This window comes from Salmo trutta, chromosome 20, assembly GCF_901001165.1.
Source record: "Salmo trutta chromosome 20, fSalTru1.1, whole genome shotgun sequence".
In the NCBI taxonomy this organism is placed as follows: domain Eukaryota; kingdom Metazoa; phylum Chordata; class Actinopteri; order Salmoniformes; family Salmonidae; genus Salmo; species Salmo trutta.
In genome coordinates, this window is record NC_042976.1 from 32,129,892 (window position 1) to 32,201,980 (window position 72,089).

A 72,089-nucleotide genomic window follows, 5' to 3' on the forward strand; every position below is an offset into this window, starting at 1 on the left:
CTTACAGTATAGTACAGTCTCCTCTCCTTGCTAAAGGGATTCTAGGCTATTCAATAAGCCCACTAAGTGTCCTCATTTTTTTAATTGAACCTTTATTTAACTAGGCAAGTCAGTTAAGAACAAATTCTTATTTACAATGACAGCCTAGGAACAGTTGGTTAACTGCCTTGTTCAGGGGCAGAACGACAGATTTTTACCTTGTCAGCTCGGGATTTGATCTTGCAACCTTTCAGTTACTGGCCCAACACTCTAACCACTAGGCTACCTGCCGCTAATGACTAGCTTTATCAGATGTTTTCAGTGAGAGCAGCACAAGATCCTGAAGAAAATAAATGGTAATATTCACAGAAAGCTTTTACATACACACATTATACACTGTGCATACTTTACATCCTACTCCCTTTCCATGTCTCCTCTCCCCAGTGGTGGGTAACAGTAGCACTCCCTCTAAGTCTGGAGTGGCAGTCGCTCCCGCCAAGGCCAAAGAGTTCTGGCCAAGCTACGAAGGCCCAAGAGGAACATCTGGGACCGCAGCAGGCCAGACGTGCAGCAGTGGATCATGCAGTTCATGTACATGGGCTTTGATGAGACGGTGAGTGGGGACAGGAGGGTTGGATGGGGTAGGGCCCTGAGTTTATTCTGTCCCTGGGACCTGACTAGGAAAAACTATAGGCCCTACTATGGGCCATTGTCATAGGCTATAGCCATGACAGGGAGTTTATCCTGGTCAGGTCTCAAGGTTGGAAAAAATCCTGGCGCTAGATAAAGTATGGGACAGGGTAAAAAAAATAATTTAGCATGATTGTACATTATAATAACATCGATAGATAAAGGGAGGAAGGGATAATGTCCAGCCTAATTTATAATCGTCATCAGACTAGATAAGAGTAGAAGGATGATCCTGTCACAGCAAGACCCAGAGACTCTTCAAAGGAGAGATAATTATACTCCAACACTATGGACATCACTGGGCCTGAAACACTTTGAATACACACACATGCACGTGCATACACACACGCAAACACTCTCAAGCTTTCTCTTCTCTCTCGCAATGTTTCTTCCAGATCAATGGTTTCGATGGAGATTTTAAGAAACGCCAGGACCAAGGAGAAAAGCTTTGGCAAAAACAAGTCAGAGAAAAAGACAGAGTGGGTGAAATGAGAGAGCATCATTCAATATTCAATATGGGGGCCCTAAGCGATATTCAGTTGGGGGCCCCCCTCCACTCTGCAAAACATTTTAGTGGCCCCCCTCTTGATGGCAGAGAGAATTTTTGTTGTTTTGAAGTTAATTTCCTACAACTCCATACATTGTAGACAGGCCCGGTGCCAGGATAAAGTGACTAAGGGGGCAGTTTACATTTTTTGGGGGTTCTTGCATTGGAATTATATTGAACTATGCTTATATCATGCTATACCCCAATAAAACATAATTAAAATGCAGAGACTCCAAGACCATTGAGTGCCTTTGAAGTGACAGGCTACATATTCCGCGCCAACCTATCTCCACTGCATTGTATCAGCACAATGGACAGTGCCCTACACACTAAAGCATGGCCGTCTTGGTAATGAATTTAGGATTCAAGATAGGATGTTTGTAATAGGTGAATTACCCTATGTGAATGCTTCCGTACACACAGCCATCTTACCAAAATAATGCAAACTAAATGCTGAAAGTGGTAGCCTAGTTATTCATGCATGCAAACAAAAATGCTGAGTAGTAGTTTGGCTTAGAATACTGACACAACTGCGAATGTGAACGAATGAATGAGAACAGAACAAAACAGCGGTACCAAGTAGTAGTCCTAGTAAACTAAATATCAGATCGATAAAGGCATGACACAATCTATATTTAAAAATAAAATAACCTGCTACAGTGAGATGCAGCCATGCACAGCCATCTTGCCATATAAACAAGCCTATGGGCCTGCTTCAAACATGGAAAACCATGCTGCTGAGCAACACCTTGTGATATGGCACAATACACTTCTGTGGATCAAATCTGAACCACGTAATCAATGAAGCAATTCCAGCCTACCATAATCACGTTTCCAATACGTACAGTTCCATTAACAACCACGAAAACCAATAGCCTACCAAGAAAACCATAATAGAATGTATCTATTTCTATGATGAAACATACTGATATGTAGCTATACCCAGGGACGTCATTTGGGTTCTTGCATTGGAATTATATTGAATTCTGCTTATATCACGCTATACCACACTAAACATAAAAGTTTGAATGCTGAGACCATTGAGTGCTTTTGACCAAGTAGTGACAGGCTGGCGCAAAATCTCTGCTGCAATCACGACTCCAACACCATCATTAAGTTTGCCGACGACACAATGGTCATTATTCTCTGCAGATCCTCTCAAGCTCTGTCAGGTTGGATGGGGAGCGTCGCTGCTCAGCTATTTTCAGGTCTCTCCAGAGATGTTCGATTGGGTTCTTCCTCGATCCTGACTAGTCTCCCAGTCCCTGCCTCTGAAGAACATTGCCACAGCATGATGCTGCCAACACCATGCTTCACCGTAGGGATGGTGCCAGGTTTCCTCCAGACGTGACGCTTAGCATTCAGGCCAAAGAGTTCAATCTTGGTTTCATCAGACCAGAGAATCTTGTTTCTCATGGTCTGAGTCCTTTAGGTGCCTTTTGGCAAACTCCAAGTGGGCTGTCATGTGTCATTCTGGCCACACTACCATAAAGGCCTGATTGGTGGAGTGCTGCAGAGATGGTTGTCCTTCTGGAAGGTTCTCCCATCTCCACAGAGGAACTCTGGAGCTCTGTCAGAGTGACCATCGGGTTCTTGGTCACCTCCCTGAGCAAGGCCCTTCTCCCACGATTGCTCAGTTTGGCCGGGCAGCCAGCTCTAGGAAGAGTCTTCGTGTTCCAAATTACTTCTATTTAAGAATGATGGAGGCCACTGTGTTCTTGGGGACCTTCAATGCTGCAGAAATGTTTTGGTACCCTTCCCCAGATCTGTGCCTCGACACAATCCTGTCTCGGAGCTCTACTGAAAGTTTCTTCGACCTCATGGCTTTGGTTTTTGCTCTGACATGCACTGTCAACTGTGGGACCTTATATATTCAGGTGTGTGCCTTTCCAAATCATGTCCAATCAATTGAATGTACCATAAGTGGACTCCAAGTTGTATAAACATCTCAAGGATGATGTAAATACTTATGTATTTAAGGCATGTTTCATTTTGTTATTATGGGGTATTGTGTGTAGATTGATGAGGATTATAAAAAAAAAAACATTTTAGAATAAGGCTGTAACTTAACAAAATGTGGAAAAGGGGAAGGGGTCTGAATACTTTCTGAATGGGGGGTCTGAGGCTGGCTCTGAGAGAGGTAGGAATTGAGAAAAAGATGTTAGGATTAAAGTAATAAATGAAGGAGAAAGTTGTGTTTCCTTCTCAGTTCTGTAGACAGTTGACAGCACTGAGAAGACTGGAGCAACATCACATGCACACTAGCACTCAGTGCACACAGGGAGCAGCGACGACATCATCACGTCATCCAAAAACATAGCAGACATGTTCAATATAAAGTGGTTATATCTTCGGCTGTGAGTGAAGAAAAAATAATCTGCCTCAGTGACAATCATTTGAATAATTCAATGGATGTTTTGTGCACAAAGGTGATGACTATAGTATCTTATTAGGAATTTTCAAATCTGACTTCTCTATGTGACTGTGTATAGAAATTGTCTTTCTGGGCCAGGCGTCAGTTAACTGCAGTTTCGAAACAGTGCCTGGCCCCTTGGTTGAAAACTCCTGTAAGTCAGTTGGTAGGATTGCTTTAATTACTTCCTGTGTATGTGTCATTTCCTGTTCCCTGGACTTGCCTCTCTGGCTGTTGGCTCTGACAGCCTTGGCAATTTAAACAATGTTGTCCTATACATACTGTACCAGCCATCCCCTTCGAGTCATCTCCTCATCTGCTGAATCCCAAATCCACCCCATATTGTATAACCCACTAAGCACTCTAGTAGATCTGAAAGGATCTGATGGGTATGAGAAACAAGTTAATTGCTTAACCCTTCCCTCTAAAAGGCTGAGTATTTCCACCATATTACTGGCGCCTTTCCAATGTTTAAGATCTTTTGAGTTGAGCTGAGGTTACGTTCTAACACAGTTGAAGTCAGAAGTTTACATACACCTTAGCCAAATACATTTAAACTCAGTTTTTCACAATTCCTGACATTTAATCCAAGTAAAAAGTCCCTGTCTTAGGTCAGTTAGGATCACCACTTTATTTTAATAATGTGAAATGTCAGAATAGTAGTAGAGAGAATGATTTATTTCAGCTTTAATTTCTTTCATCACATTCCTAGTCAGAAGTTTTCATACACTCAATTAGTATTTGGTAACATTGCCTTTAAATTGTTTACCTTGGGTCAAACGTTTCGAGTAGCCTTCCACAAGCTTCCCACAATAAGTTGGGTGAACTTTGGCCCATTCCTCCTGACAGAGCTGGTGTAATTGAGTCAGGTTTGTAGGCCTCCTTGCTCGCACACGCTTTTTCAGTTCTGACCACAAATTTTCTATGGGATTGAGGTCAGCGCTTTGTAATGGCCACTCCAATACCTTGACTTTGTTGTCCTTAAGCCATTTTGCCACAACTTTGGAAGTACGCTTGGGGTCATTGTCCATTTGGAAGACCCATTTGCGACCAAGCTTTAACTTCCTGACTGATGTCTTGAGATGTTGCTTCAATATATCCACATCATTTCTTTCCTCATGATGGCATCTATTTTGTGAAGTGCATCAGTCCCTCCTGCAGCAAAGCACCCCCACAACATGATGCTGCCACCCCCGTGCTTCACGGTTGGGATGGTGTTCTTCGGCTTGCAAGCCTCCCCCTTTTTCCTCCATACATAACGATGGTCATTATGGCCAAACAGTTCTATTTTTGTTTCATCAGACCAGAGGACATTTCTCCAAAAAGTATGATCTTTGTCCCCATGTGCAGTTGCAAACCGTAGTCTGGCTTTTTTTTAATGGTGGTTTGGAGCAGTGGCTTCTTCCTTGCTGATCGTGCATTCATGTTATGTCAATATAGGACTCGTTTTACTGTGGATATAGATACTTTTGTACCTGTTTCCTCCAGCATTTTCACAAGGTCCTTTGCTGTTTTTCTGGGATTGATTTGCACTTTTCGCACCAAAGTACGTTCCTCTCTAGGAGACAGAACGTGTCTCCTTCCTGAGCGGTATGACAGCTGCGTGGTCCCATGGTGTTTATACTTGCGTAGTATTGTTTGTACAGATGAACGTGGTACCTTCAGGCGTTTGGAAATTGCTCCCAAGGATGAACCAGACTTGTGGAGGTCTGCAATTGTTTTTCTGAGGTCTTGGCTGATTTCTTTTGATTTTCCCATGATGTCAAGCAAAGAGGCACTGAGTTTGAAGGTAGGCCTTGAAATACATCCACAGGTACACCTCTAATTGACTCAAATTATGTCAATTAGCCTATCAGAATCGTTTAAAGGCATGACATAATTTTCTGGAATCTTCCAAGCTGTTTAAAGGCAGTCAACTTAGTGTATGTAAACTTCTGACCCACTGGAATTGTGACACAGTGAATTATAAGTGAAATAATCTGTCTGTAAACAATTGTTGGAAAAGTTACTTGTGTCATGCACAAAGTAGATGTCCTAACCGACTTGGCAAGAAATTTGTGGAGTGGTTAAAAAACTAGTTTTAATGACTCCAACCTAAGTGTATGTAAACTTCCGACCTCAACTGTATGTCGTTGTGTTCTTTCCCTCCCCAGAAAGTCCTACTGGATGGACCACGCACGGTCCAACGATCAGGGTCGTCAGCACCATTATGACGAGAACTCGTCAACTATGACCACTACTAACTCCACAGGCTCGCAATCTCACTCCCCAAACTGAACTTCTCTCTTTATATTTCCCCTACTTCTAACAGCAACCTCTACCTTACACCTACTACCATAACCCCAATCAACCTCTCTCTCCTCCTCTACTAACCACAATGAACCTCTCTCTCCTCCTCTACTAACCACAATGAACCTCTCTCTCCTCCTCTACTAACCACAATGAACCTCTCTCTCCTCCTCTACTAACCCCAATGAATCTCCCTCTCCTCCTCTACTAACCCCAATGAACCTCCCTCTCCTCCTCTACTAACCCCAATGAACCTCCCTCTCCTCCACTACTAACCCCAATGTATCTCCCTCTCCTCCTCTACTAACCCCAATGAACCTCCCTCTCCTCCTCTACTAACCCCAATGTATTTCCCTCTCCTCCTCTACTAACCCCAATGAATCTCCCTCTCCTCCTCTACTAACCCCAATCAATCTCCCTCTCCTCCTCTACTAACCCCAATCAACCTCCCTCTCCTCCTCTACTAACCCCAATCAACCTCCCTCTCCTCCTCTACTAACCCCAATGAACCTCCCTCCCCTCTACTAAATCCAATGAACCTCCCTCTCCTCCTCTACTAACCCCAATGTACCGCCCTCTCCTCTACTAACCCCAATGAACATCCCTCTCCTCCTCTACTAACCCCAATGAACCTCCCTCTCCTCCTCTACTAACCCCAATGAACCTCCCTCTCCTCCTCTACTAACCCCAATCAACCTCCCTCCCCTCCTCTACTAACCCCAATCAACCTCCCTCTCCTCCTCTACTAACCCCAATGAACCTCCCTCCCCTCTACTAACCCCAATGAACCTCCCTCTCCTCCTCTACTAACCCCAATGTACCGCCCTCTCCTCTACTAACCCCAATGAACCTCCCTCCCCTCTATTAACCCCAATGAATCTCCCTCTCCTCCTCTACTAACCCCAATGAACCTCCCTCTCCTCCTCTTCTAACCCCAATGAACCTCCCTCTCCTCCACTACTAACCCCAATGAGCCTCCCTTTCCTCCTATACTAACCCCAATGTATCTCCCTCTCCTCCTCTACTAACCCCAATGAACCTCCCTCTCCTCCTCTACTAACCCCAATGAACCTCCCTCTCCTCCTCTACTAACCCCAATCAACCTCCCTCTCCTCCTCTACTAATCCCAATGAACCTCCCTCCCCTCTACTAACCACAATGAACCTCCCTCTCCTCCTCTACTAACCCCAATGAACCTCCCTCTCCTCCTCTACTAACCCCAATGAACCTCCCTCTCCTCCTCTACTAACCCCAATCAACCTCCCTCTCCTCCTCTACTAACCCCAATGAACCTCCCTCTCCTCCTCTACTAACCCCAATGTACCTCCCTCTCCTCCTCTACTAACCCAAACGAACCTCCCTCTCCTCCTCTACTAACCCCAATGAACCTCCCTTTCCTCCTATACTAACCCCAATGTATCTCCCTCTCCTCCTCTACTAACCCCAATGAACCTCCCTCTCCTCCTCTACTAACCCCAATGAACCTCCCTCTCCTCCTCTACTAACCCCAATCAACCTCCCTCTCCTCCTCTACTAATCCCAATGAACCTCCCTCCCTTCTACTAACCACAATGAACCTCCCTCTCCTCCTCTACTAACCCCAATGAACCTCCCTCTCCTCCTCTACTAACCCCAATGAACCTCCCTCTCCTTCTCTACTAACCCCAATGAACCTCCCTCTCCTCCTCTACTAACCCCAATGAACATCCCTCTCCTCCTCTACTAACCCTAATGAACCTCCCTCTCCTCCTCTACTAACCCCAATGTATCTCCCTCTCCTCCTCTACTAACCCCAATGAACCTCCCTCTCCTCCTCTACTAACCCCAATCAACCTCCCTCTCCTCCTCTACTAACCCCAATGTACCTCCCTCTCCTCTACTAACCCCAATGAACCTCCCTCCCCTCTATTAACCCCAATGAACCTCCCTCTCCTCCTCTACTAACCCCAATGAACCTCCCTCTCCTCCTCTACTAACCCCAATGAACCTCCCTCTCCTCCTCTACTAACCCCAATGAACCTCCCTCTCCTCCTCTACTAACCCCAATGAACCTCCCTCTCCTCCTCTACTAACCCCAATGTACCTCCCTCTCCTCCTCTACTAACCCAAACGAACCTCCCTCTCCTCCTCTACTAACCCCAATGTATCTCCCTCTCCTCCTCTACTAACCCCAATGAACCTCCCTCTCCTCCTCTACTAACCCCAATGTACCTCCCTCTCCTCCTCTACTAACCCAAACGAACCTCCCTCTCCTCCTCTACTAACCCCAATGTACCTCCCTCTCCTCCTCTACTAACCCCAATGTATATCCCTCTCCTCTACAAACTCCTTCTCCCACTTCTCCCCAGCCTAACACTAATCTAATTACCCCTGCTCCTGTTTGTTTGTGTAGCCTCGCATTATTGACTAACCTCCTCACTCCCAGAATAGCAACAGTGATGCCAAGGTTTTAGAAGTAACACATGGGAGACATATTATTGGAAATATTTGATTAAAATAGCATCTTCACCTGAAATGAATTATAGAAGATTTCTGGATTTGACAGTAGAGCTTTCACAAAGGATACTCCGATAGAACCACAACACGCTCACAGTGACGCAGAAACACACTCCTGGTGTGTTTGTGTCCAGGCTTACAGCTCACTGAACGGCACCAGGGCAAATGTAGAATGGGGGGCAAAGCACAATACTGAGGCTCACTCTCCTTCACCCCTCCTCTTCTCCAATGTACCAATGGTTGGAATACAAAGCAGTATTTTACTTAAGAGACAGGAAACAAGAAATATAAAATAGATAACGTCAAACAAACAAAACATAACAGAAACTGCACAGTGTAAATAACGCAACAAAACACTTCTCTCAAGCCTGCTCTTAAATAACAAAAAATGTCAATTGACAAAAAACCCAGAGTGCAAGACTGGATTCTGATCGTTGTCATGTTTTTTTCTGTTTGTGATTCCTATTCTTTCATTCAGGCAAGTCTATCTGTCTGAAAAGAAATCTCCCACGGTAGTGTCTCTATGGTGGGACAGTTTGAGTTCTCATGTCACAAACGTCACAGCAAAAAAACAACAGAAGATAAAGGACATTTACATGTTGTCTTTGTCTTCACACCGAACTTAAGAGAGGAGGAGGAGGGTCCTGAGTCCTCCAGTGACCCAGCAGCGTTTGGGGATGACGTGAACCATGACCCCCTAAGCTCAGTTGTGTTGTCTGGGTTGTCCTTTCTTCTGGTGGGCTGCCTTGGGCTTGGGGATGTACTGGTTGTTAGCCTGGTGCTCCAGCTCCCAGCTGAAGTACTGGATGGTCTTGTTCAGGCCTTCCTCCAACGACACCTGGCAACACAGCAACATACACATGAACACACATATAGACACATACACTACATGACCAAAAGAATGTGGACACCTGCCTGTCGAACATCTCATTCCAAAATCATGGCCATTAATATGGAGTTGGTCCCCCTTTGCTCCTATAACAGCCTCCACTCTTCTGGGAAGGCTTTCCACTAGATGTTGGAACATTGCGGTGGGGACATGCTTCCATTCAGCCACAAGAACATTAGTGAGGTCGGACACTGATGTTGGGCGATTAGAACTGGCGTTCCAATTCATCCCAAAAGTGTTCGATGGGGCCAGTCAATTTTCTACTTCAGTTTATTTTAGTAAATACTTTTAACACTTTTTTTTCTTAAAACTGCATTGTTGGTTAAGGGCTTGTAAGTAAGCATTTCACTGTAAGGTGTACACCTGTTGTATTCGGCTCATGTGACAAATACAATTGGATTGATTGATTGTGAGTGTTGCAAAAGAAGCCAGACGATTTTTACGCACTATGAGCTTCAGAATTCGGTGCTCCCATTCTGTGAGCTTGTGTGGCTGAGCCGTTGTTGCGCCTAGACGTTTCATAGTAGTCTCAAAGAACATCACCTGGGGATCCCCTATATCCAACCACCAGACAGTGTCAAACTCCATCCCCCATAATGCACCACCCCTCCACCTCTCTGGGCAGTGTGATTTGACAGCAGTGCATTGAGTAAATGGTGAATCACTGGTGAGAGTGAGTGACAGGTATGTTTCTCTACTGAGTGGTATTATACACTCACCGGACAGTTTATTAGGTATACCCATCAAGTACTGGGTCGGACCCCCTTTGCCTCCAGAACAACCTGAATTATTTGGGGCATTCTACCTGGTGTCGCAAACGTTCTACATGGATGTTGGTCCATGCTGATGCGATGGCATCACGCAGTTGCTGGAGATTGGACGGCGGTACATTCATGCTGGGAATAGCCCGTTCTATCTCATCCCAAAGATGTTCTATTGGGTAGAGGTCTGGGGACTGACCAGGCCACTCAAGTAAACTAAACTCACTGTCATGTTCCAGGCTATGTTTTTCCACTCCTCAATTGTCCAGTGTTGGTGATCTCGTATCCACTGGAGCCGCTTCTTCTTGTTTTTAACTGATAGGAGTGGAACCCGGTGTGGTCGTCTGCTGCAATAGCCCATCCGTGACAAGTATCGAGTTGTGCGTTCAGAGATGCCGTTCTGCACACCACTGTTGTACTGCGCCGTTATTTGTCTGTTTGTGGCCCGCCTGTTAGCTTGCACGATTCTTGCCATTCTCATCATTGAGCTGTTTTCGCCCACAGGACTGCCGTTGACTGGGTGTTTTTTGTTTGTCGTACCATTTATGGTAAAGCCTAGACACTCGTCGTGCCTGAAAAACCCAGTAGGGCGGATGTTTCTGAGGTACTGGAACCAGCACGCATGGCACCGTCAATCATACCACGCTTTACGCTGTTTAGGTCACTCGTTCCGACCATTTTCAACAAATTGAATAGTAACTGAACAAGCCACAGGCCACGTGACTCACTGTCTGTAGGCGCGACCCATTTTTGTGAACGGTGTGGTGTACCTAAAAAACTGTCTGGCGAGTGGCTGTATACCTCCCTCAGTGTACTGTTTTCATTCATGTCATATACAATATGTTCAATGTTTAATAGTATATGTACAGCCAACCCTGTATGAGCTATGACTCACAGCAATTCACTACTTTGTGATTACGCACACGTCTGATGGAAGATTGTTGTGTGTAGTAGTGTGATCAAATGCATTGAGAGTATGTCTGTCTAGCCGCATGAGTGTATGTGTGTGCATGCAATCGTGTGTGTGTGTTTGTGTCTAGCGTGAGTGTGTATCTAGTGTGTGTGTGTGCGTGCGCGTGTGTGTGTCTAGCATTTGCGTGTGTGTTTATGTACTGACCACAGGTTCCCAGCCTAGCATCATCTTGGCTTTGCGGATGTCAGGCCGTCGTCTCTGAGGGTCGTCCTGCCCCTCTGGAAGGAACTGGATCTGACTGCGGCTCACTGTGTGTGTGATTGTGTGTGGAGAAAAGTGGGAAGTTGAGAAGGGTACAGTTAGGTACAAGCCCAACCTAGAACAGCAGCAATCTATTATATTTGTAGAGAGAGGCGAAGAAAGCTTGAAAGAGAAAAAGAAAGAAAGATAAAGAGCAAGGGGAAGGATAAGGGCTTGTCTATTGATCTGACACTCACCCACCAGACTCCTGATGAGCTCAGCAAACTCCAATATGGTGTGTTCTTCTGGGTTCCCCTACAGGCAGATCAGCAGAGAAAATCAAAAGCAATTTAGCGGAGTGCTGCACACCGACCTCCCAGTGTCAAAGCACAACCATTTGGTTGGTCAGAGCACAACCCTCATGTGTGTTTCAGTAATGCACGTCAGCCAGCCTCTTTCTACAAGACCTCTCCTACTACTGTCACATCTCTAAACATTATGTCAGAGAGAACTGGCTGAATAGCTACCCTTCTGTAACATCCTTTGCCTGACAGGTACTATAGAGAACCGTCTGAATAGCTACACAGCTCACAGTATGACTAAAAAACAGTAGTCAAATATGCTAGTGTATTTTTCTTTTTACTAATCAACAGACTTGATGTAGCATGATGTATCCATTTGCTTTGACAATTCAAAAAGACATTCAATTACACACAGATATAGATACCGTTATAATGTTTGGATTCAAGTGTAACGGACAAACTCACCAGGTTGACTGGGCTGCTGATGTTACTGTTCATCAACGACACCAGACCATTCACTAGATCACGAGAGAGAGAGAGATAGATAGAGATAGTCTGCATAGCCCCTGTCTCTTCCCCTGGGACCTGGTCAGGACAGCCCCTGTCTCTTCCCCTGGGACCTGGTCTGGATAGCCCCTGTCTCTTCCCCTGGGACCTGGTCTGGATAGCCCCTGTCTCTTCCCCTGGGACCTGGTCTGGATAGCCCCTGTCTCTTCCCCTGGGACCTGGTCAGGACAGCCCCTGTCTCTTCCCCTGGGACCTGGTCAGGATAGTCTCTGTCTCTTCCCCTGGGACCTGGTCTGCATAGCCCCTGTCTTTTCCCCTGGGACCTGGTCAGGACAGCCCCTGTCTCTTCCCCTGGGACCTGGTCAGGATAGTCCCTGTCTCTTCCCCTGGGACCTGGTCTGCATAGCCCCTGTCTCTTCCCCTGGGACCTGGTCAGGATAGCCCCCTGTCTCTTCCCCTGGGACCTGGTCTGGATAGCCCCTGTCTCTTCCCCTGGGACCTGGTCAGGATAGTCCCCGTCTCTTCCCCTGGGACCTGGTCAGGACAGCCCCTGTCTCTTCCCCTGGGACCTGGTCAGGACAGCCCCTGTCTCTTCCCCTGGGACCTGGTCAGGATAGTCCCTGTCTCTTCCCCTGGGACTTGGTCTGGATAGCCCCTGTCTCTTCCCCTGGGACCTGGTCAGGATAGCCCCTGTCTCTTCCCCTGGGACCTGGTCTGGATAGCCCCCTGTCTCTTCCCCTGGGACCTGGTCAGGATTGCCCCTGTCTCTTCCCCTGGGACCTGGTCAGGACAGCCCCCTGTCTCTTCCCCTGGGACCTGGTCAGGATAGTCCCTGTCTCTTCCCCTGGGACCTGGTCAGGATAGTCCCTGTCTCTTCCCCTGGGACCTGGTCAGGATAGTCCCTGTCTCTTCCCCTGGGACCTGGTCAGGATAGTCCCTGTCTCTTCCCCTGGGACCTGGTCAGGATAGTCCCTGTCTCTTCCCCTGGGACCTGGTCAGGATATTCCCTGTCTCTTCCCCTGGGACCTGGTCAGGATAGTCCCTGTCTCTTCCCCTGGGACCTGGTCAGGATAGTCCCTGTCTCTTCCCCTGGGACCTGGTCAGGATAGTCCCTGTCTCTTCCCCTGGGACCTGGTCAGGATAGTCCCTGTCTCTTCCCCTGGGACCTGGTCAGGATAGTCCCTGTCTCTTCCCCTGGGACCTGGTCAGGATAGTTCCTGTCTCTTCCCCTGGGACCTGGTCAGGATAGTCCCTGTCTCTTCCCCTGGGACCTGGTCTGGATAGCCCCTGTCTCTTCCCCTGGGACCTGGTCAGGATAGTCCCTGTCTCTTCCCCTGGGACCTGGTCAGGACAGCCCCTGTCTCTTCCCCTGGGACCTGGTCAGGACAGCCCCTGTCTCTTCCCCTGGGACCTGGTCAGGACAGCCCCTGTCTCTTCCCCTGGGACCTGGTCAGGATAGTCTGTCTCTTCCCCTGGGACTTGGTCTGGATAGCCCCTGTCTCTTCCCCTGGGACCTGGTCAGGATAGCCCCTGTCTCTTCCCCTGGGACCTGGTCTGGATAGCCCCCTGTCTCTTCCCCTGGGACCTGGTCAGGATTGCCCCTGTCTCTTCCCCTGGGACCTGGTCAGGACAGCCCCCTGTCTCTTCCCCTGGGACCTGGTCAGGATAGTCCCTGTCTCTTCCCCTGGGACCTGGTCAGGACAGCCCCTGTCTCTTCCCCTGGGACCTGGTCAGGACAGCCCCTGTCTCTTCCCCTGGGACCTGGTCAGGATAGTCCCTGTCTCTTCCCCTGGGACTTGGTCTGGATAGCCCCTGTCTCTTCCCCTGGGACCTGGTCAGGATAGCCCCTGTCTCTTCCCCTGGGACCTGGTCTGGATAGCCCCCTGTCTCTTCCCCTGGGACCTGGTCAGGATTGCCCCTGTCTCTTCCCCTGGGACCAGGTCAGGACAGCCCCCTGTCTCTTCCCCTGGGACCTGGTCAGGATAGTCCCTGTCTCTTCCCCTGGGACCTGGTCAGGATAGCCCTTGTCTCTTCCCCTGGGACCTGGTCAGGATAGCCCCTGTCTCTTCCCCTGGGACCTGGTCTGGATAGTCCCTGTCTCTTCCCCTGGGACCTGGTCTGGATAGTCCCTGTCTCTTCCCCTGGGACCTAGTCTGGATAGTCCCTGTCTCTTCCCCTGGGACCTGGTCAGGATAGTCCCTGTCTCTTCCCCTGGGACCTGGTCTGGATAGTCCCTGTCTCTTCCCCTGGGACCTGGTCTGCATAGCCCCTGTCTCTTCCCCTGGGACCTGGTCTGCATAGCCCCTGTCTCTTCCCCTGGGACCTGGTCTGCATAGCCCCTGTCTCTTCCCCTAGGACCTGGTCAGGACAGCTCCCTGTCTCTTCCCCTGGGACCTGGTCAGGACAGCTCCCTGTATGCTGAACAACATGTTTGGAACATCGAGTCGCAGTAAAATCACAGTTTCCAAACGCAATACATATAGAATCGTGAGAATCGCAATACATACCGTATCGGCACCTAAGTATCATGATAATATCGTATTGTGAGGTCCCTGGCAATTCCCAGCCCTATTGGTAATACTGAGTGCCTCCGGTGTTGTTCTCACAAACAGGTTTTAAAGAAGTCTAACATGATAAAACAATTGGATTGAATCTACAGTCACTTACATTACGAGTTTAACTTACTGCTTGTGCACATTGATCTACAATCCATTTCTAAATAACTTTGAAGACAAGGTTGGGCTAGCTGCAGAGACAGGGTCTAGTGTGCCTGTGTGTTTGTGCGCAAGAGAGTGTGTGCCCGTGCGCAAGAGAGTGTGTGCCCGTGCCTGGAAGCATGAGAGCGAGCGAGCGTGTGAGTGTGTCCGTCTGTGCGTGCGTCTGCTTGCACGTGTGTGTCTTGGCCACTGTGATTAGCGGCGTGAGGTCCCTGTGGCTTGCTGCATAGAGAGAAATGTAATGTAGTGGCCTTTGTGTTAATGCCACTGAAGTTCACCAGGCTGAGTCACTAACAACCACTACGCCCCTACTGGGAAGAGGATACCACTGGCTCCCTTCTCATCAGCCATCCATCAATATACACCTTTTTCTCTACAGTTGTTCTTTCTTCTTTTTTTTACCAGAAAAGAGTGAGGGAAAGGCGTTGTCGCTTCCTCTCAACATCATCCACCTCCACAAGATGACACATCCGTTTACCAAAGAGGACAGGGTAATAAAGTCTGGATTACTCATTCTGTCATGTCCTCCAAACTAAATGACCTCAGAGAGAAATATTGTAAATCCCTCATACTAATCCTCTGTCACAAGCCCAAGCCTAACTGCTGAATACTACTTCATCTTAGTATGATTCTAATGACATATAGACCTATAATAACACAATATAACTCTTTCTTTCGTGTAGTCCAAGTGTGTGTAACTGGTTTTTCATGTTTGTTTGAATGAAGACGTACCAAGACATGTCCACTTATTGTATTTGTCTCTCCTTTTCTTTTGTTTGGATTATTACCTTCCTTTTGGAGCAGCCTTGTTTAAACTCCTATCTCGTATATTCTTTCCCCAATACCACACTAAAGCTTGAGAGCTCGCTGACAAAATCGTTTTTTTTTTCTGTGCCCGTCTCTGGAAGTTTGTACTGAGCAAAATACCAATTTGGCAAAATAAAACAGATTCTAATGAAGAAAGAAATTATGCAAAACTAATTAGCAAAACGCTCCTGTGTTATTATTCAAAGTGTTTCCTACAGGGCAGTTGTAATTAACCGAGAGACTGAGGCCCTATAAATAAAGACAAAATAATAACAGAACTACGCTTGAGGCATGCATTCAGATTAAACCAAAAAAACGCTTCAACAGATGACCTTCGGGTTCATTGATGAAATACACAGACAATGCTGTAAGCACCTGTATTGATGAGAAAACCTTTCCCCAGAGATCACAGTTAAACTAAGCAGGGCTAGAGGGCAAGACAATATTCATGGATTATACTGTAAACTCGCTCTTTAGTTTACTGCACCTCCTGCAAGAAAAACTGGCCTTAAAGCAACAACACAGTACTCAAATTTAGCAGCAGACTAGAGAAAGGAGACAGAGACAGTAAACACAAATAAATAAACGAAAGTGTGCCATGAGAAAAAAAGAGTGCCCATTCCACCCGCCACTTGACACAATCATATAAAATGTCCACATCTCCCCCTCAATTCCTCAGGGTGCCAATTGTTCCACTGAGAAGAGATATGACTGACATCACCTCAACCGAATCAGCTCTGTCAGGTGCTAAAGTATCGGAATTGTCGTTGTCTCCCACACGGCCCTCTGAGGCCCCGGCCGTGTGGGTGAAATGCACCCTGGAAAGTGATGAGAGGTCTGTTGTCTTGACTTACTGCTAGACAGAGAGGAGATGGTGATGATGTCCTCAACGTGGGACAGGCTCAGTAGCTGTTCATCCCGAAAGGTGTACGATGGGGTTGAGGTCAGGGTTCTGTGCAGGCCAGTCAAGTTCTTCCACACTGATCTCAACCAAACATTTCTGTATGGACCTCGCCTTGTGCACAGGGGCATTGACATGCTGAAACAGGAATGGGCCTTCCCCAAACTGTTGCAACAAAGTTGGAACCACAGAATCGTCTACAATGTCATTGTATGCTGTTGCGTTAAGATTTCTCTTCACTAGAACTAAGGAGCCTAGCCCGAACCATGAAAAACAGCCCCAGACCATTATTCCTTTTTCAACAAACTTTACAGTTGGCACTATGCAAATCAAATCAAATTTTATTGTTCACATACACATGGTTCGCAGATGTTAATGCGAGTGTAGCGAAATGCTTGTGCTTCTAGTTCTGACCATGCAGTAATATCTAACAAGTAATCTAACAATTTCACAACAACAAAGTAATGAATAAGAATATGTACATATAAATATATGGATGAGCGATGGCCGAACGGCATAGGCAAGATGCAGTAGATGGTATAGAGTACAGTACATACATATGAGATGAGTAATGTAGGGTATGTACACATTATATAAAGTGGCATTGTTTAAAGTGACTAGTGATACATTTATTACATCCAAGTTTTTATTATTAAAGTGGCTAGAGATTTGAGTCAGTATGTTGGCAGCAGCCACTCAATGTTAGTGACGGCTGTTTAACAGTCTGATGGCCTTGAGATAAAAGCTGTTTTTCAGTCTCTCGGTCCCAGCTTTGATGCACCTGTACTGACCTCGCCTTCTGGACAATTGCGGGGTGAACAGGCAGTGGCTCGGGTGGTTGTTGTCCTTGATGATCTTTTTGGCCTTCCTGTGACATCAGGTGCTGTAACTGTCCTGGAGGGCAGGTAGTTTGCCCCTGGTGATGCGTTGTGGAGACCTCACTACCCTCTGGAGAGCCTTACAGTTGTGGGTGGAGCAGTTGCCGTACCAGGCGGTGATACAGCCTGACAGGATGCTCTCGATTGTGCATCTGTAAAAGTTTGTGAGTGTTTTTGGTGACAAGCCAAATTTCTTCAGCCTCCTGAGGTTGAAGAGGCGCAGTTGCGCCTTCTTCACCACGCTGTCTGTGTGGGTGGACCATTGGGGCAAGTAGCGTTCTCCTGGCATCCGCCAAACCTAGATTCGTCCGTCGGCCTGCCAGATGGTGAACAGTGATTCATCACTCAAAAGAAAGCGTTTCCACTGCTCCAGAGTCCAATGGCGGTGAGCTTTACACCACTCCAGCCGACGCTTGGCATTGCACATGGTGATCTTAGGCTTGTGTGCAGCTGGTCGGTCATGGAAACCCATTTCATGAAGCTCCCTACGAACAGTTCTTCTGTTGACGTGGCTTACAGAGGCAGTTTAGAATGCGGTAGTGAGCGTTGCAACCGAGGACAGACAATTGTTACGCGCTATGTGCTTTAACACTCGTCGGTCCCGTTCTGTGAGCTTGTGTGGCCTACCACTTCGCGGCTGAGCCGTTGCTGCTCCTAGACATTTCCACTTCACAATAACAGCACTTACAGTGCTCAAGCAGGGCATAAATGTGACGAACTTACTTGTTGGAAAGGTGGTATCCTATGATGGTGCCACGCTGAAAGTCACTGAGCTCTTCAGTAAGGCCATTCTAATGCCAAAGTTTGTCTATGGAGATTACATGGCTGTGTGCTCGATTTAATACCCCTGTCAGCAACGGGTGTGTCTGTAATAGCCGAACCCACTAATTTGAAGGGGTGTCCTCATACTTTTGGAAATAAACTCAGCAAAAAATGAAACCTCCTCTCACTGTCAAATGCGTTTAATTTCAGCAAACTTAACGTGTGTAAATATTTGTATGAACATAACAAGATTCAACAACTGAGACATAAACTGAACAAGTTCCACAGACATGTGACAGAAATTGAATACTGTGTCCCTGAACAAAGGGGGGAGGGTGAAAATCAAAAGTAACAGTCAGTATCTGCTGTGTCCACCAGCTGCATTAAGTACTACAGTGCATCTCCTCCTCATGGACTGCACCAGATTTGCCAGTTCTTGCTGTGAGATGTTACCCCACTCTTCCACCAAGGCACCTGCAAGTTTCCTGACATTTCTGGGGGGAATGGCCCTAGACCTCACCCACCGATCCAACAGGTCCCAGCCGTGCTCAATGGGATTGAGATCCGGGCTCTTCGCTGGCCATGGCAGAACACTGACATTTCTGTCTTGCAGGAAATCACGCACAGAACGAGCAGTATGGCTGGTGGCATTGTCATGCTGGAGGGTCATGTCAGGATGAGCCTGCAGGAAGGGTACCACATGAGGGAGAAGGATGTCTTCCCTGTAACGCACAGCGTTGAGATTGCCTGCAATGACAACAAGCTCAGTCCGATGATGCTGTGACACACCGCCCCAGACCATGATGGACCCTCCACCTCCAAATCGATCCCGCTCCAGAGAACAGGCCTCAGTGTAACGCTCATTCCTTTGACGATAAAAGCGAATCCAACCATCACCCCTGGTGAGACAAAACCGACACTCGTCAGTGAAGAGCACTTTTTGCCAGTCCTGTCTGGTCCAGCGACGGAGGGTCTGGTGAGGACCTGCCTTACAACAGGCCTACAGGCCCGCAGTCCAGCCTCTCTCAGCCTATTGCGGACAGTCTGAGCACTGATAGAGGGATTGTGCGTTCCTGGTGTAACTCGGGCAGTTGTTGTTGCCATCCTGTACCTGTTCCGCAGGTGTGATGTTCGGATGAACCGATCCTGTGCAGGTGTTGTTCGACGTGGTCTGCCACTGTGAGGACGATCAGCTGTCCGTCCTGTCTCCCTGTAGCACTGTGTTAGGCGTCTCACAGTACGGACATTGCAATTTATTGCCCTGGCCAGATCTGCAGCCCTCATGCCTACTTGCAGCATGCCTAAGGCACGTTCACGCAGGGTTCACGCAGGGACCCTGGGCATCTTTCTTTTGGTATTTTTCAGAGTCAATAGAAAGGCCTCTTTAGTGTCCTATGTTTTCATAATTGTGACCTTAATTGCCTACCGTCTGTAAGCTGTTAGTGTCTTAACGACCGTTCCACAGGTGCATGTTCATTCATTGTTTATGGTTCATTGAACAAGCATGGGAAACAGTGTTTAAAGCGTTTACAATGAAGATCTGTGAAGTTATTTGGATTTTTAAGAATGATCTTTGAAAGAAAAGGGTCCTGAAAAAGGGACGTTTCTTTTTTTGCTGAGTTTATAGTGTATGTCTGTGTGGGGTAAGTCTGTGAGGTATGTTTATGAGGTAGGTCTGTGAGTTAAGTCTGTGAATTATGTGTATGAGGTAAGTCTGTGGTAAGTTTATGAGGTAAGTCTGTGGTAAGATAAGGTAGGTCTGTGAGGTAAGTCAGTCATGTGTAGTAACGGTGGGTTACAATAGCTTGCTTTTCCAAAAGATGGAACATGACTGACTTTGAGGGTAACATTTTATTCAATAACACCTTTTGAACAATTGCTGCATCCCTTTTTTTAAATGTTAAGGCTACTTAGTGCAGTTCCTGTGTTATTTTAGAGGAATAAAATATCAACCTGTGTCTTGACCTGTGAACGGAACTCAGAGGGTAGATCGAGTTTTGGTTGGTTTCGACCAAATCCACAAAATGTGCTGATTCACAGACTATGGAAGTCATTTAGCAAAGTCTGGCTAAGTCATAGGAAGTGGATGAGAGAGGAGGAAGCTTAGAAGAGAGATCAAGTGAAGGTCCTGGCTCCCCCACTGTTTATGCAAGCCTAATTAAAGCCATTCCGGTTCCAGGTAATGTTTGCTCGGAGGAGATAGGAGAGCTTCAAATACCCATCTGCCTCTGAACTCTCCCTTTCTACAGTGCAGCATGTGTGTGTGTGTGTGTTGTGTTGCGAGATGATCAGATGGCACCGTCGATGAAAGCAGGCCTGATTAAATGATTCCCCAAAAATCATTCTCACACAAGCACAGCAATCGCCAAAACCTCTTTCAAGACTGAGGATGTGGATGAGGCGGTGTATTTGGGATGAAAAGAGAGCGATAGAGGGGGTGTTAGTATTGTATTCCATCACCTTTGTAAGTAAAGCAAATCTAACTTATTTTCTCCCCTCCAAAGACTCGTGGCCAGAGCTCACATGACCAGCCAGCCGCATGTCCATTGCCTCCAGATTCTTGCGAGTGTTACTACGTCGGCATATCCAGACCCCTACGCCCCTCCACCCAAGGCCAAGTCTGCGTTAGAAATACAGTTGGAAAGTATTGGCATGTATCTGAAAATACAAAAATATACTGACTCAAATACACTCCCATGCATTTAACTCAGGTACTGTATTTGAAAATAGTATTTGAAATAAGTATTTGAAAATTCTTGCAAATAGTAGGCTACTTATAGGAAATTATTGAAAATACTTTCAAGTAGCCTACTTCCAATGGAAATACACCAAAAACAATACACACAAATACACATGAACCCAGGCATGGTGTGAAGTGTGTTCAGTCAGGCTTACCTCACATACTGGAAAGCCCTCGTCTGGGATCCACTACCATACACCTATAAAAAATAAGGTGAAATGAAACTTAATAAGAATGTTATTGTCATGTACACCATGTGCAGAGAAAAGTGGTAGATGCTGAATCATAGAGGGAGGGAAAGAGATTCAAGTCAGTCTGTCCATCTGCCAGACTGCCCAGAAAATGAGTGAGAGTGAGCGAGTTGTTGAGAGTGATAGTAACACTAAAAGGGGTATAGAGTGTGAGAGCAGAAATATCGGTGAGGGAACAGTAGCGAGAGAGGAAAAGTGAGAGAGAGAGAGTGATCGAGTGAGAGCGATAGTAACAGTGCTAGTAGTAGTGGACGTACGGTGAGGGCCTCTCCCTGTAGAGCCTGCAGTATGAAGTTGCTGACCACACGGCCATCGTTCATGTGCATCCGGGAGCCAAAGGTGTTAAAGATGCGTGCCACCCTCACCTCCACTCCTTCCTGTGGGCGCAGGGAGAGGAAATAGAGGGGTGAGAATAGAAGTACACAAATCCTAACATGGCACAGGACAAAAGAGGGGGTTATGGTTAGTGTCATAGGCCAACCCTAATGCACTGATGAAACAACTGGATAGGTTGAGGATATTACATCATTCATGAGTTATTGTCATGTAATTACCATTATACAGTACATTTATAATACCTGGTGAAGAGCAGACCATAAAGTAAACCAATGTAACCAAATACACTGAAAGTCAGAGTTGAGTGTAAAACTACAGGCTCTATGTCTCACAGGCTTATCGTCATCAGACTAGTCAAATACCGAATGGATATGGTTGGAGGATTAAAACCCCCAGGCACAAAATTCATACCCTTTCTGAACCTGTTTACAGAACATTAAAGACAGGCACACACGATCAGATCATTACGCCAGGATAAAACATCTTAAATTCTGATGCCATTTTCCAAATGACGCATAATACTGTATACTACTCTCACAACATACATTTTGGTTTCAAAACTTTAATTTCTACAAAAACAGGCTTAGTACTGAGAGAAAGGTAAGAACTGTGGGATTCTAATAAAGGATAATGTGACTACTACAGAGCCTGAGATACAACAGGCCAAAAAATCCTGATTCCACATGTGTTATTTCATAGTTTTGATGTCTACACTATTATTCTACAATGTAGAAAATGGTAAAACTAAAGAAAAACCCTTGAATGAGTAGGTGTGTCCAAACCTTTGACTGGTACCGTATATAAGACACACAGGTGAAGAAACTTCAAACTTATTTTACCATTCCCTTTTCCTATCATGACATTGCCAGCAGTAAGATTTGAGTTAGATTTTCAAAAAAAGTCCTGCAGCTTTCAAATGATATGTCACTTTCTATTTTCTAGAAAACATTTTTGGAGGGTGGGGTTCCACCCAAACACACTGGACCCGGTACTGCGTCCAAAACAACCATTCAGAGTTGAACAGATCAGGAAAACATTTGCTAGCGCCATTTGGCATTTGTTTTTAAAGTCAATAGAAAAAACATGTCTTCACAGGATTTCCTCCAGAATTTGTTGTTTGCCATCTGATGCAAAGTCTTTATTGTGATCTGTACACCAGAGTAATTCATATACGTAAGCAGAGAACATCATATTCTGGGGATGGAGGGATTACCAACATTTACACAAAGCCCCATCGACTGTTGGGATTGGACGAGCGCTGACTGACGCACACACACACACACACACACACACACACACACACACACACACACACACACACACACACACACACACACACACACACACACACACACACACACACACACACACACACACACAGCTCCATAGGACAACAGATGGGGTATTCCAGAAAGATGGTTGAACAAATTCAGGATTTCCTGAACATATCCGTCTTGTCTTAACCAGATGAGGGAGTCCAGGATTTCTTGGCTCCAGAGCGGCTGCTTCTCGATTAAGTTAATAGGCTAAGTGAAGCGCAGATTGGTTGACCTGTCAACTGGCACGTTCACGTAACATTCAAAAAGTCCTCATGTTGATGACAGAAAAAAACGATAGATATGGAGTTAAAAAACAGAGCCCAATATTTCACAATTCTAGAACAAGAAACAACTGAAACAACACAACGAATATGTTCACATATTTACCCCCCAAAAAGTAATACATCCACTGTTGAAAAAAAACAGAGAGGGAGCCTGGCAGAAAATTGCAGACAGAGCTTGGCCAAGTGAAGTGACACAATTCCAATATCTAATAGGCCTAGCTCACACACGGCTGATTAGTAATACCACTTTCACTTTATAGAGCACTTTTATTGCAACGCTAGTGACATTAAGTGTCAAGGCTATGGCGTAATATGGAAGTTGTTGTAGCCTATGTCACAATTGCAATGGTAGGCCCATTCTATAGCCTATGAAGTGTGTAAGTAAATTGACCAGATACATGAGTGATTGCGCGGAAAAACTGATTGATCTAAAGGATGTATTCGAGGTCCAATAATTTATTCCCTTTGTAAAGCATGGCAAACAATGCATGTTCCGATGGCAAGTGGATTTTCCAAGAAAGGACAGGCCATAGTGGACAAAAAATAATCAGCCCTGTATTTATTCGCTGCTATGATCAGGCTCTCTTTCAAGCTCTCTTTGTGGAGCCAGAGTTCTGGAAAAATCTCAGTAAATCACTAATCAAGCTTTCTGGAATACCCCTCTGGTGAGCAAACAGACAAAACGACTACAATCTCACACAAACAAAAACACATACACATTGAGCACATATACAGGTACTGTCAAAACAAGAATCGTCAGTCCCGTTCTGTGTGCTGGATGTTTCCTCAGTCAGGTTTGGAGAGTTAGGCCAACTGCAGGGCTTCGCACCATCCCAACACTAACACACCAGTTCTGGGCTAAAACTAAATTCAGTAGCTCTTCAGGACCAGCATTGGACACCCCAATGGCCCACAATCTCAAACTATCCCTGCATGTAAAATGCTGACCTAATCTAATGGATGGATAGATCCTTCTGCAATCTTCCAATGGTGCATGAGTTGTTCCTAAGTGATTACCAATCGATCACACAACCCAGTTTGCACACAAAGTGAGTACATGTTGATCTGATGGTTTCTCTAACTAATCCACACAAAAGCTTCTACAAACTCTGTTTGGACTCAGGAGACCCTTCTATTGACCCGTATACAACGGACGGGTCTAACCCTGAATGCTGATTGGCTTGAATGCAGTTTTAACCAATGTCTTTTCCACAAGTTACCACCGGCTAAATCTATCACGTTAAAATGCATATTTACTCTGTTCCATCTGACTGCACAATCCACTGTCTCATCAGCCCAGGTAGGGAAGTTATAAACTTGATCTCCACTATAAAAAGCATCAAGACATTATCTCACATTTCTTTTAGACTGACATTTAGTTTTCAACTGCGGAGGTTTGTATAAACCTTGCTGTCTGTCTCTCCGGCATTTGCAACATTGTTTCAATATTCAAATTCGATCTCCTGCTGTCCCATAGTAACGAACGTGTCGGGAGTCAGGATGAGACAGAAAGGCAGTCAGCATTTCTCAGCCAGTCGAAATCATGAATCAGCTTACATCATTTTTATGGATATATACAAAGAAATATCAATAGAATAGTGCAGCTAGTTTGCAGTCTTTCCAGCTTCAGTTTGAAGTGATTGTTTTTGCTGTGTTGTTAGCTAGCTCCTCTGAAGAACAATGTCCTGACGAGAGAGCACATTTTCTTTGCCAGGCGAAATCGCACATCATTAACTCATTGTTATGGATGTGTCCAAATAAATGTAACCAGAAAACAACTTTAAAAAATGCTGTTATTCTGGCTGCACGTGTCGTGGAAATATTCGGCCAATAATACTTCTCAGATACCGGAACTTGTGAATTCAAATAGACTTTATTACAAAGTAACAAGCCAAGCTGGCCCATGGACCAACTAATCTTTCAAGTCTCAACAATCTCCTTTTATACAGTTTTACCCTTACATAACACATAGTCACTCCACTTTATGTAAATTATTAATACAATCTAGCCTTATGCCACCATTATCTTTCAGTCTCACTTCTGACTTGTTTACACCCAGATGATTGTGGACTACAGGAAAAGGAGGACCGAGCACGCCCCCATTCTCATCGACGGGGCTGTAGTGGAGCAGGTTGAGAGCTTCAAGTTCCTTGGTGCCACATCATCAACAAACTAGAATGGTTCAAACACACCAAGACAGTCGTGAAGAGGGCACGACAATGCCTATTCCCCCTCAGGAAACTAAAAAGATTTGGCATGGGTCTTCAGATCCTCGAATGGTTCTACAGCTGCAACATCGAGAGCATCCTGACTGGTTGCATCACTGCCTGGTACGGCAATTGCTCGGCCTCCGACCGCAAGGCACTACAGAGGGTAGTGTATACGGCCCAGTACATCACTGGGGCTAAGCTGCCTGCCATCCAGGACCTCTACACCAGGCGGTGTCAGAGGAAGGCACTAAAAATTGTCAAAGACCCCAGCCACCCCAGTCATAGACTGTTCTCTCTACTAAAGCGTGGCAAGTGGTACCGAAAGGCTTCTCAACAGTTTTTACCCCCAAGCCATAAGACTCCTGAACAGGTAATCAAATGGCTACCCGGACTATTTGCATTGTGTCGCTACTGTATAAAGCCTCACTACTGTATATAGCCTCGCTACTGTATATAGCCTCGCTACTGTATATAGCCTCGCTACTGTATATAGCCTCACTACTGTATATAGCCTCACTACTGTTATTTTTCCACTCTCTTTTTACTGTTGTTTTTATTTCTTTACTTATCTATTGTTCACCTAATACATTGTTTTTACTTAAAAATTGCACTGTTGGTTAGAGCCTGTAAGTAAGCATTTCACTGTAAGGTCTACACCTGTTGTATTCGGCACACGTAAACAAATAAACTTTGATTTGATTTGACATGGATTCTGCTTACATTCTGCTTACACATGTCTAATGGTTAACCCTATATTGATTCTGCTTACTACTTCTAAGAAAACAGTACAGATACTGGAAAATCCCCAAACACGTGACTGTAAGTTAGCCGTAGTTGGCTAGCTAACAAGCCAGGTTTAAGAACTTTGCCAGCCAGTATGACCATGGAATATTTAGAACGTTTCTCTGGCAACCGAACAGATAGAACGAACGACCAGCCGCCTTGGGTAGAAACCCTAGATTTGTGTTGGGACTATATCTTGTGGAAGGATGAAATATACTCAGCAAAAAAAGAAACGTCCCTTTTTCAGGACCCTGTCTTTCAAAGAGAATTTGTAAAAATCCAAATAACTTCACAGATCTTCAGTGTAAAGGGTTTAAACACTGTTTCCCATGCTTGTTCAATAAACCATAAACAATTAATGTACATGCACCTGTGGAACAGTCGTTAAGACACTAACAGCTTACAGACGGTAGGCAATTAAGGTCACAGTTATGAAAACTTAGGACACTAAAGAGTCCTTTCTATTGACTCTGAGAAACACCAAAATAAATATGCCCAGGGTCCCTGCTCATCTGCGGGAACGTGCCTTAGGCATGTCACCAAAGCCCCATATACTACCGACCACTGCGACCTGTATGCGCTTGTTGGCTGGCCCTCGCTTCATATTCACCGCCAAAACCACTGGCTCCAGGTCATCTATAAGTATTTGCTAGGTAAAGCCCCGCACCCGTAGCACGTGCTCCAGCAGGAACATTTCACTGGTCACCCCCAAAGCCAATTCCTCCTTTGGTCGTCTTTCCTTACAGTTCTCTGCTGCGAATGACTGGAACGAATTGCAAAAATCACTGAAGCTGGAGGCTCATATCTCCCTCACTAACTTTAAGAACCAGCTGTCAGAGCAGCTCACAGATCACTGCACCTGTACATAGCCCATCTGTAAATAGCCCATCCAACTACCTCATCCCCACACTGTTATTAATTCTTTTGCTCCTTTGCGCCCCAGTATCTCTAGTCCTTACAGCAGATACTGTCTGCTGTGCATTAGTATCTTTCATATGAATCTTAACCTTGTGACCCATACATCTGTTTGTCATGAACATCCAGGAGGATGGACTTTACTATAAAATGCTGTGGCTCAAAACCGCTCGTTGGGCTCTCAACTAATCACCTACAGGAGGGTCGTTGACATGCTCCATTACCGCAGTAATTAAATAATAAAGTTTACTTGTTTTTAAGAAATGTAAGTCTCTCCTTTTAATTAGAATAATTCCACAACATTTCTCTCCCTCTCCATGTCTACCCCACACAGACCAGACAAGTAGAAGCGCAATGGTACAACTTCCTAATACATCGCACAGTTTGGGCTTGATCTGATTTATCTCTAGAGAAACTGTGATTGGAGCTTACAGGAAAAAAAGAAAGAAATGGATTTCAAATAATTGAACTGATGTCGGTCAATTAGTTGATTAAAAATCAAAAATAACTATGCACTAGCATGCATAAAAAGTATTTTCAGGCAACAGAAATGATGAACAGAAAAACAATGATTTTTTATGTTAGACGTGACTCTAAACCTATAATGTTAGCCAGCTAACTAGCTAGGTAGAGTGGCTAGCTAGCTGATCTGTTACATGTACGTGCTAACGTATCATCACGCAGGATACGTTGTGTCGAGCCTGGTGGAATGCTAATGCACTTCAACCAATGAAAATGTGTGGTGAGCCAGGCCGACCTGTGCCACAGTGAGCGGTACTTGAAACGGTAGGGGTCCAACCAATAAAAAAAAAAACACACCGCTCCTGTTCAACGTCTGGTCAGAGTCTAACCACCACCTAATCTAACCAATAGAGACATGCGTCTTGCCAATCATCCTCTACTATGTGGTATGGAGGTAGAGAAACATGCCTCCCTCTCCTCTTCCCAACCTATACTCAACTTGTTTTAAATGTCAACGCATTTCAATGAAAGGGGGGGCGGTTGACAGATGTAATTTGCGATACTTAAATTCCACCTACCTCTATGATGGACAGCTGCCTAATGAGAGATGGCCTGTTTCTTAGAATTTTCCCGAGTTAGCGATGAGATGGATGGCGGGACGAGATAAAAAATATCACCAGCCCGACATGAAAGGCAAGAACAAACAATGGAATGAGATTGTCAAAAGCTGGTGTCAGCCAGGAGGGAGAGACAGGGGAATATTCATCAAAGTCTAAAAGAAGGTATGCAAATAGCAGAGTAAGAATGAGGGTCCATCTGTCCATCCATCATACCGTAAATAGCACATGTGGATCAAATTGAGGAAATAGTAGATGTATGTGTCAAGTCACCCAGACAACGGAGCACAGTCAGTATACATCTAACACACAACCACAAGCTCTCGCTCTCATCTCTTTCACACACCCTTTCACTTACACACACACACACACACACAAACCTTGTGTGATTGAGTTCATGAGGGTTGGTGGTGTGAGAGACTTTTAATCTCCACAGTGTTGTCCTCCTGGGCTCAGTGATCTTCCTCAGTGACCTGTTAAGTTTAGTCCACTCACTCTGCCCTCAGATCAACCTATCCTCTCCTCTCTGGACTACACTTTCCCTCTCTTTCTCCCTTCTTCCCTACTTCCTCCAGCTGATTCAGCCTGTTTAGGGTGTTAGAGTTAGCTTCCATTCATGGTTGACTCTACTGAGCTAACACTAAAATAACTGATGAGAGACAGAGATCTGACAAACAGAGAGGGAGGAGGAAGAGGACGGGGAATATGAAGAGGGAGAGAGGAAGAAAGGAGGAATAGGAAGAAGAGAGAAGTAGCCCTCAGAGAGGATGGTAGAAGAGGGTGGGTCCATTACAGCCCATTCATCCTAGAATATAGTTATATTATTTTTTCCCTTCTTCGATTTGTCCAGCTCTTCAGATAGCTCTGCAGGGACATCCCCAACTCAAATCATATACAGTGACGCAAACTCATCTGAATGTCACTCAAAAATGTGGATGGTGATCATGCAAGGAGAGAATTTTGTCTGCGGAAAAGCAAAACTTTAAAAGCACAAGGAAATAACATAAAATGATTGCCTCCTGTAGGTCTGTCAGCTCAATGTATAGTACAATACACTTCCATCACAATTCATCAATTGCATTTACAAAATAACCCTACATTTCATAGTCTGGGTGGTTTTACTGCACACTTTATGCCACAAGAAACCCTGGGAGCGCCGTCCAGCACTCGCATTTCACTGTAAGGTCTACACCTGTTGTATTTCATTTGATGCATACGCAACCACGACAACATTCGCACTACACACATACGTACACATGGATTTTGTATTGTACATACAGTACCAGTCAAAAGTTTGGATACACCTACTCATTACAGGGTTTTTCTTTATTTTTACATTGTAGAATAATAGTGAAGACATCAAAATTATGAAAAAACACATACGGAATCATGTAGTAACCAAAAAAGTGTTAAACAAATCAAAACATATGTTATATTTGAGATTGTTCAAAGTAGCCACCCTTTGCCTCGATGACAGCTTTGCACACCCTTGGCATTCTCTCAACCAGCTTCATGAGGTAGTCACCTGGAATGCAATTCAATTAACAGAACTTGTCTTCTTAATGCGTTCGAGCCAATCAGTTGTGTTGTGACAAGGTAGGGGTGGTATACAGAAGATAGACCTATTTGGTAAAAAACCAAGTCCATATTATGGCAAGAACAGCTCAAATAAGCAAAGAGAAACTACAGTCCATCATTACTTAAAGACATGAAGGTCAGTCAAACCAAAAAATTGCAGTTGCAAAAACCATCAAGCTCTATGATGAAATTGGCTCTCATGAGGACCACCACAGGAAAGGAAGACCCAGAGTTACCTCTGTTGCAGAGGATAACTTCATTAAATTTACCAGCATCCTAAATTGCTGACCAAACAAATGCTTCACAGAGTTCAAGTAACAGACACATCTCAACATCAACTCTTCAGAGGAGACTGCCAAGAGCGTGCAAAGCTGTCAAGGTAAAAGGGTGGCTAATTTGAAGAATCTCAAATATAAAATATATTTTGATTCGTTTAACACTTTTTGGGTCGTCACCATTATTCTACAATGTAGAAAATAGTAAAAATAAAGAAAAACCCAGGAATGAGTAGTTTTGTGTCCAAATTTTTAACTGGTACTGTATTTGCGTGTATGTCTCCCGTACCTGTTTCAAGTAGGCGTGGCACATGGTCTCAGCGACGCGTTTGCCCTCGTCATAGCAGGCCCGGGGGCCGATGGGGTTCACATGACCCCAGTACTCCTCATTCTGGGGGTGCACCTCGGGGTCTGAGTCGGGGGGGGAAGACAGACAGACAAACAGACAGACAAACAGACAGACAGACAGACAGTGCATGTGCAGTTGCAAACCGTAGTCTGTTTTTTTATGGCGGTTTATGAGCAGTAGCTTCTTCCTTGCTGATCGGCCTTTCAGGTTATGTCGATATAGGACTAATTTTACTGTGGATATAGATACTTTTGTACCTGTTTCCTCCAGCATCTTCACAGGGTCCTTTGCTGTTGTTATGGGATTGATTTGCATTTTTTTGCACCAAAGTACGTTCATCTCTAGGAGACAGAACGCGTCTCCTTCCTGAGTGGTATGACGGCTGCGTGGTCCCATGGTGTTTATACTTGCGTAGTATTGTTTGTACAGATGAACGTGGTACCTTCAGGCGTGGAAATTGATCCCAAGGATGAACCAGACTTGTGGAGGTCTACAATTGTTTTTCTGAGGTCTTGGCTGATTTCTTTAGATTTTCCCATGATGTCAAGCAAAGAGGCACTGAGTTTGAAGGTAGGCCTTGAAATACATCCACAGGTACACCTCCAATTGACTCAAATTATGTCAATTAGCCTATCAGAAGCTTATAAAGCCATGACATAATTTTCTAGAATTTTCCAAGCTGTTTAAAGGCACAGTCAACTTAGCGTATGTAAACTTCTGACCCACAGGAATTGTGATACAGTGAATTATAAGTGAAATAATCTGTCTGTAAACAATTGTTGGGAAAATGACTTGTGTCTTGCACAAAGTAGATGTCCTAACCGACTTTCCAAAACTATAGTTTGTTAACAAGAAATTTGTGGAGTGGTTGAAAAACGAGTTTTAATGACTCCAACCTAAGTGTAACTTCCGACTTCAACTGTTCATGCGTATGTATTCAGGGTGTTTGTGGAGATAGCCAGGTAGCCTGGAGACCCACAAACCTCAGGCCTCAGCAGGTGCAGCACAGCCCAGACACATTATCTTCCCTCCCCAGAGACATCTCTCTGACCTGTGGCTTGAACTAAACTCGCCACAACAACAATAGACACTGCCTCACCACATGACTGTACACAGAACACCAGTATGTGTCAGGGAGAGAAAGATGATGTGCCACCGTTGGGTTGTAATACTGTGAAATATGGTATTCCACTGCTCTGGCCATGTCTAGTAAAGCACTGTGAAATTTGTGAAACGGACCTGCCACTCACTTTCCATGCTGGGTAAACCGTGTATGTGTGTGTGTCTTACCTCCGTAGACCTCAGACGTAGAAGCCAGCAGCAGACGGGCTCCCACGCGCTTCGCCAACCCTGGGGACACACAAGACAAAGGCAATAAGACCCAGAGCCAAAAAACCTGGAGAGAGGCAGAACAGATCAATCAAACCCAGAGCCCGTCCTGGGGAGAGTCACAGACTAGATCAATCAAAGCTAGAGTGGAGCCTGGGGAGAGAGTCAGGCCGGAGTAATCAAACCAGTCATCACATCTGTGGAGAGGCAGACAAGATCAATTTAACTCAGAGTGGATACTGTGGTGGGACAAAGCAGAGAGATCAGAGCAGAATTAGTATGGGAGAAGAAGTTGGGAGGGGTAATCAGACCATGGCAGTGAGACTGGAACCAGATACACTTTCTCATACACTTACACACAGTGTCACAGATCTGTATGTGCTTTAGCAACTCCTCCAACTATACAAGTTGGCGAAAGCACAGCCCAGCACAGACCGAGCTGGCACCAGGCTTTCACTTGGAAAGAAAGACTTCAAAGTCTGTGGAGAGTGGAACCTAGGCCATGTGTACAGTGCATTCAGAAAGTATTCAGACCACTTGACTTTATCCACATTATTTTACCTTATAGCCTTATTCTAAAATGGATGAAATGAAATAAATTCCATATCAATATACACACACACAATACCCCCTAATGACAAAGCGAAAACAGGTTTTTTTAAATAAATTCTCCAAATGTATAATAAAAAAAATAAAAAATAAATATCACAAGTATTCAGACCCTTTATTCAATACTTTGTTGAAGCACCAGCGATTACAGCCTCAAGTTTTCTTGAGTATGACGCTACAAGCTTGGCACACCTGTATTTGGGGAGTTTCTCCCATTCTTCTCTGCTAAGGCAAGCCTAAATCAGTTCAGAAGTCAAATTTGGCTTAACAAATCATCTAATAAGTTATATGGACTCCCTCTGTGTAAAATAATAGGGGTTGACATGATTTTTGAATGACTACCCCTTCCTCTGTCCCTAATACACACACCATATAGTATGTAAGGTCGCTCAGTCAAGTATTGAATTAAGCACAGATTCAACTACAAAGACGAGGGAGCTTTTCAAAACTCTCCAAGAAGGGCAGTGATTGGTAGATGGGTAATAATAACAAAACAGACATTGAATATATCAACAACACAAAATGACCTAAATGAGAAAGCAAAAAATACAAAGAAAAACCATACAGAAAACATGCATATGTATTCAACATGGTATTAAAGTAATATTGCAAAAAAAGAAACATGGCAAAGACATACACATTTTGGTCTAAATGCAAAGCCTTATGTTTGGAGCGAATCCAACAACACATCACTGAGTAACTGCCTCCTTATTTTCATGCATGGTGGTGGCTGCATCATGGTACAGTATGGGTATGCATGACATTGGCAAAGACTGGGGAGTTTTTCAGGATGAAAAGAAAATGGATGGAGCTAAGCACAGGCAAAATCCTAGAGGAAAACCTGCTACAGTCCACTTTCCACCAGATACTGGGAGAGGAATCCACCTTTCAGCAGGACATTAACCTACAACACAAAGCCAAATCTACACTGGAGTTGCAAAGCTAAGGTAGTTTAAGTTTTACTTAAATTTGCTTCAAAATCTATGGCAAGACTTGAAAATTGCTGTCTAGCCATGATCCCCAACAACTTGACAGAGCTTGACGAATTTTGAAAAGAATTAAGGCCAAATATTGCACAAAACAGTTGAGACTTTCCCAAGAAGACTCACATCTGTAATCGCTGCCAAAGGTGTTTCTAACTCAGGGGTGAATACTTATCTACTTCATGTATATTAGTGTTATATCTTTCATTAATCTTTAAAAATGTATATTATTTATCTTCCACTTTGACATTACAGTATTTTGTGTAGATGTTTGACAAAAAATGAGAATTCTATCTACTCAAAAGTACCCCTTTTTTATCCGACTGGACCATAAACATGCACATGTGTGCGTGCGTCTGTCTGTCTGTACACATTGACGAGCTGACAGTTGTACCTGCGGGGCCCATGCTGGAAGTCTAGTCTTTAATGATCTTGCTATCAGTATGAACAGAATGCAACCTTTTCAGTCAGTTTAAAATGTCACACTTACGCCTTGAAAGAGCAAACCGGCACATGCTGGGTTGAGAAGGAATGTGAGGAAAATGTTGGGTCATTGTGTCAATCAGACGCCATTGCCGTGGGTGACGGTATGACCCCCCTCTCTCTGTTGACCCCCACATGAGCCCTGGGTTCTCCTTCTCCGTGGGCCGACGTAAGATATTTGAGCGTGTTAACCCTCGCAAGGCTGCCGGCCCAGACAGCATCCCTAGCCATGTCCTCAGAGCATGCGCAGACCAGCTGGCTGGAGTGTTTATGGACATATTCAATCTCTCCCTATCCCATTCTGTTGTCCCAACATGCTTCATAGGTTAGGGTTAGGTTAGGGTCCACCATTGTTCCTGTACCCAAGAAAGCAAAGATAACTGAACTAAATTACTATCGCCCCATAGCACTCACTTCTGTCATCATGAAGTGCTTTGAGAGATTAATCAAGGATCATAAATCCCCTCTACCTTACCAGACAACCTAGACCCACTTCAATTTGCTTACCACTCCAATAGATCCACAGACGATGCAATCACCATCGCACTGCACACTGCCCTATCCCACCTGGACAAGAGGAATACCTATGTAAGAATGCTGTTCATTGACAATAACTCAGCATTCAACACAATAGTACCCTCCAAGCTCATCAGTAAGCTCGAGGCCCTGGGTCTGAACCCGCCCTGTGCAACTGGGTCCTGGACTTCCTGACGGGCCGCCCCCAGGTGGTGAAGGTAGGCAACAGCACCTCCACTTCGCTGATCCTCAACACTGGGGCCCCTCAAGGATGCGTGCTCAGCCCCTTCTGTACTCCCTGTTCACCCATGACTGCATGGCCACACACGCCTCCAACTCAAATCATCAATTTTGCAGACGACACAACAGTAGTAGGCCTGATTACCAACAATGACGAGACAGCCTACAGGGAGGAGGTGAGGGCCCTGTGAGTGTGGTGCCAGGAAAATAACCTCTCACCCAATGTCAACAAAACAAAGGAACTGATCGTAGACTTAAGGAAACAGCAGAGGGAGCGCCCCCCTATCCACATCGATGGGACCGCAGTGGAAAGCTTCAAGTTCCTCGGCGTACACATCACTGACAAACTGAAATGGTCCACCCACACAGACAGTATGGTTAAGAAGGCGCAACAGGGCCTTCTCAGGAGGTTGAAGAAATGTGTCTTGGCACCTAAAACCCTCACAAACTTTTACAGATGCATAACTGAGAGCATCCTGTCGAGTTGTATCACTGACTGGTACGGCAACTGCACCGCCCGCAACCGCAGGGCTCTCCAGAGGGTGGTGCGGTCTGCCCAACGCATCACCGGGGGCAAACTACCTGCACTCAAAGACACCTTCAGCACCAGACAGACAGACAGACAGACAGACAGACAGACAGACAGACAGACAGACAGACAGACAGACAGACAGACAGACAGACAGACAGACAGACAGACAGACAGACAGACAGACAGACAGACAGACGTCAACATTGATTTGGAGTTCTTATTCTACCATTCCTTTGGTAGAAATTACCACAACACAAAACTTATGCAAAGAAAAGTCCTTACTGATACATTCAAACTAGACGAAAGTAGATGTTTGCAGTGCTGCTATCCTAGTTATCCTCACCCAGCATGTTGAGGGTTCCTATAGTGTTGGTTTTCAGGGTCTTGATGGGGTTGTACATGTAGTTGGGAGGAGAGGCAGGAGAGGCCAGGTGATAGATCTGGTCCACTATAGGTAGAGAAAGAAAGAAAAACAAGAGAGGGAGAGAAAGTGAGAGAGATTCATGTAGCTCTTTTTTTGCATATACTGAAATGCACAGTTGAAGTCGGAAGTTTACATACACCTTAGCAAAATACATTTAAACTCAGTTTTTCACAATTCCTGACATTTAATCCTAGTAAAAATTCACTGTCTTAGGTCAGTTAGGATCACCACTTTATTTTAAGAATGTGAAATGTCAGAATAATAGTAGAGAGAATGATTTATTTCAGCTTTTATTACTTTCATCACATTCCCAGTGGGTCAGAAGTAAACATACACTCAATTAGTATTTGGTAGCATTGCCTTTAAATTGTTTAACTTGGGTCAAACGTTTTGGGTAGCCTTCCACAAGCTTCCCACAATAAGTTGGGTGAATTTTGGCCCATTCCTCCTGACAGAGCTGGTGCAACTGAGTCAGGTTTGTAGGCCTTCTTGCTCGCACACGCTTTTTCAGTTCTGCCCACAAATTTTCTATGGGATTGAGGTCAGCGCTTTGTGATGGCCACTCCAATACCTTGACTTCGTTGTCCTTAAGCCATTTGGCCACAACTTTGGAAGTATGCTTGGGGTCATTGTCCATTTGGAAGACCCATTTGCGACCAAGCTTTAACTTCCTGACTGATGTCTTGAGATGTTGCTTCAATATATCCACATCATTTTCCTCCCTCATGATGCCATCTATTTTGTAAAGTGCACCGGCCCCTCCTGCAGCAAAGCACCCCCACAACATGATGCTGCCACCCCCATGCTTCACGGTTGGAATGGTGTTCTTCGGCTTGCAAGCCTCCCCCTTTTTCCTCCTAACATAACGATGGTCATTAAGGCCAAACAGTTCTATTTTTGTTTCATCAGACCAGAGGACATTTCTCCAAAAAGTACAATTTTTGTCCCCATGTGCAGTTGCAAACCGTAGTCTGGCTTTTTTACAGCGGTTTTGGAGCAGTAGCTTCTTCCTTGCTGAGCGGCCTCTCAGGTTATGTCGATATAGGACTCGTTTTACTGTGGATATAGAAATTTTTGCATCTGTTTCCTCCAGCATCTTCACAACGTCCTTTGCTGTTCTGGGATTGATTTGCACTTTATGCACCAAAGTACATTCATCTCTAGGAGACAGAACGCATCTCCTTCCTGAGTGGTATGATGGCTGTGTGGTCCCATTGTGATTATACTTGCGTACTATTGTTTGAACAGATGAACGTGGTACCTTCAGGCGTTTGGAAATTGCTCCCAAGGGTGAACCAGACTTGTGGAGGTCTACAATTATTTAGGTCTTGGCTGATTTCTTTTGATTTTCCCATGATGTCAAGCAAAGAGGTACTGAGTTTGAAGGTAGGCCTTGAAATACATCCACAGGTACACCTCCAATTGACTCAAATGGCTTGGCACCTAAAAGGTTTTAGGTGCCAAGCCAAATTGTTGTAAACAATTGTTGTAAAAATGACTTGTGTCATGCACAAAGTAGATGTCCGAACCAACTTGCCAAAACTATAGTTTGTTAACAAGAAATTTGTGGAGTGGTTGAAAAAACGAGTTTTAATGACTCCAACCTAAGTGTATGTAAACTTCCGACTTCAACTGTATGTATGCACTACCACGCACACCTGTACAGTAGAGAGAGAGAATCAGTTAATGACAATAATCAAATAAAAGTGTATTTGTCACGTGCGCCGAATACAACAGGTGTAGACTTTACAGTGAAATGCTTACTTACAAGCCCTAACCAACAGTGCAATTTTTAAGTAAAAAATAGGTATTAGGTAAACCATAGGTAAGTAAGGAAATACAAAAAAAAATTAAACAGTAAAATGACAGTGAAAATAACAGGAGCGAGGCTAAATACAGGTGGTACCGGTACAGAGTCAATGTGCGGGGCCACCAGTTAGTCGGACTAATTGAGGTAATATGTACATGTAGGTATAGTTGAAGTGACTATGCATAGATGATAAAGAGAGTAGCAGCAGTATAAAAGAGGGGGTTGGCCGGTGGCGGGACACAATGCAAATAGTCCGGTAGCCATTTGATTAACTGTTCAGGAGTCTTATGGCTTGGGGGTCAAAAGCTGTAGAGAAGCCTTTTGGTTCTAGACTTGGTACACCGGTACCGCTTGCCATGCGGTAGCAGAGAACAGTCTATGACTGGGGTGGCTGGAGTCTTCGACAATTGTTAGGGCCTTCCTCTGACACCGCCTGGTGTAGAGGTCCCGGATGGCAGGCAGCTTAGTGATGTACTGGGCCGTACGCACTACTCTCTGTAGTGCCTTGCGGCCGGAGGCCGAGCAGTTGCCGTACCAGGCAGTGATTCAACCAGTCAGGATGTTCTTGATGTTGCAGCTGTAGAACCTTTTGAGTACCTGAGGACCCATGCCAAATCTTTTTATTTTCATGAGGGGGAATAGGCATTGTTGTGCCCTCTTCACGACTGTCTTGGTGTGTTTGGACCATTCAGTTTGTTGGTGATGTGGACACGAAGGAACTTGAAGCTCTCAACCTGCTCCACTACAGCCCAGTCGATGAGAATGGGGGCGTGCTCGGTCCTCCTTTTCCTGTAGTCCACAATAATCTCCTTAGTCTTGATTACGTTGAGGGATAGGTTGTTATTCTGGCACCACCCGGCCAGGTCTCTGACCTCCTCCCTATAGACTGTCTCAGTGTTGTCGGTGATCAGGCCTACAACTGTTGTGTCGTCTGCAAACTTAATGATGGTGTTGGAGTCGTGCCTAGCCATGCAGTTGTGGGTGAACAGGGAGTACAGGAGGGGACTGAGCACGAACCCCTGAGGTGCTCCAGTGTTGAGGATCAGAGTGGCAGATGTGTTGCTACCTACCCTCACCACCTGGGGGCGGCCCGTCAGGAAGTCCAGGATCCAATTGCAGAGGGAGGAGTTTAGTCCCAGGGTCCTTAGCTTATTGATGAGCTTTGAGGGCACTATGGTGTTGAACGTTGAGCTGTAGTCAATGAATAGCATTCTCACGTAGGTGTTCCTTTTGTCCAGGTGGTTAAGGGAAGTGTGGAGTGCAATAGAGATTGCATCATCTGTGGATCTGTTTGAGCGGTATGCAAATTGGAGTGGGTTTAGGGTTTCTGGGATAATGGTGTTAATGTGAGCCATTACCAGCCTTTCAAAGCACTTCATGGTTACGGACGTGAGTGCTACGGGTTTGTAGTCATTTAGGCAGGTTACCTTAGTGCTCTTGGGCACAGGGAAAATGGTGGTCTGCTTGAAGCATGTTGGTATTACAGACTCAATCAAGGACATGTTGAAAATATCAGTGAAGACACCTGCCAGTTGGTCAGCACATGCCTGGAGCACACGTCCTGGTAATCTGTCTGGCCCTGCGGCCTCGTGAATGTTGACCTGTTTAAAGGTCTTATTCACGTCGGCTATGGAGAGCGTGATCACACAGTCTTCCAGAACAGCTGATGCTCTCATGCATGCCTCAGTTTTCCTTGCCTCGAAGCGAGCATAGAAGTGATTTAGCTCATCTGGTAAGCTTCAGGGTTAGAGTCCAGCTCCTTGAAAGCGGCACCTCTAACCTTTAGCTCAGTGCGAATGTTATGACCAGCTGGTACTGTACTGGGAGGATGTTATGACCAGCTGCTACTGCACTGGAAGGATGTTATGACCAGCTGCTACTGCACTGGAAGGATGTTATGACCAGCTGATACTGCACTGGAAGGATGTTATGACCAGCTGCTACTGCACTGGAAGGATGTTATGACCAGTTGGTACTGCACTGGAATTCTTCAGTCACAAGATACAGTGTAGCCTTGGATTCCACCGGCTCAGCCTATTCTCAAAGGCATGCAGGCTTTACTCAGGCAATCTGTAGAGAAGGCTGAGGATCATAACACACACATTCATGTTCACATCCCCCCCCCCCCCCCCCCCCCCCCCCCGGGAAGTGAGTCAACAGAGAGGGGAGGGAGAGAGAGAAAGAGAGGGGAAGACCATGGGGTGAATTCTCATTCTGTGAAAGAGAGAGGGATGACCAAATACACACACACACACACACACACACACACACAAACGCGCAAACACAAACACACAGCTTCAGACTCCACCAGCTACTGTGTTGCTAATTACTCTTTACTATTAATTCCAGAATCAGAATAGAGAACAAGCTCCAGGAAAAACACACCTACTTAAAGTAGAATTGTCAGGAGTTCTAGTGAAGGGGCAGAGACTGGGAGAGGTTGGCGGTTTTAATGAGGGGAAAGCTGCTGTGCTGGAGAGAAAGAGACCTATACAGTGGGGGGGAAAAGTATTTGATCCCCTGCTGATTTTGTACGTTTGCCCACTGACAAAGAAATGATCAGTCTATAATTTTAAGGGTAGGCTTATTTGAACAGTGAGAGACAGAATAACAACAAATACATCCAGAAAAACAAATGTTAAAATATTAGAAATTGATTTGCATTTTAATGAGGGAAATAAGTATTTGACCCCCTCTCAATCAGAAAGATTTCTGGCTCCCAGGTGTCTTTTATACAGGTAATGAGCTGAGATCAGGAGCACACTCTTAAAGGGAGTGCTCCTAACCGCAGCTTGTTACCTGTATAAAAGACACCTGTCCATAGAAGCAATCAATCAATCAGATTCCAAACTCTCCACCATGGCCAAGACCAAAGAGTTCTCCAAGGATGTCAGGGACAAGATTGTAGACCTACACAAGGCTGGAATGGGCTACAAGACCATCGCCAAGCAGCTTGGTGCGATTATTCGCAAATGGAAGAAACACAAAAGAACTGTCAATATCCCTCAGCCTGGGGCTCCATGCAAGATCTCACCTCGTGGAGTTGCAATGATCATGAGAACGGTGAGGAATCAGCCCAGAACTACACGGGAGGATCTTGTCAATGATCTCAAGGCAGCTGGGACCATAGTCACCAAGAAAACAATTGGTAACACACTACGCCGTGAAGGACTGAAATCCTGCAGCGCCCGCAAGGTCCCCCTGCTCAAGAATACATATACATGCCCGTCTCAAGTTTGCCAATGAACATCTGAATGATTCAGAGGACAACTGGGTGAAAGTGTTGTGGTCATATGAGACCAAAATGGAGGTCTTTGACATCAACTCAACTCGCCGTGTTTGGAGGAGGAGGAATGCTGCCTATGACCCCAAGAACACCATCTCCACCGTCAAACATGGAGGTGGAAACATTATGCTTTGGGGGTGTTTTTCTGCTAAGGGGACAGGACAACTTCACCGCATCATTTGACGGGGCCATGTACTGTCAAATCTTGGGTGAGAACCTCCTTCCCTCAGCCAGGGCATTGAAAATGGGTCGTGGATGGGTATTCCAGCATGACAATTACCCAAAACACACGACCAAGGCAACAAAGGAGTGGCTAAAGAAAGAAGCACATTAAGGTCCTGGAGTGGCCTAGCCAGTCTCCAGACCTTAATCCCATAGAACATCTGTGGAGGGAGCTGAAGGTTCAAGTTGCCAAACGTCAGCCTTGAAACCTTAATGCCTTGGAGAAGATCTCAAAGAGGAGTGGGACAAAATCCCTCCTGAGATGTGTGCAAACCTGGTGGCCAACTACAAGAAACGTCTGACCTCTGTGATTGCCAACAAGGGTTTTGCCACCAAGTACTAAGTCATGTTTTGCAGAGGGGTCAAATACTTATTTCCCTCATTAAAATGCAAATCATTTTTGACATGCGTTTTTCTGGATTTTTTGTTGTTGTTATTCTTGTCGCTGATCATTTTTTTGTAAGTGGGCAAACGTACAAAATCAGCAGGGGATCAAATGCTTTTTCCCCCCACTGTATAAAGATACTGTATCTGTTCATACAGCAGGTACAGTAAGATCATTAAGCTACATTATGGGGTAGATACAAGACAAAAGGTTGGTATTTGAGTAGAAGGGTGTCAAAACCTACAGATGTATCATATGAAATACTTACAAATGTATTCCATGTAAAGTAGCCTATATCCCGCATAGCAGTTTCTCTAGAGGCTTGGGCTGTCATGTGTCATGGTGACATCTGAGAGTTGAGTATATAGAAGACAAAAGCAAGGAGATGTGAGGTATGCACAGAGGAGGCTGAACAGAAGAATAGCATGAGAGAGAGAAGGCCATGCTGCATTGAAAGAGAATGTTTACGCATATCTTAAGTTGAATAAGATAAGAATAAAATAAGTTGAATATCCAAGCAAAGGAGCATGGCTAATGAACAACTTATCACTAAAACTAGGGTTGCAGAATTCTGGGAACATTCAATAAATTCCCTGGTTTTCCAGAAATCCTGGTTGGCGGACTGGATTTCCTGCTTATTCCCTCCTGATTCCGGGAATACTCCAACCAGGATTTCTGGAAAAACTGAATTTATTGAAAGTTCACAGTATTTTACAACCTTAAGTAAAACTATAGAAAGGTAATGTCCACACAATGTTTTCAGCTCCCAATATCTATACACTAACAGGTATATGCAGGGATGCAATCACACATGCACATCCATATCCCTGTGAGGTCTGCCAGCTGACAAAGGCCGAAGGTGTTTTTCCATTATAATCCACCAAAACAAATATGAGACATTGTTTGAGATTTGCGGTCTCTGCCTTTCAGGAGAGTTGACGTACCCATGTCACCTGTGTCTATCACTGTTCCCTACACCAAAACCTCTCTCTGCCCTCGCTCTCTCATGCTCTCACCCCCAATTAACATCTGTCAAATCAACCATTTCTCTGTCCCCCAATCCCTTACTCACACCTCTCTAACTGGTTTCTTCCATCACTTCTTTTCACCACTCTTTATCCACTGTAATCCCTCACCCACCTTTAGGAACCCAGGAAAAGTAACTGCTGCTATCGCAACAGCTAATGGGGATCCTAATAAAATACTAAAATAATATATACAGTCCCAGTCAAAAGCTTGGACACACCTACTCATTCAAGGGGTTTTCTTAATTTTTTTATATTTTCTACATTGTAGAGTAATAGTGAAGACATCAAAACTAGGAAATAACACATATGGAATCATGTAGTAACCAAAAAAAGTTTGCCTTGATGACAGCTTTGCACACTCTTGGCATTCTGTCAACCAGCTTCACCTGGAATGCTTTACCAACAGTCTTGAAGGAGTTACCACATATGCTGAGCACTTGTTGGCTGCTTTTCCTTCAATCTGCGACCAAACCATCTCAATTGGGTTGAGGTCGGGTGATTGGGGAGGCCAGGTCATCTGACGCAGCACTCCATCACTCTCCTTGTTGGTCAAATAGCCCTTACACAGCCTGGAGGTCTGTTGGGTCATTTTCCTGTTGAAAAACAAATGATAGTCCCACTAAGCTCAAACCAGATGGGATGGCGTATCGCTGAAGAATGCTGTGGTAGCCATGCTTGTTAAGTGTGCCTTGAATTCTAAATAAATCACTGACAGTGTCACCAGCAAAGCACCCCCACACCATCACACCTCCTCCTCCATGCTTCACAGTGGGAACCACACATGCAGAGAGCATCCGTTCACCTACTCTGCGTCTCACAAAGACATGGTGGTTGGAACCAAAAATCTAAAATTTGGACTCATCAGACCAAAGGACAGATTTCCACCGGTCTAATGTCCATTGCTCGTGTTTCTTGGCCCAAGCAAGTCTCTTCTTATTGGTGTCCTTTAGCAGTGGTTTCTTTGCAGCAATTCGACCATGAAGGCCTGATTCACGTAGTCTCCTCTGAACAGTTGATGTTGAGATGTGTTTTACTTGAACTCTGTGAAGCATTTATTTGGCTGGCAATTTTATGAACTTATCCTCTGCAGCAGAGGTAACTCTGGGTCTTCCTTTCCTTTGGCGGTCCTCATGAGAGCCAGTTTCATCATTGCACTTGATGGTTTTTGCGACTGCACTTTAAGAAACGTTAAAAGTTTTGGAAATTTTCCGGATTGACTGACGTTCGTGTCTTAAAGTAATGATGGACTGTCATTTCTCTTTGCTTATTTGAGCTGTTCTTGCCATAATATGGACTTGTTTTTTTACCAAATAGGTCTATCTTCTGTATACCACCCCTACCTTGTCACAACACAACCAATTGGCTCGAACGCATTAAGAAGACAAGTTGTGTTAATTGAATTGCATTCCAGGTGACTACCTCATGAAGCTGGTTGAGAGAATGCCAAGAGTGTGCAAGCTGTCATCGAGGCAAAGGGTAGCTATTTTGAAGAATCTCATATCTAAAATATATTTTGATCTGTTTAACACTTTTTTGGTTACTACATGATTCCATATGTGTTATTTCATAGTTTTGATGTCTTTACTATTATTCTACAATGTAGAATGTAGTGCAAATAAAGAAAAACACTGGAATGAGTAGGTGTGTCCAAACTTTTGACTGGTACTGTATATATATATATATATATATATATTAAAAAAAAATACTACCTCTCATCTCTTTTGTCCTCACTCTATACTCTTTCATTCCATCCCTTCCCTTCTCCCCCTTGCCTTTCCTCTCCAACCCCTCTGGCCCTTCTCAACATCCCCACGCCAGCGGCCGAAACTGGTTGCAATGACGTTGTTATGATGTATTGGTCAGGTTGCGTAAGGACGATTTATCAACGTCTTTTTAGCAACAACAAAAATATGTATTTATCTGGTTGTAATCTGGTTAAAAAGCAAATCTGACCAGATCTGACCAGATCTGACCAGATAACATCCTAAATGACATATTTCCCAGAACACCTTGATCTGGTCATGAAAAAAGACATCTATAACAAATGTTGCCTGCTCGGACAGAGCTTTCAGGTCACAATGGTCTGCTGTGAAAAGCTGGTTGCAAGATCACTGGTGTCACTGACAGAATAAGTTGAGGTGAAAATGGAAGACAGATGGTGAAAGGGTAGAGAATGGTTTATGTGTTATGATCTATTAATCTTTCCCCATGCTTTAGGCGTACACATACAATACACAAACACACTCGCAGGCACGTGTGTGTGCACGTGTGTGTGCGCGCAATTGTCTTTCAGGGACATTGAGCACCATTTTGACATGGGACATTTCCAGGATGAACAGGTGTGTAGTCAGTTAGTGGAATATCTTGTTCTTGTTAGATCCTCATCAACATGATGGAAAACTCCAACTTTGTCTGTGAGCTGTATGTGCTCTGTATGAATGTTCTGTATACAGCATGTGGTGCATGTGGTTATACGAGTTCTGTGTGCATGTGCGCACAAGTGTGTGTGTGTGTGTCTCCACTTACCCTCGATGTAGAGTGGCTCCACCCCGTCGTGGTTGATGAGCTCAAAGTTCTCGTGGCTGATCCAATGCTCCACGTTCCTCTTGCGGCCCGTGAAGAAGTTGTCCACAACAGTCACCTCGTGGCCGTCCATCATCACCTTATCAGTCAGGTGGGAGCCCACGAAGACCGACCCTCGGGTTATATGGGTGAAAGAGGGTTACACCATGAGAGAGGGATGGGGTGGGTAGTGATGGGGGGGAGAAAGACAGCCCACGAAGCCTTCCCTGCCCATGATCTAGGGCCCTCAAATTCTAATTTAGATCTCGAAGCCAGTTCCACTGCTTTGTTTTTTATTGCTTCTCACTAAGGCTTGAATATTAACTTAAAATACAATAAATATCTTGGGAGATGTAACTTGAGGGAGCATTACTTGAGAGTATAAGATCATTAGTATAGCTTGAGGTAAATAGAAAGCTGCTGACAGAGATTGCGTCAGCACCTTTCCAGTAGGATAGACCTGCCTTGAAGCGTACGTCCAATCCCCAGTGTGCCTTCAAGCTAGCTGCAGCTAGTTGTCCATCAAAGAGGATGTGTAATGTGTTTGGATAAGGGTCTAGCAGCCAACCAACCAGACAGACACTAGAGACCTGTCCTAAAGTTGAAGTGTCAGCTGGTTGGCTGACTGAGGCCAGGAAGAAAGAAGGAGAGGAATAAAGGATGAGTAGAGGAGGGGGAGAGGGCGCTGTGGAATAGATTCATGCTTTAAGTCCAGGATTGTGATCTCAGAAATAAGAGAGGAATGTTTGTGTTTGTGTGTGTGTGTGTTCGGCATTCGTGCATGTGTGCATGCGTTTGGAAACACTCACCAAAATCCTTTTCCGATCCTTCTCCGAAAGGAACTTCACAGGGGGGTATTTCTGAGAGAAACTGGAAATCAAAAGAAAGATTCCAGGAATTAAAGCTTTAATAGGAAGACGGTACATTAATACAAATCAAAGCCATGGAATCCATCTAGAAGTCAGGTGTGAGCATCATGTTGATTGTGCTGATGAGAGCTGTAAGGCTATTGGGCATATTATGCGGGGAGCAGAGTCACATTACGGAACAGTAGCGGACTTCATTAAGGATATCATTGGGGCTTATTCTCATGCTTGGTCCATCTGGCCTGTGGGTTTACACTGTGTGATTATGGCAGGGAGCAGTGTGTGTGTCACACATGGGAAGGGCAGCAACGTTGTTGCCCTCCATATCCCTTAAGAAGTAAGACTGTGTTGTGGCAGTTGGAAAAACCACATAACCAGCGTGACAACACGCTCTTCTCTTCCGAAGGCATCCTTGGAAACTATCAACCGCCTTTTCCCCTCAGAAGAGAGGGAGACATTCCCTATTTCACCATAATTAGAGAGCCCATACAAGGCCATTGGTGGCGGGGCCGATCTGTTCTGTAACAGAACTGGAGTAATTTCCTCCTCTGGGAAATGCTAATGGCTGATTGAGTTAGAAGTAGGATTACAAGATCAAACAGTTTCCCTCTTTCACACACACACACCACATTCTAAATATTGATTGAGTGATTAAACAAGTGATTAAACAAGCAAAGAATATGATCCAAATCATATTCTTTCAATTTACTAATCCAAGATGGCGCAGCAGTAAGACGTGTTTGTTTTCGTCCCATGTAAATATTGTCTTTTTCGGGTTTTTTGTATACATGTCAATCTCTTTTTTTTCTTCCATTTTGAATGAAATATACCTTCCTGCAACCCGTCTCACCCAATGTGGTACGGATCAGCTATTTTTTAGACCTTATAACTGGAACCTCCATCAGAAGCTAGCCAGCTAATTAGCTACAAGCTACTTAGTCATTGTTAGCCTCTGCTAGCGGTCTTTACCTTTAGCTCGGACTCCTGCCGCTTTCGCCTGGATAGCCCGGATAATACCTGCCAGTCTGCACAGCGCAATGCCAGCCCTGAGCATATCGGACTGCTTTTTTCCACTACATCACCGGATTCCTGCCGCAAGCTCTGGACCATTACACCAGATCTTTGCAGCTAGCTAGTTGCTACAGAGTGGCTATTGTGGTTAACGCCCTTGTCCAGAAGCATGCACCAGTTAGCCTCGAGCTAGGCCCATCTCCCGGCTAGCAAAAGAAGTACACCAACTACAACACTTCTCTTGCCAAATGGCCTGGACACTTTGTCGACACGGAGCCCCGCCAATCCATCAAGACTGGTCTGCTGGTCTGCTGACGTAACTCGGCCAATGTGCTCTCAACCGGCCTCTGCGTCGTGGATGTTTGGTGATGATCCATCTGCTAGCCCCGGCCTGCTAGCTCCCTGAACACCGTTTCTCCCGTTCGCTCAACGTATTAATCGACTACCAAACGGTTCCCTGTTTCGTCTATTGCTGCTCATTGGACCCTGTGATCACTCGACTACACAGCCGATGCCTGCTGGACTGTCCATTAACATGGTACTTCATTTTGTTTATCTGTCTGCCCCAGCCTCAAACTCAGGACCTGTGTGTAGCTAGCTGACCCTCTCTGCCCATTCATCACCATTTACCCTTTGTTGTTGTCTTAACTGTTTACCCGTTGTTGTCTCACCCGTTATTGTCTTAGCTCTGCCACTCAACACCTGTGATTGCTTATGCCTTTCTCTAATGTCAATATGCCTTGTATACTGTTGTTTAGAGCAGCTCTCCTTGTTTAATTTTACTGCAGAGCCCCTAGTCCTGCTCAACATGCCTCAGATAGCTCCTTTGTCCCACCCCCCACACATGCGAAGACCGCACCCAGCTTAACTGGCACCTCCAGAGAAGCAACCTCTCTCATCGTCACTCAATGCCTAGGTTTACCCCTACTGTACTCGCACCCTACCTTACCCTTGTCTGTACACTATGCCCTGAATCTATCCTACCAAGCCCAGAAATCTGTTCCCAATGCACTAGACGACCAGTTCTTATAGCCTTTAGCTGTACCCTCATCCTACTCCTCCTCTGATCCTCTGGTGATGTAGAGGTTAAAACTCTGACATTGGATGCAGTCTATCACAGTGCCATCCATTTTGTCACCAAAGCCCCATATACTACCCACCACTGCGACCTGTATGCTCTCGTTAGCTGGTCGTCGCTACATATTCGTCGCCATATCCACTGGCTCCAGGTAATCTATAAGTCTTTGCTAGGTAAAGCCCCGCCTTATCTCAGCTCACTGGTCACCATAGCAGCACCCACCTGTAGCACGCGCTCTAGCAGGTATATCTCACTAGTCATCCCCAAAGCCAACACTTCCTTTCGCCGCCTTTCCTTACAGTTCTCTGCTGCCAATGACTGGAACCAATTTTTTTTTTAAATCACTGAAGTTGGAGACTTTTATCTCCCTCATGAACTTTAAGCATCAGCAGTCAGAGCAGCTTACCGATCGCTGCAGCTGTACACAGCCCATCTGTAAATAGGCCATCCAACCAACCAACTACCTACCTCATCCCCATATTTGTTTTTGTTTTTCTGCTCTTTTGCACACCAGTATTTCTACTTGCACATCCTCATCTGCACATATATCACTCCAGTGTAAATTGCTAATTTGTAATTACTTCGCCACTATTGGCCTATTTATTGCCTTACCTCCTTACTTCATTTGCACACACTGTATACAGATTTTTCTATTGTGCTATTGACTGTACGTTTGTTTATCCCATGTGTAACTGTGTTGTTTTTGTCGCACTGCTTTGCTTTATCTTGGCCAGGTCGCAGTTGTAAATGAGAACTTGCTCTCAACTGGCCTACCTGGTTAAATAAAGGTGAAATAAAAATAAATAAATACAAAATAAACTTTGACTGTGCAGCCATAGTCCTCTACAAACAAATGCAACCACACACACTGTGTTTGAGTGTATGAGTGTGCATTGGTATGTGTGTGTGTGCCTTTGTGTGAGTGCGAGAGAGCCCGGTCTCTAACCCTGATCACATTCATTTGCCCCTAAGGTCCACACCTCACCACTGATTGCTTTTCCAGGAAAAGAGCCAGAACGCAATCTGAGCCACGCCTGCCATTCAGCACACCACTACAAGGCAAGATAAATCCCATTGCTTTTTCATTACTCTGCTTTCTTCCCCTTCTCAGTCCTTTTCTCTCTCTCTACTCATCCCTCCCTCTCTCTAATCATTTCGGAGAGATGTACCTTAAGTGAGACGGTGTGGCAAGAGTCTCTAAGAGGCCTACACAGCCCACTGAGTGTCCTTAAAATGGCTGAGGCAATGAGAATGGCTTCAGTTCCATGCTTAGAAATGCCTGGGGACCTTGTGGTTGGTTGGTGTGTGACAGCCTTCCTGACTGGCTGCCTGCCTGTCAAGGCATGAGAGTGAAAAAGTGAGGGCGAAGGATATAGAGAGCAAGTAAGTGAGTATTACTTCACAGCCAAGTAATCTCATTCAGGTTATAATATATGTGTGTGTGTGTGTGTGTGTGTGTGTGTGTGTGTGTGTGAGGGTGAAGGATATAGAGACCAAGTAAGTGGGTATTACTTCACAGCCATGTAAACTCATTCAGGTTGTAATGAGCCATATAACTCAAGGACTGCACAATGTGTCTGAAGGCCTATCATGAACAAGTAAAACCCTTGTAGACGGAGCAGCATGTGCTAAGCCTAGGTTTGTCCTTCACATCTAATCACCTAGTGAAATTAGCTCTCAGCCTCAGCGACTCTACTATGCACAGGGGGAAATCCAACACACACACACACACACACACACACAGAGCAGGTATCCTCAAGGTTAGAGCGTTGGGCCAGTAACCAAAATGTGGCTGGTTCGAATCCCAAAGCCAACATGGTAAAAAAATCTGTTGCTGTGTCCTTGAGCAAAGCACTTAAACTCAAATTGCTCCAGAGGTGCTGGAGAATTAAAACCCTGGCCGCGACCCCACTCCCTACGGGTCTCTCAGAGGGAATTAAGATATGCAAGAAACACATTTCCATTAAACACTTGTAAGTTATGTATTGATTTTAATTTGACTCAATTGATCACAAAGCCCACACGGCTGAATGTAAAAAATCCAGGAAATGTCTCTTTGATTGATGTAATCCTTACTAACAACCCCCATAAATATCTGTCTAGTGGATTCTTTGCATATGACCTCTGCGATCATTGTCCCATAGCATGTATTAGAGAAGGGTTCTCCAACTCTGTTCCTGGAGAGCTACCTTACTGTAGGTTTTCGCTCCAACCCCGGTTGTATTTTACTTGATTCAGCTTACCAACCAGCTAATTATTACAATCAGGTAGATTATGGTTGGAGTCTAAGTCTACAGAAGGGTAGCTCTCCAGGAACAAGGTTGGAACGCCATGCATTAAAGATACCAAACAGCAAAATTCAAACCCGCGTCTGCTAAAGAAGAGACATGGGTTTCCACATGAATAATCGCAATGCAAGCCATCAAGAGCCTCCTGTATTCCTGACCCAGAGTTCAGTTTGACAGCTGCGCGAGCGGGAGATGCCCGTGCACTTCGCAGTTTTCTTGAAGATCACTCCGCAACCCACACGCTGCAGCGCTGTCGCTCAGCAGCAGATGATGCGCTGTCAGCCACTGACTTGTCATTCCCACTCGCCATCACTCACCACTGTCATCAAATGGACTCAAGCTAGCCAAAACTTTTGACTGAGCTCAATCGTCATGAAACGCAAATACAGCAATGAGTTTCACTCTCTTGGCTTCATACAATCTTTGAGAAATAACGAGGAGCGCCCACAGCGTTTTGTGCGGGGAAGTGCTAAGTAATGAGTCTCTTAAAACGAAACAAATTAATAAAACGACACGTCCTGACCAAACATCCACAACAATAAGGTTAAACCCAGGGAGTTCTTTCAGAACAGGGCAGAATGTTTCAGGAAACAGGGCTTCCACAGTGGAAAAGTAAGTCAGCTAGAAAGGCATTGTTGTCATTTTATAACAGGTGATGATAAGCAGAAATAGGGGAGCACTATCTTTCATAGTAGTAGATGGGAGTTTCTCTTTCAAACAATCCCTTTGTACACAGCTAATAGCTAGCTAGCTACTGATCGTGCAACCCCTATGTAACAGTACAGATGATGAAAATTATCAGGCCTACTGTACATCTTACTGTAGAAATTATTGCTGAAAAGGAACTGTTGCTGTTATTTTTATTCTGAACTGGAATAAAATGATTGAAGCAAGATGCTTTTTGAGGCAAACACTCATACAGTTCTGGGTTGCTCATCTACAGCAGGAAGTGGTCTCCTGCCTGACTGAGAAAGCAGTAGATGTTCTGATCCAGTTTGGCACCACATATCTATCCGAGTCAGGGTTCTCAACTCTGACATACTTAAAAAACAAGTACAGAAAAAGACTCCATGCTGAGCATGACCTCACTGTTGCACTGTCAAAACCTGAGCCCAGAATAGACATGCTTGTTGAAAACGTCAACCTCTGTGACTTGATCGATCAGTTTATTCTAGTTCAGAATAAAAAAATATTTATTGTACTTTAACAAACTTTTTTTTCAACAATACTTTCCACAGTAAGAGGTACAGTAGTCCTGATCATTTTGTATCTGTGCTGAGCCTGTGTGTTTGAGCCTGTGTGTTTGGGCCTGTGTGTTTGAGCCTGTGTGTTTGAGCCTGTGTGTTTGAGCCTGTGTGTTTGTGCTCTGCTATAATGTACATCTGTGTGATGTGATCAATCAGTTTATTCCAGTTCAGAATTAAAATGATTTATTGTGTTTTAACAGCAACAGTTCCAACCTAGACAGATGTGTAAGTGTTTTTGATGGGAAAAAATAAACATTAATAGCTATATTGCTTTAGTTTTAGGCATAAGGGCAATGAAATGTACAGATATTTACATATAGTTGCATATTTTCCTGAGCTTGGGTCCCAGGAAAACACAGAATTTCTCATTTGGGTCCCAGGCTGAAAAAGTTTCAGAACCCCTGACCTAGCAGATAAACCTGCATCTTGATAAACAGTATAGAGTCCAGAACCAGTCAAACCCATGCTATTCCTCTGGTCTTTCACAGCTTATTCAGAGGAGGAATCAAGCCTGGGCCAAAGAAATAAAAACGGACCGTTTCAGATGGGCAACTTTTCAAACAACTCAGAAACTGTTGTACCATCTTGATTAACAAAGTTAAATTCAACTAATGTTTAAGCTCCATCTGACTCTGCTGGTGATTCCTCTGAATTCTAGGAAACTTAACTCACTGAAGCGTGCAAATTCCTCCCATTCCCTGCCCAAGCAAGTTGTCAGACTCAGCCTTCATTACTGAGAAAAAAATAGATAAGTGATGGTTTTAATAAGAGTTTTATTTCGGCAGGATTTTTATTTGAGAAGATTGGGGGTTTAAATAACTCTTGTCAGACAGATTGCTGCGCTCAGCCTCTAGCGTTCTTGGTTGAAAACCCATCAACTACTAGTGAATCTGTGTTTTTATTTCCATGCTTGACCCGTTTTTACTGCATCTTTCCGCCCCCTTGATTGCTGAATCATTAAGACATATTTATGAAATGTCCTCATATCTGGTACTATCCCCATGGAAGGCGGCCCATCTGCTCCCTCTCCACAAAGGTGGTAACCCTTCCAACCCAAATAATTATTGGCCTATTTCTAAACTGTCTTGCCTAGCAACATTTTTTAAATCTATGATCGACTCTCAGCTTAGATATTTCCTAAGGCAGGTCAACTGTGATTACAAGTCAGTATTCGACATACATCCATGTCTGAGGACGTCAGGAGATGTGGAAACCGGCTAATGGGGGCATCAGTGAGCGCTATTAGCTTCAAGTAGGCTTTGGATTTGCTCAGGCGTTGTAGCCGGGGATGGTGGATGGGTGAAAGCATCTGCCTGTAGTTTCAAAGGTTGCATGTTTGAATCCAGCGATAGAAAGTTGTTTTAGATTTTTGTTTTAAGCCTATCCCAAACCTTAACTTAACCATTCAGAGTTGATGCCTAACCTTAAGAATTTGGAGTTAATGCCTAAATTCTATCTTGGAACGATACAGAGAAGTAACGAAAGACTTTGAAATGTGACGTTTGGAACAACTTCAAAATTTTACGTTTGAGAAACATGAATGAATGTAAAAGTCTGATGTGAAACAGTGAGAGCTTATTACTTTCATAGCTACAAAATGTATTCTAAGTGTTCCTCAATATGGCTTTAGGCCAGGTCATAGCACTATCTCTGCTGCTTCATTGGTTATAAATTATATAGTTAACTGTATAGACAAAAAAGGCAGCATTGTGCTGCCCTTTTTATTGTTGACCACTGCTTATTAACTGAAAGGTTGTCCGAAACTGCATGTAATTGGTTTAAACACTACCTGACAGACAGGACACAATGTGTAATCTTCTGAGGGTGGTGTCAGGTATCCTTGAGATTAGTAAAGGTGTCCCACAGGGGTCGATTTTCAACACTGTACTTTTTACAATCTACATAAACAACATTAGTTTGTAATTATATCCTTCACTTGTACTGCATGCGGATGATACTGTTGTGTATTCTGTTAACCCTTTTGTTGACAAGGCTCTTTCTGATCTTCAGTCTGCCTTAATTATGTTACAGAAAACCTTTGTTGACCTCAAACTACATTGAACAAAAATATAAACTCAACATGTAAAGTGCTGTTCCCATGTTTCATCAAATTTTCCATACGCACAAAAAACGTATTTATCTCAAATTTTGTGCACAAATTTGTTTACATTCCTGTTAGTGAGCATTTCTCCTTTGCCAAGATAAGTGCTGAGGAGTATTTCTGTCTGTAATAAAGCCCTTGTGGGAAAAACTCATTCTGATTGGCTGGGCCTTGCTCCCCAGTGGGTTGGCCTATCCCCTCCCTGTGAAATCAATATATTAGTGCCTAATGAATTTATTTTCTAGTAGGAACTGTAACTCAGCAAAATCTTTGAAATTGTTGCATGTTGCATTTAGATTTTTGTTCAGTATAGTATTGAATACGGGCAAAACTTACTATACAGTATGTTGTTTTCTATATCGCATAAAATGGACAAATTATTTAAGCATAATGTAGTTTGGATGATGCCCATATTGATCGTGTCCCTGTCAGGTCCCTGTCACCCTGCCAGGTAGGTCCTGTTTGTGGGTCTTCAGATGGTTGAAGAGGCAGATCCGGGACCCACATATTTTGGTGCAATATGGGCAAGGGTGAGTAGTGGGTGGCCTTCTTGGTGGAAAGTCTCTCCTTTCGAAGTTGCAGCTTGTCCTCAGCGGCATGGCGGAGATTTTCTTTATACCATGCTACTCCCTCATGAACAGCTTTCCTTCATTTCCCTTTCAACCTGTATTTTGCAATGTCCTCCCAGCTGAAGCTGGAGCTGTGGCACTTTGAGGTTACTTTTTAGGTTTTCCGTGTACAACTTATTTTGTCCTCCAGGGGCCCACTGTCCTGTGTTTAGTTCTAAGTACAGGACCTGTTTCGGGAGGAGAGTTGGGCATTCTGACAACATGGCCAGTCCATCAGAGCTGGTGTTGAGTGATGGTAGTGGTGATGCTGTTGATGTTCGCCTCCTCCAGGACACTGGTGTTGGTGTGTGCTTGTCTTCCCAGCTGATCCTCATTATATTGCGGAGGCATCTTTGGTGTGCGACCCCAGGGCTTTAAGGTGCCTATTGTATGTGGTCCATGTTTCTGTCTACAGTAGGGTGGGCAGCACTACTGCTTTGTAGACCAAGATTTTAGTTCTGGCCTGGATGGCCCTGGCTGGGCCACTCTGAACTTTGCTCCGTTCATCTTTCCCTTGATCCTGACTAGTCTCCCAGTCCCTGCCGCTGAAAAACATCCCCACAGCATGATGCTGCCACCACCATGCTTCACCGTAGGGATGGTGTCAGATTTCCTCCAGACGTGACGCTTGGCATTCAGGCCAAAGAGTTCAATCTTGGTTTCATCAGACCAGAGAATCTTGTTTCTCATGGTCTAAGAGTCCTTTAGGTGCCTTTTGGCAAACTCCAAGCGCGCTGTCATGTGCCTTTTACTGAGGAGTGGCTTCCGTCTGTCGACTACCATAAAAGCCTGATTGGTGGAGTGCTGCAGAGACGGTTGTCATGTAACTCCAATCATGTAAATAAGGGATTTCTGTTTTAGAATTTTAATAAAATATGCATATATTTCTGTTTTTGCTTTGTCATTATGGGGAATTGTTTTATTTTTTATTCATTTCACCTTTATTTAACCAGGTAGGCCAGTTGAGAACAAGTTCTCATTTACAACTGCGACCTGGCCAAGATAAAGCAAAGCAGTGTGATTGATGTAGATTGATGAGGAAAAACATGTAATTAATCCATTTTAGAATAAGGCTGTAACCTAACAAAATGTGGAAAAAGTCACGGGATCTGAATACTTTCTGAATGCACTGTAGATTCTCCAGCCCTATTCCTCAGATGTTTACCAAAACTGAGGCGGGGTGCCTGCTTTGTTATTGTCTTTACTGCAAATTTCCCATTTAAGATATAGAGCATCTACAGCATAGCAGACCACCATTACTACGATATGTATTGAATAAAAATGCCACTGCTGGGAGATTAACTCTGTGTGTGTGTGTTTGCTTGTGTATGATGAAGCAGGCATACCTCAGCTCCAGATCCCGGATCTTATCTCTCAGGGGAGCAACCACCTGTGTGTGTGTGTGTGTGTGTGTGTGTGTGTGTGTGTGTGTGAGTGTGAGTGAGAGAGAGAAAAATAGAAAGAAAGATTAGACCGATCCTGCAGGGATAATATGGTACAATGGTATCATCCACCTGCAAGAATACATACAGTATTTGTACAGTATTCCACCGAAATTGATAAAAGACAGCACTGTGCAGCCGTCTTCATCGACCTGGCCAAGGCTTTCGACTCTGTCAATCACCGCAGACTCAACAGCCTTAGTTACTCTAATGACTGCCTCGCCTGGTTCACTAACTACTTCTCAGATAGAGTTCAGTGTGTCAAATCGGAGGGCCTGTTGTCCGGACCTCTGGCAGTCTCTATGGAGGTGCCACAGGGTTCAACTCTTTTCTCTGTATACATCAACTATGTCACTCTTGCTGCGAGTGATTCCTTGATCCACCTCTACGTAGAAGACACCCTTCTGTTTATATATGGCCCTTCTTTAGACACTGTGCTAACAAACCTCCAAACGAGCTTCAACGCCATACAACACTCCTTCCGTGGCCTCCAACTGCTTTTAAATGCTAGTAAAACTAAGTGCATGTTCTTCAACCGATTGCTGCCCGCACCCTCCCGCCCGACTAGCATCACTACTCTGGATGGTTCTGACCTAGAATACGTGGACATCTACAAATACCTAGGTGTCTGGTTAGACTGTAAACTCTCCTTCCAGACTCACATTAAACATCTCCAATCCAAAATTAAATCTAGAATCGGCTTCCTATTTCGCAACAAAGTCTCCTTCACTCATGCCGCCAAACATACCCACGTAAAACTGACTATCCTACCGATCCTTGATTTCAGTGATGTAATTTACAAAATTGCCCCCAACACTCTACTCAGCAAAATGGATGTAGTCAATCACAGTGCCATCAGTTTTATCACCAAAGCCCTAAATACTACCCACCACTGCGACCTGTATGCTCTCGTTGGCCCTCACTACATATCCGTCGCCAAACCCACTGGCTCCAGGTCATCTATAAGTCTTTGCTAGGTAAAGCCCGCCTTATCTCAGCTCACTGGTCACCATAGCAACACCGACACATAGCACGCGCTCCAGCAGGTATATTGCACTGGTCATCCCCAAAGCCAACACTTCCTTTGGCCGCCTTTCCTTCCAGTTCTCTGCTGCCAATGACTGGAACGAATTGCAAAAATCTCTGAAGCTGGAGTCTTATCTCCCTCTCAACTTTAAGCATAAGCTGTCAGAGCAGCTTACCAATCGCTGTACCTCTACACAGCCAATCTGTAAATAGCACACCCGACTACCTCATCCCCATATTTTTACTTACCCTCTTGCACCCCAGTATCTCTACTTGCACATCATCATCTGTACATATATCACTCTAGTATTAATGCTAAGTTGTAATTATTTTCACCTCTATGTCCTATTTATTGCCTACCTCCCTACTCTTCTACATTTGCACACACTGTACATAGATTATTCTTGTCATCCTGGGTAAAAGCCTGCGCAGACACACACAGGGCCGGTCCTGGCCATTCTGCCGCCCTAGGGGAGACAAAAAATTGCAGCTCCCCGCAAAAGTAGAATAGTCCCCGTAAGCAAAGTGACATTGTAAATAAATCAAAGATATGCATTTTCCAGACATTGAAGTTAGGTTAAATGTAGGTTTTAAATGAAAGGTGAAAAGGAGTCTTTTCGGGCCATTGAAATCAGGTTCATTTTAGGTTCTGAATGAAATTTGAAAATACTTATTTTCCTGATATTGAAAATATGTATTTTCCAGATGTTGAAATCAGGTTAATTTTCAGTTCTGAATGAAAGTTGAAAAGACGTAATTTATAGACGTCTATGTTTGGAATAAATTAAGGCCGGTCCAGACCGGACCAAATCTGAACCAAATACAGATTATATGATTGGTTCAGATTTGGTCTGGATGGGACAAAAAACTATCGTCCGTGGAAATCAAGGCTGGTCCGGACTGCACCAAAAAAAGACGTCTAAAAGGCCTCAGCATCGATTCGTGCTTACTGAGGTGTAGCCTACAGTGCCGCCTGAAAAGGTATTTTAGGAATGCCCATCTATGTAAAACACCAACAAAAAGATGGCAGGTCCGGACAGGACCAAAAAAAAAGATGTCCAGAAGACGTTGGTGTCAGTCCATGCTTACTGGGGGGTAGCCTAAAGTGTTGGCCTGCAAATACATTTTATGAATGCCCATCCATGTGGTAGGCTCACTGTTTTTAAAAACAGATCAGCAGTTGTGAGCAGCCTGATTGTCCATTCCATATTGTCCATTTTAATTTGACCTGTCCTGTTTTTAGGATATGTTTGTTAACATGTAAGCACATTTTTTATTTGATTGGGTGCTATTTAGGTTAGGCTATTTGATCAGAGAAACCTGCATGATGTAAAAAAGTGTGTCTCATTACATTGTCATACATTTCATCTCCAGCCTGTCGGCTACAGAAAAGTCCACTTTCCCTTTCTTCCATGCTATATCCACCCCAAAAATGTACAGTCCCTATTAACTCAATTGGATCTTCTGTGGGCCTAGTCGTAAAGATTTGTCATTTCATTTTTAAAATGTATTCAGTTTTATTATGGCATAAACACAACCAGTCGAGATGTTTTCATTTGGTTGTCAAACAATCACTTCAAAAGGGCTCCACCCTAGGCTACCCACGCATGTTCATCCATTTGCAACATATTGCCAGCCACCAACCAGTGGTTAAGGGAAAGAGAATCTGTTACAGAAAACACCAAAAAGTGTAATGACAAATTTGTCTATTGTCAGGCCAGAATTTGCGAGTGTTTCGGTGTCGGTCACTCATCTCTACCTTGTACACATCAAACCACATTGCATTTGAGCCTAGGATTTTCGGGAAGCATTATGTGAGGTTTTGTGTTGTTAGAGGTGCGTCTTGGTTAGCTTAGCTCAGAAAATGCCGCCCTTGTCAATCTGCCACCATAGGCAGCCGCCTAATCCTGACTAATGAGCGCGCCGGCCTTGCACACGCAAATTTGTCTTCAGAGGGGAGTCGGCACTTTGAATTCTAAGGTCAGCCAGATACGAAACAGCCCTATTCTAATGGAGAAACTGACAAAGATGCCATTTTGATTCCGTAATAGACCGATAACGATTTGCGTTATAAGGCTAACTTTTTAATGTGACTGGCATCGCCTCTCACAGGTGGTTGCTCCCCTCATAGACAAGATCCGGGATCTGGAGCAAAAGGTATTCTTGCTTCATCACAAACACACACACGTAAACAGACACACGCAAACAGATACACGCAAACAGACACACACAAGCACACACACATGCAGTTAATCTCCCAGCACCTGCGCTAACAGCTCCTGTGTTTACTTCCTTCCTAGCCCAGCACAGTGATAGCTATTATATATTCACTATCATACCACAGACAGCCCATAATGCTAAACAAATCCCTGGTTGACAATGTCCAGTACACAGGACCAGCAGAATCAGGTTTGTTTAGTGCTGGAACAAAAGCATAGTGCGGCCCTCCAGTCTCTACTCATCCATCCCTGCTCTAAATCATCACCATCCCATTGTGCCTGTCAGTCTGACATTATCTGCATCATGTACAGCTGCCTGTCAACGCTTGTTTAGGTTTTCATGGGAAAATATGACAATAAGGAGATCGATAAAGAGGAATGAAGCCAACGAGAGAAGCGATTAGACGTTTGAATACCTCAGGTGCCTGGCCACTAACTGGGAGATATAATTCAAATGCGCCGCTTCCACTTATTGAAGCCTTAATTACATTGAGCTTCACACATAGGGCCGTATCAGTGTGTACGCTCTGTGTGTGTGTGTGTACACTCTGTGTGTGTGTGTGTGTGTGTGTGTGTGTGTGTACACGCTCTGTGTGTGTGTACGCTCTGCATGTGTGTGTGATGTAGGATTTTGAGCAGGGGACATTTTATTATTCATATTGATCATTCATTGCATGAGGGGAAAACAGGAAGGAAGAGAGAACTCACTCACCTCGTCAATCCTTTCCTCAATCTTCATCTCTCCATGTTCCTGTATGGATCTAGAGATATATATACAATTGAAGTCGGAAGATTACATACACCTTAGCCAAATATATTTAAACTCTGTTTTTCACAATTCCTGACATTTAATCCAAGTAAAAATTCAATTTCTTAGGTCAGTTAGGATCACCACTTTATTTTAAGAAATGTGAAATGTTAGAATAATAGTAGAGAGAATGATTTATTTCAGCTTTTACTTCTTTCATAACATTTCCAGTGGGTCAGAAGTTTACATACACTCAATTAGTATTTGGTAGCATTGCCTTTAAAATTGTTTAACTTGGGTCAATGGTTTCAGGTAGCCTTCCACAAGCTTCCCACAATAAGTTGGGTGAATTTTGGCACATTCCTCCTGACAGAGCTGGTGTTACTGAGTCAGGTTTGTAGGCCTCCTTGCTCGCACATGCTTTTTCAGTTCTGCCCTCCAAAAATTATATGGGATTGAGATCAGGGCTTTGTGAATGCCACTCCAATACCTTGACTTTGTTGTCCTTAAGCCATTTTGCCACAACTTTGGAAGTATGCTTGGGGTCATTGTCCATTTGGAAGACCCATTTGCGACCAAGCTTTAACTTCCTGACTGATGTCTTGAGATGTTGCTTCAATATATCCACATAATTTTCCTCCCTCATGATGCCATATATTTTGTGAAGTGCACCAGTCCCTCCTGCAGCAAAGCACCCCCACAACATGATGGTGCCACCCCCGTGCTTCATGGTTGGGATGGTGTTCTTCGGCTTGCAAGCCCCCCCTTTTTCCTTCAAATATAACGATGGTCATTAAGGCCAAACAGTTCTATTTTTGTTTCATCAGACCAGAGGACATATCTCCAAAAAGTCCGATCTTTGTCCCTATGTGCAGTTGCAAACCGTAGTCTGGCTTTTTTATGGCGGTTTTGGAGCAGTGGCTTCTTCCTTGCTGAGCGGCCTTTCAGGTTATGTCGATATAGGACTCGTTTTACTATGGATAGATACTTTTGTACCTGTTTCCTCCAGCATCTTCACAAGGTCCTTTGCTGCTGTTCTGGGACTGATTTGCACTTTTCGCACCAAAGTACATTCATCTCTAGGAGACAGAACGCATCTCCTTCCTGAGTGGTATGACGGCTGCGTGGTCCCATGGTGTTTATACTTGCGTGCTATTGTTTGTACAGATGAACGTGGTACCTTCAGGCATTTGGAAATTGCTCCCAAGGATGAACCAAACTTGTGGAGGTCTACAATTTATTTTCTGAGGTTTATTTGGCTGATTTCTTTTGATTTTCCCATGATGTCAAGCAAAGAGGCACTGAGTTTGAAGGTAGGCCTTGAAATACATCCACAGGTACACCTCCAATTGACTCAAATGATGTCAATTAGCTTATCAGAAGCTTATAAAGCCATGAGATCATTTTCTGGAATTTTCCAAGCTGTTTAAAGGCACAGTCAACTTAGTGTATGTAAACTTCTGACCCACTGGAATTGTGATACAGTGAATTATATGTGAAATAATCTGTCTGTAAACAATTGTTGGAAAAATTACTTGTGTCATGCACAAAGTAGATGTCCTAACCGACTTGCCAAAACTATAGTTTGTTAACAAGAAATTTGTGAAGTGGTTGAAAAACTAGTTTTAATGACTCCAACCTAAGTGTATCAACTGTATGGACAGACAGACAGAGACAGAGACAGACAGACAGAGACAGACAGAGACAGACAGACAGACAGAGACAGACAGAGACAGACAGAGACAGACAGAGACAGACAGAGACAGACAGAGACAGACAGAGACAGACAGAGACAGACAGAGACAGACAGAGACAGACAGAGACAGACAGAGACAGACAGAGACAGACAGAGACAGACAGAGACAGACAGACAGAGACAGACAATCAGAGAGAGAGAGCAGATAAGGAGAGGAAGAAAAGTAGAGAGAGGAATGATCAGTCAGTCTGGTAGAAAGTGTCCAGATTGTGTTTAATAACTTGCCCCCACCTAGCTGAGGTTAGAGATATTTGCTCTTGCTTACTGTAACTGTGTATCTGTCAACAGATCGCCACAAGAAGCCCGCAGTCAGGTACCCACGCTTATTCCCTCCCTCTGTCTGTCCCCTAATCCTCCCACTGTCTGTCGGTCCCCTCCCTCCCTCCGTCTGTCTGTCTGTCTGTCCACCCTTCTTTCCTCCTCCTCTACCTCCAATTTCTCTCATTCCCTACATTGTGAAAATGTTATTTCTACAAATGTAAAAAGCATATCAAACATCCTTCCTCCTAATGAAGTTTCTATGTGAGAACTGCCAGAACAATCTGTAATACAACAAAAATATTTTTGTGCCTTCCTGGCATAGAATTGCCCCGTGGGGCAAATGTGTGTGATTGCGGCCCGCAATTCGGGGCATTCCTGCATGTGGGCATTCCCCCGCCCCCTCTCGAGCATCCCATTGGTTCCTGCATGAACCAGCACCAAGTGCTCTTTGCTAACAACTGTCGAACACCTGCCCTCGTTAACAGAACTTCGGGAAAATGGGCAGGGGTGAAGGAAACTGTCTACCATTGTCCTAGCTAGCTAGCTACTGTTGTCACCCCCGTCGCTTCTTTTTCTGTGGGGGTTTATCGGTGGTTGGCATCCAACGTTATGGTGCCTTACTGCCACGTACTGTACTGGAGCGTCCCCGCCTCCCGCCTGTGAACTCAAGTCCTAGCTAAAAAATGGACCAACAGATGTATAAAGAGGGGTTCCTGCAGATGCAGGAAGGCCCAAATGCAGGAACACCCGAATTGCAGGCAACAATTCCACCCTTCTCCCATGGGCAGGCATTAATCCCATGTTCTAGAAAGAGAGAGAAAAGTGTGAGTCCATGGATAAAGGAGAACATTGTTGAGACTGAGTATGGGCATAACTGTCTAACACAGCTCAAATGTAGTCTTTGGTTGATGAGTTTGTTTTGAGTCTGTCACAATGCAAACGAGAGTGAAGGGAGTGAAGGAAAGGAACGGATGGGAGTCCAACTGAGTAACAGATTGGAATGTATAGAAAAGGAAGAAAAATAGCATCAACTACAAAAAAGTAATAGAATGAAAGAGGGGACGGATGGTGTGGTAATTGCATGGCAGCCATGTATTTTTTTTATGAAGAAAGGTAATAGACATTAAAGCATACTGTACCTCATATTGGTGTAGGTTCCCCAGACAGCTAGAATGAAGGGTGAGAGAAGGGGAAGAGAAAAATGAACAAATGGTGCTTATCAAAATAACCTCCCACACAATAACATTGTGTAATGTTTTTGCACTTGGCTTGTGCGTCCACAATCTCCTTTTACAATACACATATTACTATACACACAGGTCTAGAAACCATCAATACATATAAATAAACTAGTCAACAATTTATTTTTAAAAAGGAGGGAGAGAAGGTCTAAGAGAGAGGTAAGAGAGAGGTCTGAGTGACAAACTAAAAGGATATCTCTGCTTATCTCTCCTCAGCCTTCCCTCTCACTAATTTTCATTCTTTCTCCTCTCTCGCTGTCCTCTCTGTGTGCGTTCTCATCAGTGAGATTCTGCACACAGCACGCACCTCACACACACACAGAGAGAGACAGAGAGAGAGAGAGAGAGAGAGAGAGAGAGAGAGAGATTTGTTCAAATGGGCTTTTAGAGGTGGACAGGCTGTCATGTTGGCCTTTTCATAGACACAACAGATGTACTAGGCAGACTAATAGACAAACATCACATAGACCATCAGCCCTAGCTCTAAAGAGGGAGGGAGGGAGGGAGGGAGGGAGGGAGGGAGGGAGGGAGGGAGAAGTAACAAGAAAAGAAAAAAGAGGGAGGAAGTGATTGGTGGTTTTCATGGTAAATGACACCAGACAACTGTCATGGCTATCTACCATGAGACTCTACATTATCTAAAAACCTGTATCTGGGATGACATAAACCCACCATCCACCACCCACACTTTGGACATATTGTGGAATTAGAGAATAAACACACACACGCACAGTAATTCATTATTTACTCATTACATTATCAGGATACATTACCTCATTATAAGAAATAGTTATGATCAATACTCACGTGTTGGTGGAGTGTCAGTGTATGCTGGTGGTGTTTCCTTACTAGCTTATAAAATGATGGAGTCCAGTGTTCTTAGGTACCTTCAATGTTGCAGACATTTGATGGTACCCTTCCCCAGATCTTGACCTCGACACAATCCTGTATCGGAGCTCTATGGACAATTCCTTCGACCTCATTGCTTGGTTTTTGCTCAGACACGCACTGTCAACTGTGGGACCTTATATAGACAGGTGTGTACCTTTCAAAATCATGTCCAATCAATTGAATTTACCACAGGTGGACTCCAATCAAGTTGTAGAAACAGCTCAAGGATGATCAGTGGAAACGGGATGCACCGGAGCTCAATTTCAGGTCTCGAGGCAAAGGGTCTGAATTATTGATGCACCGATATGACATTTTTGGACGATATCGATATCCGATATTTTCCTTGCCAAAAAAAACCCTATACCGATAACCAATATTTAAAATTTTAGCAGCCTTTTAAGCATTCTAGTACAGTTAAATAGTTAATACACACACATGGACGCAGCGGTCTAAGGCACTGCATGTCAGTGCAAGAGGCGTCACTACCGTCCCTGGTTCGAATCCAATCCAGGCTGTATCACATCCGGCCGTGATTGGGAGTCCCATAGTGCGGTGCACACTTTGCCCAGTATCATCCTGGCTGTCATTGTAAATAAGAATTTGTTCTTAACTGACTTGCCTAGTTAAATAAAGGTCACACACACACACACACACACACACACACCAACAAGTTATTTTGGTGGCATTTACGTATGTCCCCATTACCAGTAAAACATAATAAAAAAACCTATTTCTTTCACCTACTTGCTGTGCTGTTTCGTTGTTCATTTGTTTAGTCGTTTCATTCAGGATTTCTATGGAACGCCGTTTGGGTCTTTGCGTGTTTTAAAAGATACGTCAAATAACACTATTTGACGTGTCAAATAACACGACATCTGTTTCAGTAGCTATATAGTTAGCTAGCTAACTATATAGCTAGGTGTCATCATCTAAAATAGCCCTAATTTATAAGACAGTTCTTATTTGATTCATGGTGGTCGAGCCAATCTATGTGGAGCTAGCCACAATAAGGATTAGCCACAATAGTGGACTTTGTGGTTAGCCTTCAAAATAAAAGTATGTCACAGTTCTACTATTTGTATTAATTTGCATTACTGTTAATGGCATACTTTTATTTTGAAGGCAAACCGCAAATTCCACTATTGTGCTTAATCCTTACTGTGTCTAGCTTCACAACACAACCCGGTGCGGTCGAGCCTCACTAGCAAGACAAAGCTAGCTGGTTATGAGCACATAACGTTAGCCCGAGGCCTATGCTCTGCCTGACCAGGAGGCAGAGACCATCGTCGACGACCTGACAGCGGGGATGTTCAGTAGGTTTGGAGCTGCGGAGTCCATCAACAGCGACCAAGGCAGAAACTTTGAGTCCCGTGTGTTCGCCACCATGTGTGAGAGGCTGGTTATGCACAAGACCCACACTACTCCTCTCCATCCTCAAAGTGATGGCCTTGTGGAGCACTTCAACAAAGCGCTTGGACAGCAGCTAGCCATCGTCTCTGCCAAACACCAGCATGACTGGGACAAGCACCTGCCTATGGTCCTCATGGCATGCCGCTCCGCTGTCCAAGACTCCACCTCCTGCACGCCTGCCCTCCTCATGCTGGGGAGAGAGATCCGCACCCCTGTGGAGATGGCGTTTGGTCGGCCCCTGGATAGCCCTCGTTCCCCCGGGGCCGGAGTATGCCCGGAGACTCCAGGACCACCTGGAGACAGCCCACAACTTCGCCAGAGAGCAGCTGGTGAATGCAGGTGTGAGGCAGAAGAGGAACTATGACGTGCACACCCAGGGAAGGCACTTTGTGGCTGGGGAGCTGGTCTGGGTCTACAGCCCCCTAAGGAAAAAAGGCAGATGCCCCAAGTTGGACAGTCACTGGGTGGGACCCTGCAGCGTCCTGGAGAGGGTAGGGGAGGTTGTTTACCGGGTGCAGCTTCCTCCCAGGGGGAGAAAGGTGGCACTGCACCGGGACAGGTTAGCCCCATACAGAGGGGCCTCTTCTCCCCAAACCCCTGGGACCCCCACAATACCCCTCTCTGGCAATGACATTTCCCAGGCACCCACCCCCAGGTGCCGCAGACAAGGCTCCAGACAGCCCACTCCCCCCGTCTCCCTCCCTGTGTTACCGTGTGGTTCCCCGGAGCCACGGACTGTACTCCCCGTTCCCGCTTCCTTGTCCCCCATTTCCCTTCCTTCATCCCCTGGGTCCCAGAGGGGCAGCCCCCTGCCACGGATGGAGCCCCCTGTTTCACATCTGGACACTCTGCGACCATCACGGCCACGCAGGCAAAGGAGACCTCCGGGTCGCTTCAGAGACTTTGTTTGTTCCATCGGGGACGAGGGACTTTGTGGTGGGGGGGCTGTGTAGCGACCCGCACAGACAGCTGTGGGTTATGTGTTAGGCTATTAGTGGGATGTGTTGCACTTACCAGTGTTCGTGGGGTCATGCCAATCAACCTGCTATCTGCCAATCACGGGAATGCCTGGAATGTTCTGATACCGGGCAGCCTGGTGGTTGGCGGAGTGGCGTGGAGGGGGATTGGGCAGGGGGATGGAGCATTGGAAGTTAAGACCGGGTTTAGCCATTGTTCCCTCTCTTACGTCTGGGTTTCACAAGAGAAGGTCACGGTTGGTTTGTAGTGTACCTTTCATTTATTTGGCGTGGGCTACGGCCAAACAGTAGCCTGTGTTAAGTTGGGTTAATAAACCGTCAATTCGTTATCTCCATCCTCTGACTGGACAATTGTTCCATTATGATCTAGTCAGGTCATTACAGTATTCCGTATTGGCATTACCAGAGAATTTAAAACCTTTTTTGTAATAACATAGTATTTGGGATTGATTTTAAGACATTTGGATTAATATTATGGTGTTTCCATTCAGAGAAAAATTGGCAGTTTGTAAATTCAGACTGTTACATGGCACCATTTTAAATCAGGACAATCTCTTTGTAATTACAGTTGAAGTCGGAAGTTTACATACACTTAGGTTGGAGTCATTAAAACTCGTTTTTCAACCACTCCACAAATTTCACAAATTTCTTGTTAACAAACTACAGTTTTGGCAAGTCAGTTAGGACATCTACTCTGTGCATGACACAAGTAATTTTTCCAACAATTGTTTACAGACAGATTATTTCACTTATAATTCACTGTATCACAATTCCAGTGGGTCAGAAGTTTACATACACCAATTTGACTGTCTTTAAACAGCTTGGAATATTCCAGAAAATTATGTCATGGATTTAGAAGCTTCTGATAGGCTAATTGACATCATTTGAGTCAATTGGAGGTGTACCTGTGGATAAATTGTGTGCCTCTTTGCTTGACATCATGGAATAATCAAAAGAAATCAGCCAAGACCTCAGAAGAAAAATAAATAAATTGTAAACCTCCACAAGTCTGGTACATCCTTGGGAGCAATTTCCAAATGCCTGAAGGTACCACGTTCATCTGTACAAACAATAGTACGCAAGTATAAACACCATGGGACCACGCAGCCGTCATACCGCTCAGGAAGGAGATGCGTTCTGTCTCCTAGAGATGAACGTACTTTGGTGCGAAAAGTGTAAATCAATCCCAGAACAACAGCAAAGGACCTTGTAAAGATGCTGGAGGAAACAGATACAAAGGCATCAATGGCCACAGTAAAACGAGTCCTATATCGCTCAGCAAGGAAGAAGCAACTGCTCCAAAACCGCCATAAAAAAGCCAGATTACGGTTTGCAACTGCACATGGGGAAAAAGATCGTACTTTCTGGAGATATGTCCTCTGGTCTGATGAAACAAAAATAGAACTGTTTAGCCATAATGACCATTGTTATGTTTGGAGGAGAAAGGGGAGGCTTGCAAGCTGAAGAACACCATTCCAACCGTGAAGCACGGGGGTGGCAGCATCATGTTGTGGGGGTGCTTTGCTGCAGGAGGGACTGGTGCACTTCACAAAATAGATGGCATCATAAGGAAAGAAAATTATGTGGATATATTGAAGCAACATCTCAAGACATCAGTCAGGAAGTTAAAGCTTGGTCGCAAATGGGTCTTCCAAATGGACAATGACCCCAAGCATACTTCCAAAGTTGTGGCAAAATGGCTTAAGGACAACAAAGTCAAGGTATTGGAGTGGCCATCACAAAGCCCTGACCTCAATCCCATAGACAATTTGTGGGCAGATCTGAAAAAGCATGTGCGAGCAAGGAGGCCTACAAACCTGACTCAGTAACACCAGCTCTGTCAGGAGGAATGTGCCAAAATCCACCCAATTTATTGTGGGATGGTTGTGGATGGCTACCTGAAACGTTTGACCCAAATTAAACAATTTAAAGGCAATGCTACCAAATACTAATTGAGTGTATGTAAACTTCTGACCCACTGGGAATGTGATGAAATAAATAAAAGCTTAAATAAATCACTATACTATTATTCTGACATTTCATATTCTTAAAATAAAGTGGTGATCCTAATTGACCTAAAACAGGGAATTTTTACTTGGATTAAATGTCAGGAATTGTGAAAAACTAAGTTTAAACATATTTGGCTAAGGTGTAAACTTCCGACTTCAACTGTATGTAAGTCTGGGCAGCGAGCTCGTTTGTCATCGATCGCTAGACCAGAAATAGTCCGAAATGTTTATTTTTTCCCTACTTTTTCATTACGCAGACAAAAGCACAGTTGACAGCATCTAGGTGCGGATGTTTAGTTTCTACACAAGTTGTTTTTTTCCAGTTTCGTCCGACGAACAGATTGTGGTGGTAAAATAAAAAGGGATACATTTTTTATGGAATTCTAAGCATCACTCCAGTCAAAACAGGCTCTGCGAATGTTCGATTCCATTAATTTGCTATGGGCTCGCGCTAGTGTTCCAGTTTAGCCAACGTTCTTAAGCCATTTTTCAGCCTTGGGTGAATTTTGACTCGTTCTATTGTTCAGCCTATAGATAGCCAGAGCAAATTTACAATAGCACCCGGATGTCCATTGGGGAAGCACGACTATACAATTTAGCTAAGCTAAGAATGACAAGAATAATCAAGTCAATAAACGTTGGGTTAGCCTATAGCTAATATACTGGCAAGTTTGATGTATAACTACTAACATTAGGTAGCTAGCTAACATACCGGTACATACTGCTGTAATGATATGCTATGTGGCTCGTAATGACAGCGTAGCTAACAAACTGTCAGCCAACATAACGTGTAAGGTAACTTATTTTAAAAGTAATTATTCTTGGTCGTTAGGGCAAATCTGGTCTGTGATAGGAGGGGGGGTTCACACCTAGCTCGGCTATTAGACTATTCTTTAGTAAAGATTTAATAGTCTATTGTTCAGCTATTAGCCCTCCTCCCCAACTTGCAACAAATTGCTGTTCATCTCATTCCTTTCCCTCTTCCACGCTTCATCATTCTGCTCCTGAGTGGTTCGCTTGTGGGCGTGCTGGCAGGATGTGGCAGCATCTTCGGTTGTGGGTCAAGAATTCTGCACACAGTAGCGCGTTTTGTATGAAGGTGTGGTTATTCACAGGAAAATTCTTATTTGCTATGGAGGTACATTTGTGTCTTTTTGTCGAGAGCAAAACCTTTTTTATTTTCAATCAAAAATAATTGTTCTGAAAGCTACTTTTTTCCGACACAAAGGAAGTCAAAGCGGACACCTACGAAGATGGCATCTCAGGTAAGCAGCACTGGGCTGTATTGACGTATCCTAAAAATGACATCTGCTGCTTAAGATTGAACAGTCATATCTCAGTTATTGTTTTCATATCTATAAATAATATGCGGTTTTCTTTACTTTCAGAGAGCGAGCTGACCAAGGGGTCGAAAATGTAGTTATTGCCAGATATTCACTGTCCGAGGAACAGGCCGTGGAAGCTGTATTGCTGGCAAAAGTGTCCATAACCAGAGGTACCGTAAATTCCGGACTATAAGCCGCAACTTTTTTCCCACGCTTTGAACGTCGCAGTTTAAACAATGACGCGGCTAATATATGGATTTTTCTCGCTTTCAATTTTTTTTCTCCAAAAAAACACATTCTGTGACGTGCTAAGTTTTTGGGCGGCATGAAGCTTTCATTAGACCAATGAAATTGCCGAACGGGTTAAGGTCAAACAACTTTTTTGTTTACTGTTTAGATTAAATCGAGCGCTCTCAAATTTCCCATCATTCTGATTACGGTAGTCATTTTGTCACCCTCATCATGGCAAAGACACGGAGAAATGCATATGATGCAGCTTTCAAGTTGAAGGCGATTGATCTGGCTGTTGGAAAAGGAAATAGAGCTGCTGCACGGGAGCTTGGTCTTAACCTCTCTGGGCTATGTGGGACGATTTCGTCCCACCTACGTAACAGCCACTTCAATCCAGTGGCGCGATTTTTGAATCGTTAGAAATGCTATAACTTCAATTTCTCAAACATATGACTATTTCACAGCTATTTAAAGACAAGAATCTCGTTAATCTAACCCCACTGTCCGATTTCAAAAAGGCTTTACAACAAAAGCAAAACATTAGATTATGTCAGCAGAGTACCCAGCCAGAAATAATCACACAGCCATTTTTCAAGCTAGCATATCATGTCACATAAACCCAAACCATATCTAAATGCAGCACTAACCTTTGATGATCTTCATCAGATGACACACCTAGGACATTGTGTTATACAATACATGCATGTCTGTTCAATCAAGTTCATATTTATATCAAAAAACAGCTTTTTGCATTAGCATGTGACGTTCAGAAAACGCATAACCCCCGCAAACTTCCGTTGAATTTACTAACAGTTTGCTAAATTACTCACGATAAACGTTCACAAAAAGCATAACAATTATTTTAAGAATTATAGATACATTACTCCTCTATGCACTCGATATGTCCGATTTTAAAATAGCTTTTCGGATGAAGCACATTTTGCAATAATCTAAGTACATAGCCCGGCATTACAGGGCTAGCTATTTAGATACCCACCCAGGTCAGCATCCACCAAAATCACATTTCCTATAAGAAAAATGTTCTTACCTTGCTTGTTCTTCATCAGAATACACTGCCAGGACTTCTACTTCAATAACAAATGTTGGTTTGGTCCCAAATAATCCATCGTTATGTTCCAACAGCGACGTTTTGTTCGTGAGTTCTAGAATGCTTTTTCGCGGTGTCGCGCATGGCGCATTGGCGTGTCAAAAATGTCTAAATATTCCATTACCGTACTTCGAAGCATGTCAACCGCTGTTTAAAACCAATTTTTATGCCATTTATGTCATAGAGAAGTGTTAATATTCCGACCGGGAGTATGCATTGAGCCTAAACAGCCGAATAAAATTTCTCCTCAGAAGCGACTCATGCACGCGCATCATTGAAAGGTCCTCCGAGCATCCACTTACAAAAGGCGATAATATATTTCAACCTGAGGTTCCCTCGTAAACCTTCAGTTATTTCGCGGGCTCTGAGAGCCTATTGGAGCCCTGGGAATTGTCACGTTACAGCTAAGATCCTTACTTTTCAATAAAAAGAGGTAAGACGCACGACTCCTTGTCAGACAGGGTACTTCCTGCTTGAAGCCTTGTCAGGTTTTTGCCTGCCATAGGAGTTCTGTTATACTCACAGACACCATTCAAACAGTTTTAGAAAATTCAGAGTGTTTTCTATCCAAACCTGAACAATAATATGCATATTCTAGCTTCTGAGTTGGTGTAGGAGGCAGTTAAAAATGGGAACATATTTTTTCCAAAAATTCTCAATACTGCCCCCTATACCAAAGAGGTTTTAATGAGTCGATGATAAGACGTTGGAAACAGCAGAGTGAGGAATTGACTCAGTGCAAAAAGACAACTAAAGCTTACTGCTAATTATTATTTTTTTGTTACAAGCCGTGTTTCGTTAAAGCCTATTTATTTTTGTTACAAGCCGTGTTTCGTTAAAGCCTATTTATTTTTGTTACAAGCCGTGTTTCGTTAAAGCCTGTGTAAAGTTAATTTGTTTCAATGTACCGGTAGGCACCTGCGGCTTATAGACATGTGCGGCTTATTTATGTTCAAAATAATATATATTTTTTTAAATTCAGTGGGTGCGGCTTATATTCAGGTATGCTTAATAGTCCGGAAATTACGTTAATTAAACTGTTCTGTGTTCTTTTTCTCTCTTCCTCTCTGCCTGTCTTGTGGTACATGGAATCTGTCTCACATGCATTAATTTAAAAAAAATTAAGATGTCAGCTGCTAATTTTCAGATTTACACCACATAAACACAGCCATTTTCACTGGACTATCTGTTAACCTTGCAATAACCAAGTGGTGAGACACATCGCCCTCTATATTCAAATGTTTCAGGTACACTCCGATAGGTGTCTGCGTCACATACAGTATCTTCTATTGACATTATCTTCTATTGTTTGTCCTCATGTGTCTGTTTTTCAGCATAAAGTACTCTAGCCACTTAGTGTGGACACCAGGTGAGACCATACACACACAATAACAGTCTCTCTTCACTTCATCCCTCTCCCCTTCTCCCTAAATCCTCTAGGTTATATCAGCTGTTTTGGTGAACCCCTCACGCATCTGAACTGGCTGACACAGAGGACACAGCATGATCATAGGTGAGAGGTCACTTGCTTGGGTCAACAGGAAGTATTATTAAAGAGATGCTTTACATTGAAATACAGACAGAGATGTAGTAGTCCCAGAGTTAATGATCCAAGGTCAGTTTTGCA

General features: G+C 44.4%; 1 protein-coding gene across 1 annotated transcript; it reads right to left on the bottom strand.

The window, feature by feature from the left end:
• Positions 1-8,654: 8,654 nt before the first annotated feature.
• LOC115155884 (UDP-glucuronic acid decarboxylase 1) lies at positions 8,655-44,776 on the bottom strand. The gene is made up of 10 exons (XM_029702889.1): positions 44,584-44,776; positions 35,246-35,350; positions 31,501-31,560; positions 30,151-30,272; positions 21,340-21,459; positions 20,988-21,030; positions 11,985-12,046; positions 11,475-11,532; positions 11,182-11,285; positions 8,655-9,252 (listed from the first exon to the last, which is right to left on the bottom strand). Exons 1-10 carry the CDS (start codon positions 44,714-44,716, stop codon positions 9,118-9,120), a joined length of 942 nt encoding a protein of 313 aa, XP_029558749.1. The 5' UTR covers positions 44,717-44,776; the 3' UTR covers positions 8,655-9,117.
• Between the last annotated feature and the right edge of the window lie 27,313 nt (positions 44,777-72,089).

Coding starts and splice junctions, on each gene's coding strand:
- LOC115155884 (XM_029702889.1), bottom strand. CDS start 44,716: ATGATGGACGGCCACGAGGTGACTGTTGTGGACAACTTCTTCACGGGC. Junction 21,460..30,150: donor GCCACGCCTACTTGAAACAG/GTACGGGAGACA, acceptor CTGCGCCCACAG/GAAGGAGTGGAGGTGAGGGT. Junction 12,047..20,987: donor GAGGGCTTTCCAGTATGTGA/GGTAAGCCTGAC, acceptor TCTCTCTCTCTC/GTGATCTAGTGAATGGTCTG.